We start from the raw sequence: 72,089 nt of genomic DNA, 5'->3' as shown, positions 1-72,089 counted from the left end.
GTTTTGATCAGGAGAGGGTGCTGTACTTTGTCAAATGCTTTTTCTGCATCTATTGAGAGGGTCATATGGTACTTGTTCTTTCTTTTATTAATGTATTTTATCACACCGATTGATTTACGGATTTTTGAACCAACCTTGCAGCCCAGAGATAAATCCCACTTTGTCTTGGCGAATAATCCTTTTAATGTACTGTTGGATCCTATTGGCTAGTATTTTGGTGAGAATTTTTGCATCCATGTTCATCAAGGATATTGGTCTGTAATTCTCCTTTTTGATGGGGTCTTTGGTTTGGGGATCAAGGTAATGGTGGCCTCCTAAAATGAGTTTGGAAGTTTTCCTTCCATTTCTATTTTTTGGAACAGTTTCAGAAGAATAGGTATTAATTCTTTTTTAAATGTTTGGTAGAATTCCCCCGGGAAGCCATCTGGCCCTGGGCCCTTGTTTTTTGGGAGATTTTTGATGACTGCTTCAATTTCCTTAGTGGTTATAGGTCTGTTCAGGTTTTCTATGTCTTCCTGGTTCAGTTTTGGTAGTTGATACATCTCTAGGAATGCATCCATTTCTTCCAGATTATCTAATTTGCTGGCATATAGTTGCTCATAATACCTTTTTATAATTGTTTGTATTCCTTTGGTGTTGGTTGTGATCTCTCCTCTTTCATTCATGATTTTATTTATTTGGGTCATTTCTCTTTTCTTTTTGATGAGTCAGGCCAGGGGTTTATCAATCTTGTTAATTGTTTCAAAGAACCATCTCCTAGTTTCGTTGATCTGTTCTACTGTTCTTTGGGTTTCTATTTCATTGATTTCTGCTCTGATCTTTATGATTTCTCTTCTCCTGCTGGGTTTAGGCTTTATTTGTTGTTCTTTCTCCAGGTCCTTTAGGTGTAGGGTTAGGTTGTGTATTTGAGACCTTTCTTGTTTCTTGAGAAAGGCTTGTATTGCTATATACTTTTCTCTTAGGACTGCCTTTGTTGCATCCCAAAGATTTTGAACAGTTGTGTTTTCATTTTCATTTGTTTCCATGAATTTTTTTAATTCTTCTTTAATTTCCTGGTTGACCCATTCATTCTTTAGTACGATGCTCTTTAGCCTCCATATATTTGAGTTCTTTCTGACTTTCCTCTTGGGATTGAGTTCTAGTTTCAAAGCATTGTGGTCTGAAAATATGCAGGGAATGATCCCAGTCTTTTGGTACCAGTTGAGACCTGATTTGTGACCTAGGATGTGATCTATTCTGGAGAATGTTCCATGGGCACTAGAGAAGAATGTGTATTCCGTTGCTTTGGGATGGAATGTTCTGAATATATCTGTGAAGTCCATTTGGTCCAGTGTGTCATTTAAAGTCTTTATTTCCTTGTTGATCTTTTGCTTAGATAATCTGTCCATCTCAGTGAGGCGGGTGTTAAAGTCCTCCACTATTATTGTATTGTTGTCGATGTGTTTCTTTGCTTTTGTTATTAATTGCCTTATATAATTGGCTGCTCCCATGTTAGGGGCATAGATATTTACAATTGTTAGATCTTCTTGTTGGATAGACCCTTTAAGTAGGATATAGTGTCCTTCCTCATCTCTTATTACAGTCTTTGGTTTAAAATCTAATTTGTCTGATATAAGGATTGCCACCCTAGCTTTCTTTTGGTGTCCATTAGCATGGTAAATGGTTTTCCACCCCCTCACTTTCAATGTGGGGGTGTCTTTGGGTCTAAAATGAGTCTCTTGCAGACAGCATATGGATGGGTCTTGTTTTCTAATCCAATCTGATAGCCTGTGTCTTTTGATTGGGGCATTGAGCCCATTTACATTCAGGGTAACTATTGAAAGGTATGAATTTAGTGCCATTGTATTGCCTGTAAGGTGACTGTTAGTGTATATTGTCTGTGTTCCTTTCTTGTCCATGTTCCTTTTAGGCTCTCTCTTTGCATAGAGGACCCCTTTCAATATTTCTTGGAGGGCTGGTTTCATGTTTGTAAATTCCTTTAGTTTTTGTTTGTCCTGGGAGCTTTTTATCTCTCCTTCTATTTTCAGTGACAGCCTAGCTGGATATAGTATTTTTGGCTGCATATTTTTCCTGTTTAGTGCTGTGAATATATCATGCTAATCCTTTCTGGCCTGCCAGGTCTCTGTGGATAGGTCTGTGGCCAATCTAATGTTTCTGCCATTGTAGGTTACAGATCTCTTGTCCTGAGCTGCTTTCAAGATTTTCTCTTTGTCTCTGAGACTGGTAAGTTTTACTATTAGATGTCGGGGTGTTGACCTATTTTTATGGATTTTCAGGGGGGTTCACTGTGCCTCCTGGATTTTGATGCTTGTTTCCTTCCCCAAATTAGGGAAGTTCCCTGCTATAATTTGCTCCAATATACTTTCTGCCCCTCTCTCTTTCCTCTTCTTCTGGGATCCCAATTATTCTAATATTGTTTCATCATGTGGTATCACTTATCTCTCGAATTCTGCCCTCGTGATCCAGTAGTTGTTTATCTCTCTTTTTCTCAGCTTCTTTATTTTCCATCATTTGATCGTCTCTGTCACTAATTCTCTCTTCTGCCTCATTTATGCTAGCAGGTAGAGCCTCCATTTTTTTTATTTCACCTCATTAATAGCCTTTTTGATTTTGACTTGGTTAGATTTTAGTTCTTTTATTTCTCCAGAAAGGGTTTCTCTAATATCTTCCATGCTTAAGACCAGCTAGTATCTTTAAAATCATCATTCTGAACTCTAGTTCTGACATCTTACTAATGTCCATATTGATTAGGTCCCTGGCAGTCGGTACTGCCTCTTGTTCTTTTTTTTGAGGTGATTTTTTCCATCTTTTCATTTTGTCCAGAGGAGAATAGATGAATGAGAGAACAAAATGCTAACAGGGTAATAACGACCCCAGAAAAATATACGCTAATCAAATCAGAAGAGACCTGAAACCAGGGGAAAAGAAAGGGAAAGAAAGAAAAATGAAAAAGATAAAAGGTAAAAACAAAAACAAAACAAAACAGGAAAACCAGAATATGATCTAATATGATCAGGCTGGTGCATAGATCAGTGCCACACACTAGATTTTGGGCATATTTTGGCTGTTAGAGGAAAGTGCCTCCCAAAATTTTAAAGAAAGAAAAACTTATATATTTACAAAAATAAGGGTTAATACAATGAAGGGATGGAATATGACTGTAAAGATGAAAATTATAAAAGATTTTATAAAAGGAATTGATAAGAAGTTGGTTGAAAAAAGAAAGAAAAAAAAGGGAGAGAACATGATCAGGCAGGAGACTAGAACAAAGCCATACACTAGAGATTTAGTGTATATTTTGGTCTATTAGAAGAATCTGTATCCCAAAATTTTAAAGAGAGAACTATATATATATATATATATATATATATATATATATATATATATACACCAAAAATAAGATTAACTGCTGTGAAGGGATAGAGTATAACTCTAAACATGAGAAATAAAAAAGATTTTTTAAAAAAGGGCTTGATAAGTTGTTGGTTGAAAAAGGGTAAAAGAAAAATTAAAAAAAAAAGAAAAAGAAAGTTTAAAAAAATCAACTTTGGAAGACTAAAGAATCAGGGGGGAAAAAAGCCATGAATTCTATGTGCAGTATTCCCCTAGCGCTGGAGTTCTCCCATTCTCATTGCTCAGTAAACTTGGTCTTGGCTGGCTGTTCTTTCTGATCTTCTGGGGGAGGGGCCTGTCACCGTGGTTCTCAGATGTCTTTGCCGGAGATGGAATTGCCCCGCCCTTGCCGGGGTCTGGGCTAAGTCATCTGCTCGGGTTTGCTCTCAGGAGCTTTTGTTCCCTGCAAGCTTTCCGTTCAGCTTTGGAGGACGAGAGTGAAAATGATGGCCTCCCAATCTCCGCCCCGGAGGAGCCCTGAACTTGGGGCCCCACTCCTTAGTGAGCCCCCAGAGAAAAGCAGTCAATGACTCCTGTCTCCCCGGTCTCCGGCTGCACTCCGTGCTCACCCGGCCTGTGACCGAGCATTTCTATCTCTGGCACCCGACCCCATTTGGAGTCTCCAAATCCAGCAGATCCCTGTGGTGCACTCTCGCACCACTCCTCACGGGGGAGGAAGGGGAGTCTCCCCGGATCTGCCGCTTGTTGGGTCCCTGCTGGAGGAGCAGTGGCCCGACTGTGCCGCGGATCACAGTTTATGGCAACCCCGAGCTGAGAGCCCACTCCTCGGCTCGTCTCTGCAGCCGGCTTCCCTGCTCCGATACTTGGGAGCTCTGCCGCACTCAGGCTCCCCCGGTCTTTCTGTGACCCCGAGGGTCCTGAGACCACACTGTCCCGTGAGGGTTTCACCCCCCGCTTAGCCACTGGAGCGACGTCCCTCAGCGGAGCCGACTTCTCAAAGTTCCGATTTTGTCTCTGCTGCTCTATCACTTGCCGGTAGTTACTGACGGAGGCCCCCTCCTCCGCTGTATGTCTTCCGGAATATCGCCTCGGATTCACTTCTCCACACCTCCTACCTTCCAGAAAGTGGTCGCTTTTCTGTTCAGAGGGTTGTTGCTATTCTTTTCTTCAATCTCCTGTTGAGATTGTAGGTGTTCAGAATGGTTTGATCCCTATCCAGCTGAATTCCTGGGACCAGACGAAATTTAGGTCTCCTACTCCTCCGTCATCTTGCTCCTCCAAGGATTGTTTTTAAATGTCATGACTGTCATATTCTTTCTGGTGGTATTTAGGATGGACTGGAATTGGTGAGGTCTATGATGACACAGGCACTTCAGCCTCCCTTCTAGGAGCCCGTGGCGCAGAAAAGGTTCCCAAGCGGTCTACGTGGGCCGCGAGGAACTGGGTCCGGGAAGCGCCGATGCCGTTGTCGCCGCACCTTGTCCAGGGGGGGCCTGAAGAGAATCCCTGGCGTTGCCACGGAAGCACCGGGCCTGCTTTCGTGTAGGTCCGTCTGGACGTGGGAGCCCGTGGTCCTGAAGCGCATTGTTTTTTAAAATAAATTTTCTTTTTCTTCCTTTTTTAATATACAGTGTGGGTTTAAATTGTTTCTTGTTTTTTTGTAGAATAAATTTTAGTAAGAGTATTCAATTTTTTTCTTACATTTCCACATCTCATTGAATTGTGCTAAAGTAGTCAAATAATACTGTTTCCTGCAAGATTTTCAGTAGACTATCTTATTCTTACTGTGAATGCCACACCAGGGATAAATGTGGGCAATTCTCTAAGTTTGAAATAAAAACCTCAATTGGGATGATAGCTTTAATATATGAGAACCTTGATTTTCCTTTGGAAATTGAATTGGAAATATGAAGGATTGGTAATTTTTCATACCATTTAAATTGAATATTTTTCTCAGCGTTTATAGGCTTCATTTTTTTAGTTAAAAACATAAAATGTACCATCTTAACCATTTTTAAGTGTACAGTATAGCGATGTTAATTATATTTACATTGTTGTGAAACAGATCTCCAGAACTTCTTCATCTTGTAGGACTGAATTCTGTACCCATTAAACAACAGTTCTCTTATGCCACCTCTCCCTAGCCCCTGGTAACTAACATTTCACTTTCTATATCTGTGAATTTGACTATTGCACATGCTTCATATAAGTGGCATTTTACAATATTTGTCCTTTTGTGACTGGCTTATTTCACTTAGCATAATGTCCTCAAGATTTATCCAGGTTGTAGCATGTGACAGGATTTACTTCTTTTTTAAGGCTGAATAATATTTCATTGTATGGATATACCATATTTTCTTTACCTGTTTACCTGTCAATGGACATTTAGGTTGCTTCCATCTCTTTGGCTATTGTGAATAGTGCTGTTATGAATAGGAGTATGCAGATATCTCTTTGAGACTCTGCTTTAAATTCTTTTGGCTGTATATATATATACCCAGAAGTGGGATTGCTATGTCATATGGTAGTTGTATTTTTTAAAAAGATTTATTCAATTGAGACAGAGGGGGTGTGGAGGGAGAGAGAGTGTGGGAGAGGGAAGGAGCTGAAGGAGAGAATCTCCAAGCAGACTCCCCACTGAGCATGGAGCCCCATGTAGGGCTCAGTTCCACAACCCATGAGATCACGACCTGGACTGAAACGAAGAGTCAGACACTTAACTGACTGAGCCACCTAGTTGCCCCTGTATTTCTATTTTTAAAGGATCAGATTATTTTTTGATATATAATTCGCCAATTTAAAGTGTACAATTCAGTGGTTTTTAGTATTTTCACAGTGCTGTGCCACCATCACTGCTGTCTTATTCCAGAAGTTCTATCACCCCAAAAAGGAAATCTGAACTTGTTACAGTCACTCCATACTTCCCCCATCCTCCCCAGCCTTAAGCAATCACTAATATACTTTATAGATTTTCCATTTCTGGTTATTTCACATAGATGGAATCATACAATATGTGGTCTTAAATGAATGACTTCTTTCATTTAGCAGGATGTTTCCGAGGTTCATGCCTGTTGAAGCATGTATGAGTACTTTATTCTTTTTATTGCCAAGTAATATTCCATTGTATAGATAGGCCACATTTTGTTTATTCACTTATCATTTGATAGATATTTGGCATTGCTTCCAGTTTAGGGCTATTATAAATAATGCTGCTATGAATAATTTTACGCAAGCCTTTGTGTGAATGTGTGTTTTCAGTTTTCTAAAGTATATACTTAGTAGTGGAATTGCTGAGTTACATGGTAACTCTATGTTTAAATTTTTGTAATTACTGTAGCTTTATAGTAAGTTTTGAAGTCATAGGAGGAGCCTGAGTCAGACTGTCAAAATGTTTTCCAAGTGGTGGCACCATTTGACAATTTCACCAGCAATGTATGAGGGTTCCAATTTCTGTACATTTTTATTAAAGCTTATGATTTTTACCTTTTATTTTTAGCCATCCATGTGTGTTGAAGTGTCATCGCTTTGTGATCTTGGTTTGCATTTCTTAATGACTAATGATGTTGAGCATCTTTTCATTCTTATTGCCCACTTCTATATATTCACTGGGGACATGTCTATTTAAATTCTGTTCTAAAACAAAAAGTTTAATTAAAAAAATAAAAAGCCTGGACCAATGTTCTACAGATCTGTGATATAAATGACTTGGTCTTTTGGATTTGGTGACTTGCCCAATGACACACAGTGGATCAGGGGTAGAGATTGACCCCCTACCCCTTGCAGCTCTCTGCTACCTTTTGGTCTAGCCAATTACTTAATGTAGCTCACTGTGGTGGGGTACAGGGGATCAAAGGCTGTGCACACAGGCAGACCTGGGTTACACCTTGGTTCCTCCACTTCCAAGCTTTGTAACCTTGGACAATTGAATTAAGCCTCAGTTTCTTCCTCTGCAAAATGGGGTTGCTAATAGGACCTGATGTACAGAGTTATCCTAAAGATTAAATGGTATGATGTATATAAAGTGCCTGGATATTTGTTTGCAAAGGAAATGATCATCTACATAGAATATTCTGAAGGATTGACCAAAAAAACCCTCTTGGAACTGAAGTGATTAGTCATAGGATGCAAGGTTAATATATAAAAGTTATTGCTTTCCTATAGACCAATTGGAATTAAAAAATTAAAAATCAGTACCATTTACAATATCACCAAAATTCAAATTCTTATATATAAATCTAGTAAGATACTTGTAAGCTCTTTATGTGCACAACTGCAAACCTCTGATGAAAGAAATAAAAAAAACCTAAATAAATGAAGGGATTATCTCATATTCATTGTTTGAAAGACCCAATATTATTAAGATGTAATTCTTCTGAACTTGATCTATAGATTCAATGCAATCCCAAAACAAAGTCACAGCAAACTATTTGTAGATATAGACAAACCAATTCTAAAGTTTGTATGAAAAGGCAAAAGGCCTAAAACAGCCAACAATATACTAAAGACAAACAAAGTTCGATGACTCAGGCTCCTACTATGACTTCAAAACTTACTATAAAGCTACAGTAATCAAGACAGTGTGGTGCTCATGAAAGGATAGACAAATAGATTAATGGAACAGAATAGAGAGCTCAGAAATAGACCCAAATATAGTCAACTATTCTTTGACAAAGGAGCAAAGGCAATTCAATGGTGAAAGGAAAGTCTTTTCAACAAATGGTACTGGAACAACTAGACACCCATTAAAAAAAAAAAAAACTAGACACAGACCTTATATCTTTCACAAAAAGGAACTCAAAATAGATCATAAACCTAAATGGAATGTGCCTGGCATGAGGCAGGTGCTCCATCAATGGTCACCATGGTTATTTGGAACTGTTTTGATGCTTTGTTGAGTTGGCTGGACAAGAACTTGTGGTGTTTGAGGGAGGCTGAGTGGGCCTTGCAAGAGGCCTGGTTTTCCCCCAGAGGGACCAGGGGACCACCTGCATCCAGAAGTCACATGGGGTCTTTATTACAAAGGCAAGTTCCTGGGCCTGATGCAGACTCAGACTCTGTGCCTTTTGTGTTTTTTGTTTTTTCTTAAATAACATCCTCAGGTAATTTTGATGCATATTAAGCTTTGAGAATTTTGGGGTGTAGAATTTAGCCTTGATAAGGAGTCTGTCACCATTTGAGTTCCAATTGCAGCCCCACCAATTGCTATGGCGTTATGGAAGGGAGAGTAGGCTCTGGATTCAGAGGAACTTGGGTTTGATTTCTGCTTCTGCCCCTTATTGACAGTATGACCTTAGACAAGGTAACCTCCTCTTTGAGTCTCAATTTCTCTTTGCTAAATGAGGAGAGTAGAGTAGTGATTCTTGCCTCCAAGGCTTGTTGGGAGGTTTTAAATGAGATAAAGCCTGGCCTTGTGGGTGTTCAGTGTCAGTTGAATTACATTTGAACAACCAGCCAAAGGAACTCAGTAGAGTGGGGAAGAAGGAAAGGGAAACAGAGTACTTGGTTAGTTGTGAGGGAGCTGTGAAGGGGGACCTTGGATAGCCAGAGGGTAACGAGTGGGCCGTTCATAGTGTCACAGGACAGATGGAAGCAATACTGGGCAATTCAGTGGTTTAGCGTTCTTTGGGAGCCGGGTGCCTGTTCTCAGACAGAAATGGCCCTGATAGTGGAGATATCTGAGGTCTGAGTGACTCCCTGCTTTCTGTCTTCAGAGTGTGAAAAGCCAGTCATAGACCATAGGTATCCCTTTCAAGAACTGGCATTTTTTAAAGGAAGCTTGGTTTTAATGTATACTCTGGGCTTCTTCGAGATGAGAAAAAAATTCCTGAGCCCCCTCTGCTGGCTATACTGGAGAAGAGCAGGTGAGGAATTAACCAGAATGATCTCTTAAAAACATTCACACTTTCACCTGGACATACAGACATCTACAATTACAGAAACAGAGAGCCATATGCACTCACATGTCCTTACACACAGATTCCACACAAAGACGTGCACAAGCAGGTACTGACATAGCACACAACCCACATTAGTGCTAGGTGTTTGACCATACCAGCTTAGGCCTCAAACAGACCATTTAGAGCTATGCAGTCCTGGGCAGGTTTCTTTCCTTCCCCCCCCCCCCCAGATTTACTGAGGTGTAGTTGACAATTTAAAATTGTATATATTTGGGACACCTGGGTGGCTCAGTCAGTTAAGCATCTGCCTTCAGCTTGGGTCATGATCCCGGGGTCCTGGGATCAAGCCCCATATCGGGCTCCCTGTTCAGTGGGGAGTCTGCTTCTCCTTCTACATCTGCCCCTCCTCCCAACTCATGTGTGCACACTCTCTCAAATAAATAAATAAAATATTAAAAAAATAAAATAGTATGTATTTAAGAGGTACAACTTGATAATTTGATATACATATACCCTATGAAATACTCAACACAATCAAGCTACTTAACATATCTACCACCTTACATAGCTACCATTTTCTTGTTTTCAAGTTTGTTAACTTTTTTATTTTGTTACTTTAAAATGTACGTATATACACAGACATGTAAGTCTAGCTGTGTGTATATTTTTATATGTGTATGCATATCTATCTATATTATAATGTATGAAAATGTAAGCACGTAGTAAATGGAAATTATTATGCTTTTGTTATTGTTGTCAAATTCAGATTTTCAGAGCTTCACTTTTACTAATCTGTAAATTGTGTAAATTAGGAGTATTAGCAAATGTTTATATGGTGCTTACTATGTGCCAGGCACTGTTCTAAGTGCTTTCTATGTATTTTCTCATTTAATCCTCACAACGTTATGAAGTAGGTACTATTGTTACCCTCGTTTTACAGATGTGAAAAATGAATTTCACAAAGGGTAAGTGACTTGTCCAGTCATACAGCTAGTATGTGGAAGAGCTGAGATTTGAATGCAGGCAGCCTTGGTTCCAGAGAATGTTCTTAAACAGTAAATTATATCTGCCTCATGGGTAGTATTAAATGAGATGTTGCATGAAAAGTGCTTAGCTCGGCACATCATAAACATTCAGTAAATACCAGCTATTATTATTTAAATTTGAACCTTGCCACCCTAACTGGGCCTACACAGATATACAAATCTTCCTCCACTTACGAGGGAGTTATATCTAGATAAACCCATTGTGAGTTGAAAACATTCTTTTTTTTTTTTTTGGAATGGGGGAAGGAGTAGATGGAGAGGGAGAGACAGAGAATCTTAAGCAGGCTCCATGCCCAGCATGTAGCCTAATATGGAGTTTGATCCCACAACCCTGAGATCATGACCTCAGCCGAAATCAAAAGTTGGATGCTTCATCTACTGAGCCACCCAGGTACCCCAGATTGAAAATATTCTAAGTGGAAAATTCGTTTAATACACCTAACCTCTGAACACCATAGCTTAGCCTAGCCTACCTTAAATGTGATCAGAACAGTTACATGAGCCTACAGTTGGGCAAAATCACCTAACACAAAACCTATTCTGTTTTATTTATTTATTTATTTATTTATTTATTTATTTATTTAATTTATTTATTTAGTAGGTTCCATGCGGGGCTTGAATTCACAACCCTGAGACCAAGACTTGAGTTGAGATCAAGAGTTGGATGCTTAGGGGCGCCTGGGTGGCTCAGTCGGTTAAGTGTCTGTCTTCAGCTCAGGTCATGATCCCAGCGTCCTGGGATCGAGCCCTGCATCGGGCACTGTGCTCGGCAGGGAGCCTGCTTCTCCCTCTCCCACTGCCTGCCTGTCTGCCTCCTTGTGCTCTCTGTCTCCCTCTGTCAAATAAATAAATAAAATCTTAAAAAAAAAAAGAGTTGGATGCTTAATTGACTGAGCCACCCAGGCACCCCTCACAAAAGCCTCCTTTATAATAAAATGTTGACTATCTCATGTAATTTATTGAAAACTGTGCTGTAAGTGAAAAGCAGAGTGGTCGATAGGGTACAGAATGGTTGTAAGAATGGGTTGTTTACCCTTGCAATAGTGTGGTTGACTGGGAGTTTTGGCTTGCTGTTGCTGCCCACTATCACGAGAGGGGATTGTCAACCATATCTCTAGCCCAGGAAAAGATCCAAATTCAAAATTCCAATTGTGGTTTCTATTGAATGCATATCGCTTTCAAACCATCATAAAGCTGAAAAATCATAAATCCAACCACTGTTAGTTGGGGACCATCTGTATACACACATGTAGGCACATGTAGAGAGGTTAACATGCAGATGTGCACACACCTGCAAATATGCAGATGTAATCATAGACACATAAAAATGTATTAATTCATTCAGTGTAGTTATGTATTTGATGATATTTATTGAGTACACATTACATTGTGTGACTGGAGCTCATCTAGGTACCGGGGATACAGCATTGAACACAACAAATAATCCCTGGCTTTGTGGATCTGACATTCTAGTGGGTGAGAAAGACAGACAAGATTAAAAAAACCAACTGTGTAGTTGGTTAGATAGTGATAAATGTTCAAGAGAAAATATGTGGGATAAAATGATTTGGGGGTTGACATTTTAGGTAAGGGTGGCCAGGGAAGGTCCAACTAAGAAAACAGTTTTTAAGTAAAGAGCTAAAGAAGAGGAAAGAGGAAGTCATGCAGCTGCCTGGGATAATAGCTTCCAAGGGTGGGGAATTAGCAAGGTCAAGCACCCAGGACTGAAAGAGAACCTAGCATGTTCGAGTAGTAGTGAGGAGGCCAGTGCATCTGGAGTGGTCTGAACGCAAGGGAGAGTAGTAGATGAGTGGTGATGGACTAGATCATGTAGGTGTTTGTAAGCAGTATAAAGACTTACTTAGGACCTTACTCTAAGATTGAGAACTATGACAGGATTTGGAGCCCAGGAGTGACATGATTTATGTTTTAACAGGATCAATCTTCGGCTGCTCTTTGAAAATAATCTGAAGCTACTCAAAGGTTAAAGCTCACAGGCAAATTAGGAGACTACTGCTGTGGTCCAGGCAAGACACAATGGTGGGTCGAGCCATGATCAGAAGGGAAGTGGTCTGAGGCGATGGGTTCTGGATATATTTTGAAAGTAAAGCCAACAGAATCTGCTGATAGATTGGATCAGGGTTGTGAGAGAAAGAGAGGAGTCAAGATGATTCTAAGACATCTGGCCCGAGCACCCACAAGTGCAGAGTTGCCACTAACAGATGGCGAATACTACAGAAGGAGCTGATTTATGCTAGAAGATTGGAGGCTGGGTTTTGAACATGTTAAGTTTGAGATGCCAATTGGATGTTCACGTGGAGACACAAGTGTGTACTTGAGTGTGCAAGTTTGGAGTTTAGGGAAGAAGTTTGATCTGGGGATAAACATATTTGTGAATTGTTGGAGAATAAATGTTATTTAAAGGCATGAGACTGGATACAATCACCAAAGGAGTGAGTATAAATAAAGAAAAAAGCTTCAAACACTGAGCCCTGAGGCCACCACAAAGTTAAGTCAGAAGATGAGAAGGAGCCAGCAAAGGAGATGAGAAAGGGTGGTCAGGAAAATAAGAAAAGAGGGAGAGTGGAGTGTGGTGTCCTGAAAGCCAAGTGAAGAAAGGTTTTCTAGGACAGATCAATTGAGCCACCATCAATATTGCTGATGAGTCAAATAGCACGAGGTGTGAGAACTGACTCTTGTATTTGAAAATGTGGAGGTCGCAGGTGAGCTGGAGTAGATCAGTTCAGAGTGAAATGGTGAGAGAGAAAGCCTGATTGAAATGGATTCAAGAAGAAATGGAGAAAAGGAAAACAGGGAGTATAGATAACCCCTGAGCAAAGGGACGGAACGAAGAGTTGGAGGGGAAGTGAGGTTAAGAGAGTTTTTTTCTTTATTGAGAGAAATCCTGGTGTGCTTGTAAGATGATTGGAATGGCTCAGAATTGCAGGATCCAGTAGAGAGGGGAAAGTTAATGATGGAGTAGAGAAAAGGAGGTATTAACTGAAGGCATGGCTTTGAGTGGGTAGAAGGAATGGGACTGCATGCACAGGTGGAGAGAGTAATCTCAGCTAGGAGCCTACAGTGTTCCTCCCTAGTAACAGAAGAGAAAATAGCATATATGGGCAAAGATGCTGAAATGCTCTCAGAGAAACAGGAGGCAAAGTCATCAGCTAAGCATAGGGGTGGCTTTTTAGAGAAGAAAGCATGCTATGTTCTTCAAATAGATTCTCAAAATAAATAGAGACTATCATGTGGTTTGGGGGCAAGTTTAACATCCCACCTGAGGTTAGTGGTTATGAATTTAAAGTGAAAGCAGAGGAATCATTGTGGTTTTTCCCCAGCTCCGTTCAGGTACACAGGTGCAGGCACAGAGGAGGTAAAGCATGGGATTTAACCAGGATGATTGCTTACATAAGTGCCACGAAAGATTCTAATGTGTGGCCAAAATAATTTAAGCTGGGTAAAGAGAAGAGAGGGCATCAGATAGGTAGACAGTGAGAAGGTGCTAGGATCAATGAAATGGAGGTCTCAGTGGGGTTGACAGATTCCTGGATTTGTAGTGTAAGAGGGATTGAGATGAAAAGATAGGAGGCGCTGATCAGGGAGGGTGATGATGACACTGAGACTGTGGACGATTTGCAGTTGCTGATCATGGCCAGGCCTAGGTGTAGTTGCTTAAAAATGTCTCCAAGTTCTCTGCAGCTCCTCCTATCAAAACTGGAGTTTTTCCTGTCCCTTGAACCTGAACTGACCCTGTGACTTGTTTTGACCATGAGAAAGAGGAGGAAGTGATGGTGTATTATCTCTGAGCCTCAGCCTCAAGAGGCCTAGGGGCTTCTGCTTTGCTTTTTTGGTAGGCTGACACCACCACATTAAAAAAACAAAACAAAACAATACTTTGAGGATGAAAGATCACATGGTGAGAGGCCAGGCCAACTGACCATCAGGGGCATGAGTGAGCACAGGTGAGACCAGTAGAAGAACCAACCTGTAGAATTGTGAAAAATAATAAATTGTCATTGTGTTAAGCCACTGAGTTTTGGAATGGTTTGTTGTGCAGCAACAGATAACTAATACATAAAAGTATGCCTGTGGGAGTGAGTGGCTGAGGTAGGGTCAAGGATGCAACTGTTGGTGGGGGGAGTTCAAGGAACTGAGAGGCCAGGTTGTGGGGAGAATCCTTTGTGTGTATTTTGCAATTGCCAGGAATTGAGGCAGGAGTCATGTTGGAAGGAATGACAGTGTGCCGGGAGTGAAAAATCTTCAAGAAATGAGTGGGTGTGATTTGCAGCAGTATGACGTGAGGAAATGAGATCCCAAGCTAGGGATTTTTATGCAGCTGGGTGTGTTTTATAGGTACATACAGAAATATGTAAATATTTATGTGGATGTTGTACACACAAACATACAGATTTATGTCTAGATAGCTCATAGGCACGTGCTGCAGATCTGTGTGGGCAGATACAGCAAGCAAGAAAATATGCACACAGGCACACATAAACATGGTCATGTACATGTGTAGGTGTTATGCACATACCTATGAACTGGAGCTCTGTGTGCACAAACATGCACCCACATAAGCATACACAGAAACACAGAAACCTAGTGCAGACGAACATTAATGCAAATGCACAGACACACAAACATGTAGGCACACAGTGACAAATACAGACATACAAATACACTGCCTCACTCAGAGAGATGTGTGGAGAACCTGCTTACACACACCGGTAGCACGCGGACGTCTAGACGCATGTACTCATCCAAATGTTAGCATGGACACGTGGGCATTGATACACAATATGTATGACCACACACATGTACAACTGTAGAACATTCGCACACGCACACATGTACCTAAACACACACACACACACACACACACACACCCAGTTAAACCCACACGTTCACCGGAACAGAAATGCACACACATATACAGCTACAGGCACCGAGACATTTGTGGCCAGACACGGCACATTTGACCACACACAGGAGCACCTCCATGTTCATGTAGACGTACGAGCCTATACACACATATGTACTCACAGGCGAGAGAGGCCCCAGTACCACCAAGGCACTCGTGATGCTTTTGTTCTATTCTGAGAGTACTTTTAGATTCAGATTTGTGTTCTGCCTGTGTTTAGCAAGCTGTATACCTTGGATAGAGCTTGCATTTCTACTGGATAGCAGCCCCTGGACTCCTGCTTCTTTGGGGCAGGGGACAGCTGGGGCTGCAACGAGAGCAGACCATGGGGCTTGTAGAAATGCAGTGGCAAATGGGGCTGGACACGTAGTGCCTTTTGTGCTTGTCGCAGCATAGCTTAGTGGCTAGGAGTACCGATTTTGGAGTCTGATAAGACCCAGTTCAAATCCAAGCTTTCCCACTTATTAGTCGTGTTAGCTTTTATTTCTCCAAGTCTCAATTTCCTCATTTGGAAAGTGGTAGTAATAGCAAATCGCCTCCAAGGGTTATTGTGAGTAGTCATTGAGTTAATGCTTATAACACTTTGAACAATGTGTGACATACGGTTAGTTGTTAGTGTTAGCTGTTGTTAGTGTTGGTGTTTGCACTTAAAACTCCCTCAGCTGCCTGCCAAGAGTTCTGAATTCCCAACGTTAGCTCTACCTGTTATTTATGGCCTATGTCTTCAGGGATCCCTGGGAGCAGAAAGCAGTGGCCTGAGGGGACAGGCCATGGAACAGATCAGTATTGTACTTATGGGGTGGGAGAATGGATGAAGACAGGGCTCAGAAAACTCAGAATAAAGGGGACTTTCTGGGAGGGGCAGGCCTAAGTGAGATGCTTCCACTAGAGGCCTTAGGTAACAGGGAGCCTAAGACAGAGCTGGGGTTCTTCAAAGCACTCTTCCGAGGGCCAGCCTGTAGGCTCCCAGCCTTCTTCTGTTCCTGGTGCTGCTGTGAGGGATGGACACTGAAGGGAATAGCTGTACCCGTCTTACTAATTGTTCCAGGGCTGTGGTGGATCAGAACATAGACCTCTTCCTAGGCCCTCTACCTTTTAAAAATTTTTGAAAAAATGAGGAAAAATACACATATCATAAGGATACAGCTCAAAGAATTTTTATAAACTAATATATCTGGGTGAGCAGCACTCAGATCAAAAAAATCACAAAATGACCAGCACCCCTGAAATCCTGCAGTTGCTCCCCTCCAGTCCCTATACCCCAAAGATAACAACTAGCGTGGTTTCTTGGTTTTCCCATGTTTCCAAATGAAATCATACAGCTTTCTTCTTTTGTGTCTGGCTTCTTTTGTTCCCAGGGAGATGTCTATAAGGTCCATCCTTATTGTGGCACATGTCAGCACCTTGTTCTTTTTTTATTGTTGTATCTTATTTCAGTTTGAAGATGTGCTATGCTTTATTTATTCACTTGAGTAGATACTAGTCTGGAGCTATCAGGAATATATATGAATGTTACAGTACATCTTTTGGTGAACAGAACCCTGTCCCTTATTTTTTATTTATAAACTTTCATCCTTTTTAAGAGGGCCATCCTCAGTTAGATAAACTCTAGGATCCACAAAACATGGATCTTATCCTGCCCAGGAGCCAGGCTTTTTGAAGCTTACCAAAGGCTGTTCCATGGCACAACTCCAGGGGACAGCATTTTCATGTGTTGTACATGACTGGCACCCCTAGGGCATAATACAATGGGTCCCGTGCCCCCTGGATTTGTGCAATGGGCAGCTCTCCACCAGTTTATTCCCCATCTATTCTCAGGAACTGGAAGATAGTTAATTTAACTGAACTCAGAAAGACCTTTTGTCAAAATCTCTTACCTTTATGTCCTTTTTGATTTTGAATCATGGGCACAGAATTACAAGAGCCATGGGTCAATCTAAATAGTGCCAACAACCCATCGGCTAATTCTATGGGAATAATAAAAAAGAACCCAAACAATTACAACAGGTGTTTGACTTTATAGAAACTTAAGCATGGAGCTCTTGTTTGTTTGTATGTTTGTTTTTAACCCATTAAGAGATTGTTCAGACATTAGGTAGACACATTTCAAGTCTCTTCCAGCCCCTTTGGACATTCAGCAAAGGAGAAACAAGTGGGTTTTGGAAAGGGAAGTTTTGTTTAAAAGCAAGGCCTCAGCTTCTGTTTCTGCCCTAAGTTCCTAATGTAAAAGTGGGGAGCATGTTCTCTGGAGGCAGACTGAACTGCTGTCAGTCTCTGCTTGGCCAATTCTGAGCTGGGCAAGTGGCACAAGCTGTCTAGGCCTCAGTTTTTTCCTCTGAAATAACTCTTTTCTACATTATGGGTAGAAAGCAAGGGAATAGGAAGGGGAGTCCTAACCACAGTGGATTGAGCAGCCTCTCTACCTATGGCAAAGAGAGGGTGACAGGTCCAGAAATGGAGTATGGCTGCGTGGCCTCAGGCCAGGCAGCCCAGCCCAGCTCCCAGCAGGTGGGCAGAGGAGGGAACTCATGAATTTCTACCTGCTGAATGCAACATAATGTGTCTTGTTTGGGTAATTTAGTGTCTTGGGGTTTTTGCAATTGGACAGAGCACAAGGACATGAATCCTTGAGCAAGAAGCTTCTCCTGAGGACCCAGCAAGGGCTCTGTAGTTTCACAGAACTGAGTTCAAGTCTTGGCTTCAGACTTTTCATCTTACCGTACTATTACTTTGATATCTTACACGCTGAGCCTTAGTTTCCTTATCTGGAAATTGGAAATTCCTGTCTCACAGGGTTGCTACAAAGATTAATGAGACCATACATGGAGAAATGATACCTTTCACCCCATTTCCTCAAGTGTTTTCAGATCTCTGAGTTTCTGCCTAATACATTTGTCCTGAACCACATCAGACCCCATGCCCCTTGGGTGAAACACCTGTTTTGAAACCCTGAAAATAAATGCATTGATAAGATAGCCCCTTACTACTCAAATTTGGCCCATGGACCAGAAGCATCATGGGTATCACCTGGGAGCTTGTTAGAAAAGCAGAATTTTGAGCCAATCTCAGGCTCACTGAATCAGATTCTGTATTTTAACAAGATCCCCAGGTGGTCTATATGCACAATAAAGTTTGAGACTCATTTTGATGATATACCTAACACTCATAATTAAATATAAAGAAACAAAATATTCTAACTGTAATATAAAGGGAATATAGAATGAAAGTAATTGTAATAAAATGGTTTTCCATACACAAAGGCTCACACTCAACTATAGTATGAGATGTAATGAAGTCAATGGATGCTTGTGCCTACGCGTAGACTCAGTGTGAAGGTAATAGCTCTGCCTGCAGAGCTCATAGACATGTGCTGCACTGTGTATCAGTGACCACTGATATTACCAAAATACCATATTACCATAAGCATTACCAAAATACCATAAGCATTATCACAGCTGGTGATGTGTTTTTAAGATTTTATTTATTTATTTGAGAAAGAAACAGAGCGCACAAATGAGGGGGAGGGGCAGAAGGAGAAGCAGACTCCCCGCTGAGCAGGGAGTGGGACATGGAACTCCATCCCAGGACCCTGAGATCATGACCTGAGCCAAAGGCAGATGCTTACCGACTGAGCCACCCAGGTGCCCCTCACAGCTGGTGATATTTTGAAATGGTGGGCAGCTTTTGGTAAAGTACTGAACTAAACAAAGTATAGTGCAATCTTTCCTGGATATATGTGCCATTGCATTCCTGGAAAATGCAATGTCTATTAAAACCAGTGTATATGTAAGAGGAAGTTAGGTTCAATATTGCAATAGTTACAAAAAGGGCTTCCCACTACATGAAAGTTTGATGAGACCTTCAAAAATCATGTGTGAGAGCTGTGTGGGAAAGGGGATAGTTTCTTCAATACATGGTGTTGGTAAAACTGGATATCCACATGCAGAGAAACGAAACTGGACCCCTATCCTACACCATTCACAAAAATGAACTCAAAACGGATGAAAGACTTAAATCTAAGACCTGAAACCATAAAACTCTTAGAAGAAAACATAAGGAAAAAGCTCCTTGACATTGGTCTTGGCAATGAGTTTTTTGGCTATGACACCAAAATCACAGGCAACAAAAGCAAAAATAAGCCACTGGGAGTACATCACATTAAAAAGTTTCTGCACAGCAAAGGAAAAAATCAACAGAGTCAAAAGGCAACTCACAGAATGGGAGAAAATATTTGTAAGTCATATATCTGATAAAGGATTAATATCTAAAATGTATAAGGAACTCATATAGCTCAATAGCAAAAAAACCAATAAAAAAAAATCCAGTTGGAAAATGGGCAAAGAGCCTGAATAAACATTTTCCAAAGAAGATATACAAATGGCCAACAGACACATGGAAAAGTGATCAACATCACTAATCATCAGGGAAATGCAAATCAAAACCACAATCAGATATCACCTCATACCTGTTAAAATGGCAATTATCAAAAAGGCAAGAGATGAGTGCTGGTGAGGGTGTGGAGGAAAGGGAACCCTGCCGTACTCTTGGTGGGAATGTAAATTGGAACAGCCACTGTAGAAAACAGTATGGAGGTTCCCTAAAAATTAGAAATGGAGGGGCACCTGGCTAGCTCAGTTGGAAGAGCATGTGACTCTTGATCTCAGGGTCATGAGTTCGGGTCCCACGTGGGGTATGGAGATTACTTAAATAAATAAATCTTAAAAAATATTAGAGGGGTGCCTGGGTGGCTCCATCAGTTAACTGTCCAATTCCTTTTTTTTTTTTTTAAGATTTTATTTATTTATTTGACAGAGAGAGACAGCGAGAGAGGGGAACGCAAGCAGAGGAGTGCGAAAGGGAGAAGCAGGCTTCCTGCTGAGCAGGGAGCCCGGTGCGGGGCTGAATCCCAGGACCCTGAGATCATGACCTGAGCTGGATGCAGACGCTTAACAACTGAGCCACCCAGGCGCCCCAGACTATCCAATTCTTGATTTTGGCTCAGGTCATGATCTCGGGGTCGTAGGATTGAGCCCTGTGTTGGGCTCTGCATTCAGCATGGAGTTTCCTTGGGATTTTCTCTCTCCCTCTCCTTCTGCCACGTCCCCCAACTCGTGGTCTTTCTAAATAAATAAATAAATAAATAAATAAATAAATAAAATTAGAAATGGAACTACCACATGATCCAGCAATCATATGACTGAATAAATATGTGAAGGAAATGAAATCAGTATCTCGAAGAGCCATCTGCACCACCATGTTCATTGCGGCATTATTCACAATAGCCAAGATACGGAAACAACTTAAGTGTCTGTCAGTGGATGAATGGATAAAGATTATACAGTGGAATATTATTCAACCACGAAAAAGGACATTTTTGCCATTTGGAACAAATGAACCTGGAGAGCATTATGCTAAGTGAAATAAGTCGGACAAAGACAAATATTGTATAATCTCACTTATATGTGGAATCTAAAAAAAAAAAAAGCCAAGCTCATAGAAATAGAGAATAGAGTGGTGGTTACCAGGGGCTGAGGGGTGGGGGCAATGGGGAGATGTTGGTACAATGGGTACAAACTTCCAGTTATAACATGAATAAGTTCTGGGGTTGTCATACACAGCATGGTGACTATAGTTAACAACACTGAATTGTATACTTGAAGTTTGCTGAGAGGAGATTTTAAGTGTTCTCACCAAAAAAAAAAAAAAGAGAGAGAGAGAGAAAAGGTAGCTATGTGAGGGAATGGATGTGTGAATTAACTCGATTGTGGTAATCATTTCAGAGTGTATACAGATATCAAATCACCACATTTATACACTTTAAATATGTATAGTTTTATGAATCCAGGGGTGAAAAAAGGTCATGTGGGGCAATTCTTTGTCATTTGAGGTTGTGTCTGGTTTCCTGGTCCCCAACTACTCAATGGCAGTAGTGACTCAGTCAGTCACTGTACCAATCAAAAGTGCCCTCCAGTTTTTCTGGTGAATGTCCCCTAGGGGATGGCAGTACCCTCATGAGAACCAAATGTATCTAAAACTGTGGAAGCCTAGAGTGTCAGAATGGAGTGGAGTCCCAGGGAGCCTCCTGACCAATCCCTCGACTTTTGAGATGGGAAACCAAGGCCCTTTCTGCCCTTATCCCTTTCCCTAGAGAAGGTTTTTCTTTTATTTAATTTTTCTTCTCAGTTTTGTGTCATATGTTGAATAAGAATATACATTTTTTGTGTTTCAAGTAAGTGTAGCATACTTGATTTATAAATGAGGAAACCAAGGCTCAGAGAAAGGATGAGGCTTGCTTGACAGATTAATTTGCTGAGGTGCCTGTCCTGATAGGGTGTTCTATAGGTGCTTACAGTTTAAATAAAGTTGTTAATGATTCAGTTCTTCTCATTTCCTTCTTCTCTTTTCCAGGTAGATATTCTCTTTTCCTTTGACCATATCCAAATATATCCAAAACAATGGTGCAAATGTTGAAAATTAACATTTCTGCACTGAAATATGCAAAATCTTAAGTAGATTCCCTCACTGTGGGATTTTGCAGGTTATATCCTATGTAGAAGTGAATTTATTACCAATTCATACCACAGAAGGGTTTTAGGGATGCTGTGAATTGACTCATGCCTGTTTCCAGGTCTTTATGATATGAAGGCAGTTTGCTGATTGAGAGCACCATAGAGATATCAGATGGATGTAGACTTGAGTCCTTGGTTTATCATTTCTCAGTTGTGGGACCTTAGGACAAATGAGTTAACCTCCCTGAACTTCATTTACCTTATCTGTTAAAATTATGAATAGGGTAACTACTTCCAGTAACTCTAAGTCTCTCACTTTCCTAACAAGGCCAGGATGCTTCATACCGCCAAGTCCCTCTGCTTATCATTCCCTTCCTCCATTATCCTGAAGAACTCCTACTTGCCTTTCAAAGCCTTGCATGATGCATACTTCTCTGTGACTCTTCTCCGACCCCCCGCCCCCCGCCAGCCCACACTCAGTTAGTCCTACTTACTTTGGGCTCCTCCAGAATTTTTTACAGACTTCTATTTAACCCTTGTCTGTCATGCTGCAATGATTGGTTTACAGGTCTCTCTCCTCCACTGGACTGTGAACTCCTTGAGAACAGGACTGTCGTACTCATCTTTGTATCCTTGGTGCATAACTCAGTGTTGGCTCAGAGTAAGACCTCAGTAAAGCTATATTTGAATATCAGTATCAATTACTATCACCATCCCTTTCCTTCCTGGCATCTGTTGTCCAGAACCATACCATTTGTTATGACACTAAGTCATTTTCCTCTTGCTGCTGATTGCTCTTGAATTGTTTCATAGATGTAACTCTGGGCTCCCCAACATGACTAAATTCCATGAAAGCAGGAAATTCTTGTATTTCTTTTTGTGTAGTGCCTAAGCACACATAATAAGTTGTCGACCACCACGAGTTTGATTTTTAAAAATTTTTTTATTTTTTTGACAACCATTTTATTTTATTTTATCATTATTTTTTAGAGACGGTGAGGTGGGGGAGGGATAGTGGGAGAGGGAGAGAGAGAATCTTAAGTTGGTTCCATGTTCAGTGCAGAGCCCAATGCGGGGCTTGATCTCACAACCCTGAGATCATGACCTGAGCTGAAATCAAGACTCAGACACTTAACCGACTCAGCCACCCAGGCGCCCACAAGTTTGATTTTGAAACAGCACTGTGCTATTGGGATGCTACCATTTAAGTGGCATTGCACTGACAGCAATTTGCCAGAAAAATAGGAATCTGTGCTTGGGTGGAAATGATCTCCTAGGCTAGGGGATTCTCTCTTCCACTCAGCTAGTGACAGTGGATTTTGTCATTACATATGAGCACCAGCAAAATTGAACTTGCTTGGTATTTGGACTCTTGCCCAATGTTGATTCCATTTGGTGAGCACAAGCATCCTGATTATACAGGCAGTTATTCCATTTTGGAGATTGATATGGACAAAAAAGATATTAGAGCATATAGTAAACCCTTGAGAGGCCAGTCCATAGAGCTATTGAGGGATTTGAACATTTAATGAATGAGTAGTTTTACAGATTATTGAATCTGAGCATCAAAAGACAGTCTAATCTTTATGCACTTACAAATATTTACAGATCTTTTCAAGATCAAGTCTGGCATTATCAGTTTCTGTGCTGCATATTGTCAATATCCACAGTGGCCCCAGAGGAGCCTCTGCTGGCAAGAGTAATGCTGTGCTATGTTCAGCTCTGCTGGATCTCCATAGAGGGGGGCAGGAATGCCTTGTGGAACAATGCCCTGGGCTCCCGAGAGCAAAGAATGAAGGGCAGCCCAGTTTGATAACCACATTAAAGCACTACCAACATCTGTTCAAGCCAAAGACAACACTATCTCTAGGAATTAACCTTCTGAACCACTGAATCATTACCCTCAGCAGAGCGAAAGTTGGACAACAAGAGCCTATTTGTCAGTGGTTCCTCAGAGAGACGTGGTAAGCCATATTTTACTGCAAACAGCGTGAGAAGGCCTGGCTCGGCTTTATACATTTTAAACACAGAATATATTTGTGTGGGAAACAAGCAGACAATGAATGTAAATAAACTTTCGATGATACCTTGCGACTTTGAGCATTTATCCCACTCCAGAACAAATGGACCGTGGAGCATTGCCCCAAAGAATAGAATTTCCTGGATTTATACTTAAAATGTTTCCTTCTTATTTTAATGAAACACTAGGTATCGATAATGAGAGTATTAACAATGTGCAGGATGTACTTCACATTTGCACTAATATAAAATTCCAACCCTTTGCTGAAAGTAATATAATTCACTGTAAGTGTAAAAATAACTAGTTGGATGGGCTTTATGCAGCTGCATCAGAAGGTGAGGGAGGCAAGGAGGATGGAAGGGGAAAATCTAATGACAAAAAATTTTACAACAGAAGCAAGCATAAAAAGCCTGTCATCAAGACTTTAGAAGACTCTGGAATTTGGAGGTGTGTTTCTTTCCTATAAAGACTGGTTGCGGCTTACTATGGTAGGTTTTAAGCCTCCTATCACACTAATTGAAAAATCGATGTCCAGCTTTTTTTCTAATCTATTCTTTTTTTTTTTTTTAAGTAGGCTCCATGCCCAGTATAGAGCCCAATGTGGGGCTTGAACTCATGACCCTGAGATCAGGACCTGAGCTGAGACCAAGAGTCGGATACTTAACCCACTGAGCCACTCAGGTGCCCCGATTTTCAGATATATTCTTAATTGCAGTAAGCCATCATTAATAGATATGAGGCTTTTTTTTTTTTAAAGGTAATCTCCACCTGGGGCTCCTGTGTGGCTCAGTCAGTTAAGCATCTGCCTTCGACTCAGGTCATGATCCCAGGGTCCTGGGATCGAGTCCCATATCAGGCTCCCTGCTCTCCGGAGAGCCTGCTTCTCACTCTCCCTCTGCTGCTTCCCCTGCTGGTGCTCTCTCGTTCTCTCCCTCGTCAAATAAATAAATACAATATTTTTTTAAAAATTAAAAAAAAAGTAATCACCCAACATGGGGGCTTGAACTCACAACCCAAAGATCAAGAGTCACATGCTCTACCAACTGAGTCAGCCAGGTGCCGCAATAGGCATGAGGCTTTTATGCCAAATATGCCACAGAAGAGTGAGATTAAACTGACCTTTGTCCTTAGATTAGTGCCTGAGACATATGTATTTTATTTTATACTTATAAAGTACTTACTATGCACTATTTTATTTATTTATTTATTTATTTGCTATGCGTGGTTCTGAAACATATCAATACTGTGGTAACTGACATCTGTAATTGCTATACAAATATTCCCATTTTTTGATGATTCAAGTATATAGATTATCCATATATAGTCTACATAACATATATAAAGTATATACAAGTATATATCATATATAAAGTACATATATACATATATATAAAATACATAAAATATATACAAAACATAGAGACTTACTTTATGTAATAAAGTAAGGCAGAGTGAATTGTTAGGGTTGTGGCTAACTTTACTCCCCATCAAGTCTGTAATATCGTGGTTGGCTCTATGGGTGGTTGTCCTTGTAGGCTGACTTCTTAATGCTTATACATGAGTATAGATGTACCACTGAGTGAGTGGCATGATATCTTTGAGTCAGTGCAAAATAGCATGAGACTATGTTGGGTCTGGGTAGAGAAGGCTGTATTGGGAAATACCACCCTTACAATTACCTAAGTGCCCCCCCCCCCCCGCCCATACAAGTATGGAGGAAGAGTTCTGTTTTAGTTCTAGCCTCTCAGTTTGATCTGGATAGCAGATTGTAATGGTAGAAAACATAACTATGCTCTGGGAGGCTTGGAACACAGCAGGTATTTAATGAATGTTTTTGAGTGAGTGACTGAATGAGGGAATGAGTGAATGAAATAAAACTTTGGATGCAGGATGCACTTGCTCAGTGGTTCTGCCAACAAGGACCATGGACTCGGGGTCCCAAGACCCTTCTAGGGGTTTGTGAAGCCAAAACTATTCTTATGATAATACTAAGACATTATATGCCTTTTTCACTGTGTTGACATTTGCACTAAAGGTACAAAAGCAACAGTGGATAAAGCTTCTGACATGTTAGCATGAATCGAGGCAGTGGCACTGAGCTGTGCTAGCAGTCATTGTACACTTCACCACCACTCACAGGGGGGAGAAAACAGTTTTAAGAATGCCCTTGATGAAGCAGTAAAAAAAAATATTCATTTTATTAAATTTCGAGTCTTAAGTACTTGTATGCATAAATCACTTCTGCACACTGAAGTGCAATGGTTTTCTTGAGGAAAAGCACTTGTGCAATTGTTTGAATTGCATGCTGAACTAGCTACTTTTTTTTTCCCATGGAAGACCATTTTTTCACTTAAAAGGACAACTGATGGAAAAACTATGGTTATTCAGACTTGGGTATTTGGCAGATATTTTCTCAAAAATGAACAAAGTAAGTCTGTCACTACAAGGAAAACAGCTGACAGTACTTGTTGCCAATGATGAAATTGGAGCTTTCAAGCAAAATTAGAATTTTTGGACAACTGTGTCCACCACTGTGAGCTTGACAGTTTCCCAGCAGTGAAACAGTTTGCTGATGCTACTGGTGATGATATTAACAAATGTGGTTTTTTTGAATATTGTATAATTAAAAATGTAAATATTTGGAAGATCTTCACAACTCAGAAATCAGTGTTTTTGAAACGATCAGTGTACAATATTTTGATAGCATGCATGAATCAAAGATCAGTGCAAAATACAACAATGCCTGGGTGGCTCAGTTGGTGGGGCATCTGACTTTGGCTCAGGTCATGATCTTGGGGTCCTGGGATCCAGCCTCATGTCTGGCTCCGCACTCAGTGGGGAGTCTCCTTCTCCCTTTCCCTCTGCCCCTCCCCCAGCTCATGAATTCTCTCTCTCTCTCTCTCTCTCTCTCTCTGTCAAATAAATAAAATCTTAAAAAAAATACAAGATAGATCAATGGACTTTGGTATAACAGAGTATGTAAAGTTCATTGATATGATTTCAAACTCCACATTGCAGATGACTTTTAAGAAACTATCACTTGCTGAGTTCTGGTTTAATATCAAAGAAGAATATCCACAGTTGTCTCAAAAGGTAATTAAAATGCTGCTCTCTTTTCCAAAAACATATTTGTGTGAGACCAGATTTCCTTCATATACATTAGTGATAATAACATATTGCCACAGATTGAAATCAGAAGCAGATATGATAACAATGAACTATCTGAAAAAGAAGTAAAGAAAACAATCCATTTATAATAGCATCAGGTATAATAAAATACTTAGGAATAAATTTAAGAAATTTTTATTTGATCTTTATTTTTAATTAAATTAATTCTTAATTCCAGTGTAGTTAACATACAATATTATATTAGTTTCAGGTATCCAATATGGTGATTCAACAATTCTGATTATTACTCAGTGCTCATCATGATAAGTATGCTTTTAATCCCCTTCACCCATTTCACACACCCCCCAACCTCTCCTCTGGTAACCATCAGTTTGTTCTCTATAGTTGAGTCCTTTTTTGGTTTGTCTCTTTTTTTAAAAAAATATTTATTTATTTATTTATTTATTTATTTATTTATTTATTTATCAGAGAGAGAGAAGGGGGGGTACAAGCAGGGGAGTTGCAGAGAGAGAGGGAGAAGCAGGCTCCCCGCTGAGCAGGGAGCCCTATGCAGGACTTGATCCCAGGACCTGGGATCATGATCTGAGTGGAAGGCAGATGCTTAACTGACTGAGCCACTCAGGCATCCCTTGTTTTATTTTTTAATTAGGGATAAATTTAACCAAGGCAGTGAAAGATCTGTACACTAAAAATTATAAGATACTGATGAAAGAAGTTGAAGGAGACACAAATAAACTGGAAATATATTCCTTGTTTACAGACTGGAAGAATTACTGTTGTTAAGATGTCCATACCACCCAAAGCTATCTATAGATTCAGTGCAATCCCTATTGAAATCCCAATGGCATTTTTCACAGCCATTAAAAAAAATTCCTAAAATTTGTATGGAACGACAAAAGACCCTGAACAGCCAAAGCAATCTTGAGAAAGAAGAACAAAGCTGGAGAAATAACATTTCCTGATTTCAAACTATATTGCAAAGCTGTAATGGCCAGAACAGTATAGTACTGGTGTAAGAACAGACACACAGACGAATGGTAGAGAATAGAAAGCCTAGAGACAAATCCATGTGTGTGTGGTCAACTAATATCTGCCAAGGAAGCCAAGAATACTCAATGGGGAAAGGATCATCTCTTCAATAAATGATACTGGGAAAACTGGATATTCACATGCAAAAGAATGAAACTGGACCCCGTCTTATGCACAAAAATTAACTCGAAATGGATTAAAGACTTAAATGTAAGACCTGAAACATAAAACTCCTAGAAGGAAACATAGAAAAAAAGCTCCTTGATATTGGTCTTGGCAATGATTTTTTTGGATATAACACCAAAAATGCAGGCAACAAAAGCAAAAATAAACAAGTGGGACAACATCAAACTAAAATAAAAAGCTTCTGTACAGCAACAGAAACAATAAAAAAATGAAAAAGCAACCTATGGAATGGGAGAAAATATTTGCAAATCATTTATCTGATAAGGGGTTAATATCCAAAATATATAAGGAATTCATACAACTCAATATGATCCCCCCCAATAATCTGATTTAGTATATGTGCTGCAGAAGCGAGCACCAATAATCTGATTTAAAAAATGTGCAGGGGTGCCTGGGTGGCTCAGCCAGCTGAGCGTCTGACTCTTGGTTTCTGCTCAGGTGGTGGTCTCATGGGTCATGGGATCTGGGATCAAGCCCCGCATCAGGCTCCCCGCTCAGCGGGGTGTCTGCTTGAAGAGTCTCTCCTTGTACTCCTCCCCTCACTTGTGTACCCGCTCTCTCTCAAATAAATAAATACATCTTTTAAAAAAATGGGCAGAGGACTTGAATAGATATTTTTCCAAAGAAGATATACAGATAACTAACAGATAAGATACATGGAAAGGTGATCAACACCACTAACCATCAGGGAAATGCAAATCAGAGCCACACCTCTCAGAATAGCTGTATCAAAAAGACAAGAGGGGCACCTGGCTGGCTCAGTTGGTAAAACATGATCTTAATCTTGGGGTCATGAGTTTGAGCCCCACGTTGGGTGTAGAGATTACTTAAAAATAAAGTTAAAGGGACACCTGGATGGTTCAGTCAGTTAAGCATCTGCCTTCCGCTCAGGTCATGATCGCAGGGTCCTGGGATCGAGCCCCACATCGGGCTCCTTGCTCAGCAGGAGGCTGCTTCTCCCTCTCCCACTCCCCCTGCTTGTGTTCCCTCTCTCTCTCTCTCACACACAAGTAAATAAATCAAATCTTAAAAAAAATAAAATTAAAAAAATGATAAGAGATAATGAGTGCTGGCAAGCCTGTGGAGAAAAGGGAACCCTCATGCACCATTGGTGGGAATGTAAATTGATACAACCACCATGGTAAACAGTATGGAGGGTCTTCAAAAAAATTAAAAACAAAATTACCATATGATCCAGGAATCCTACTTCTGGGTACATACCGAAGGAAGTGAAATCAGTATCTTGAAGAGATATCTGCACCCCCATATTTATTGCAGCATTATTCCTAATGGTCAAGACATGGGAACAAACTAAATGTCCATCAGTGGATGAATGGATAAAGAATATATGTGATATATACATATATATCACATATTATATTATTTAGTCATAAGAAAGAAGGAAATCCTGCCATTTTTGACAATTGGGATGAACCTGGAGGGCATTATGCTAAGTGAAATAAGCCAGACAGAGAAAAATAAATACTGTATGATTTCACTTACATGTAGAACCTAAAAAAGGTGAACTCACAGAAACAGAGTAAAATGGTGGTTGCTAGGGACTGTGAGGTGGAGGAAATGGGGAGACATTGGTCATAGAGTACAAGCTCCCAGGTATAAGTTGAGCAAGTTTTAGGTATTTAATGTGTAGCATGATGACTATAGTTCATAATACTGTGTTATATACTTGAAAGTTGCTATCAGAGTAGATCTTAAATGTTATCACCACACACACCTAAAAGGTACTTGTGTGAGGTGATGGAGGTGTTAACTAACCTTCTTGTGGTAATCATTTCACAATATGTATGTGTATCAAATCATCGTGTTGTGCGCCTTATATTTACATAATGTTCTATGTCAGTAATATCTCAATAAAGCTGGGAAAATAAATAAGTTTCAGAACAAAGAGAAGCCGATAAGAGAATCCAGTTGTTTTCTCTTAAGCCAGGTATTAGAGATTTACAAAAATGTAAAACAAAGCCACTTTTCTTACTCACTTTTTTGTTTTTTAAAATAGTCAAATTTCATAAAATGTGTTAACATATAATATATTTAATGTTATTTTAAATAAATTAATAAATATATTTTAAATTTGCATTTTAATTTCTAATATAGTACCTATAGAAATATAACCCACACAAACAAAACCTCTTTGAAATTGTCAATAATTGTTAAGAATGGGAAGAAGCCTTGAGACCAAAAAGTTTACTAACTGCTCTAGTCAGTGGTTCTCAAAGAGTGGTCCCAGGACTGTCAACATCACCTAGAAACTTATTAGAAACACCGCCCACTCCAAACCTATTGAATCAGAACCCCTGGGAGTAGGGCTAAGCACTCTGTTTTAACCAGCCCTCCAGCAGGTTCTGATGCTGGCTAAAATTTAAGAAGTGGCCTTAAAAGTTGGATTTGCTCTGCACCAAACCCTGGCCCCACCTATAGATTGGTGTCCATAGTACCTTAAGGTCTGATGATTGGGGTTGTTGGGGAAGTGGACTTCCCAAGCCAAGTCTTGTAAACTGGCATTTGCTTTGGACTCATAAACAACTTTTACCCTAGTTCCCCATTACTTGCACCATAACCACTTAGGTGAGTACCACCAGGGAACTCGCCAGAACATCTCTAAGTAGTGCCTTGGCAGGGGAGAGGAAACTGTTGGTAGAGCTTTAAGGAAGTAGCATATAACATTATTCTTTCTCTTTGGCCCCTGCCCTATATGCGTTTCTACCACAATTCTTTTTTTTTTTTTTAAGATTTATTTATTTTAGAGAGAGATGGGGGGAGGGAGGGGTAGAGAGAGATAAAGAATCCTCAAGCAGACACCCCGCTGAGCAGGGAGCCCTATGCAGGGCTCAATCCCAGGATCCTGAGATCATGACCTGAGCTGAAATCAAGAGTCGACCGCCTAACTGAGTGAGCCATCCAGGTGCCCCTCTACCACAATTCTTAATTGAGCTCATTTTCAGAAGTCTGAGACCAGAATAAGTTTTGTAATATTATTGACATCATCTGTTGCCATGCTCTGTCTCCCTTCCTGACAACTGGGCACTGCTGAAGCAAACTCCTGAGGCCAAAGAGCTGCCCAGCATTTGCTTAACCCAGCCTTTGGTGGCACCGTTCACACTCTCTGCAGTACCTTATTCTACTCCTTCACTGCCCTGTCTTCAGATTCCCAGGGCTCTGGATTATAGCATTGAGTCTTGGTTTCTACCTCATCAAAAAAATGGATTGACATACTTACCCATTATATACCCAGCTATCTAAGCAAGAAGACTGGGTATCATCCTTAACCCTTTACTCTCCATCACCCTGCTGACAAACCCTGCCTATTCTGTTTTCCTCCCACCCATCTACCCCTTCATTCATTTTTCCATCCTCCCTCCCTCCCTCCTTCCCACATGAATTTCCCAGAATTTATTAGGGAGTCAGAAGAGTAAAGCAGTTAAGAACATGGTTTTGGAGTCAGATTACCTGAGTTCAAATCCTATCTGTACTAATTTCTTACCGTGTCACTTGGACAAATTTCTTAGCTTCTCTGTGCCTCAGTTTCTTTAACTCTAAAATAAGCATTATGATACTAATGGTATGTACCTTGTAGGATTGTTACAGGAATTAAACAAGACAATTGTAAGATGCTTGGAACAGTGCTTAGCCTATTTCATTTAACAAGCACTTCCATGTGCCCCGCCCTGTTCTAGGGTATACAGTGGTAAATTAACAATGATCTAGTTCAGGCCCCAATGGTCTCTCCTGTGGTCTAATGGCATCTTTCTCTTTACTGGTCTCCCTTGTTCCTTCCAAAACCCTTCACCACCCAGCAGATAGAGGAATCTTTTCTAAATATCAATTGGATCATGTTCTCTCACCTAAAACCCTTCAATGGACCTCCATTGTCTACAGGGTACAGTTCAGTCTCTGCCATGGTGAACAGCTTCTTCCTGAGTACTTCTTGATTTAGCCTGTATGACCTAGCCATACTGATGCATACTTGCAGCTTCTCTCCCTTGTGTTCCCATGGTACTCTTCCTCTCCCTGTTAAACTACCTACCACTTTCATTGTGCTAATCTCTTTACACACCTATCTCCTCAAATAGACTTTGAGATTCTTAAGAACAAGGACTCTCTACTAGTCATATTTGTGTTTCTGGGGCCAGTACAGAAATGAGCCAAGAGAGAACGGTTCACACTGTTGGAACATGTGAATGAATAAACAAATGAGTAGCCTCTTCAGGCTCCATCTCCTTGGAATTCTTCTTCAGAACTCAATGGTATTTTCTTGTATGTGGATTTTCATGGGCCAGCCAGGACACTGAACATTTTCTCACGCAGGGCTTCTGACCTAGGCTATGAAGGAGAATCTGCTGGGGAGCTTGGTACAGTGCAGACTCCTGGGTCCTCTTCCCTGGGGATTATAATTCATAAAGTATGAGGAAGGGCCTGAAATCTATAGTTTAACAAGAATCCCCCTGGGCCTGTGATTGTCAGCCAAGTTTAGAATTCACAGACTTTAATGAATCCAACTCCCTCCTTTTACAGATGGGGAAACTAAGGCCTAGAGATTAAGTATTTGGTCAATATTTGTCACATAACTTGTCAATGGAAGAGCTGGGATCCACTCTACCAGTGTCCCCTCATGCAATTTAGCCAGAGCAACTCTGTTTTCATCTGCTCTATTTGTGGGAGTTCAGCAAAGGAGGGATTTGTTTTGTTTTGAAGTGAGAAAGGGTGCAGGCTTGAGGACCCCTATATCCTATATTCTAGCATGCTCACTGTCCTTGCTGGAGGGCCCCTTACACACACCTGTAGAAAGGCAGTGGGGTGCAATGGGTTAAGGACTGAGCAGAGGCAAGAGGGTCTGCATTCTCTCCTGGCTTTGTCACTGAAAGGCTGTGTTAAGGGGGAAGTCACTTCACTGCTTTGGTTCTGCGTTTCTTCAGTTGTGGAATGGGTACAATCAGGTCCACCCTGCTTAATGAGCAGGGTTCCTAATTGGCTAACATGTTTATTTTCTCCATAGCACCAAGCACAGAGCCTTGCCTGTAGCAGAAGTAGCAATACATGTTTAGAGAATGAATGACTGCAAGTGTTTGGGAAATGAGAAAGTATTCCACGAATGTCATCTATTATTAATAATAAATTCAAAAGCCAGCTGCTCCAGTTGCTTGGCCTTAATAGTAACTTGATTCAAAATGGTTCCTTACAAGACCACACCACCTTAACAGACCTTTGTTTCTGAATGTAAGAAAAGGACAACTTGCACTGACCAGTCATGTCTACAAGATGTCAAAAGAGCCAGCTAATTTGGTCGATTCAATGAAAAAGCAAGGCCAACAGTATTGGGCATTGTGCTTCAAAGGAAGCTAAGTGGCTCGGAGCCTTTTCCATTGCTGCTCATTGGCTTGGCGTTATGTACACACAGCTATCCTTTCAGTTTCCACAAAATGGCTTATTTTCATTTCTGAAATGGCAGCCACGTGGGAGCCTCTGGTTGCTGTGGAGAAGGCAGGGAGAAGCCCAGCTGGTTGACGGCCACTGGGCTCCTCCAGCCCTCCGCTTTGCCTTGGCTACTGTTGGGAGGCGGGAGTCCAAGGTTTTTATAGTTCCTCTCTCGAATTAGTGCCCGCAGACTCTACAGCTATGAACATGCAATTAGTCTTTGTTTGTGCACAAAAGGGAGCTTGACCCTTGCCCGTCTTTGATTGGCATGTACAACTCTTGTAGCTACTTACCTAAGGCCCTCTCCAAGGAGCACAGCGTCTTGTTCCTGCACCTGCCTTCAGCTTTTCTCTTTTGTGACTTGTTTCACATAATATTCGGCCCAACATGTGGCAAGGTTGCAGGGATGAAGGCATCACGCAGGCACAGTAAGATTTCCTGTTTTTCAGGGAGGTGGGGGAGTAGGTGGGAGGGAGGTTTGAATCCGTAATCTGAGTTTTGGATAATTGCTGAGCCCCAAAACACTTAGCAGGAGCCCAAAGAACTGGTTTTTCTTAATAAATGAACACTTTGCTTGCTTTCAAAAGCAGACCTCCCATGTCATGGAAAACAAGCTGTATGCACAAAGCTTTACATTTCTCGCCCAGTTCACCTGCTTTCTTACCAACATAGAAACTTTGTAGTTTTTTTGAAAGACAATTGCTATGAAAGACACGCAGTTATTGTGGTCAGAAAATTTCTCTCTAAACCATGCTTTCTGAGATACTAGAAGAGTGTTTGTTAGCAGCCTGAATGAGTTAAATACCATGGGGATGGATTGCGTTTTCAATAAATGTTTTTGAGGAGCCGTATTTGTTTTCGGCACGTTCGTTTCTTCCTGTCCTTGCTTAAACGTGCTATGCCATTTGAGAATAAACTACTCAGCTACAGCACTTGGGGAAAAACTCCAAAACATATGTGGTTTGAACTAAAAACCATCTCGACTTCCCAAATCTGCAGAGATTATTTGATAATTGGTTCAGCACAATATTAGCTGTACTTTTTGGAGGGGCTGTTTAGGTTCGGGCATGATACTAGTTGCTTTATACATTTTTTTGGTCCCTAAAACAGCTCTCCTACCCAATAATACGTTGGGTATTGTCTCCAATTTATAGAAAACTGTTGTCCGGAGATGTTAAGAGACTTGACCATATTTGTTTGATTGCTGAGAGGCAGAGCAGAGATGTGGGTTTGTTCCTCCACCGCATGCTGCTGAGATCTTTAAAAAAACAAAAGAACACACTAGATTCTACACAGTCAAGAGTTTTGTCTTTCAAAGTAGTCACCCTGGGTGCCTCGATGTACTTTCCAACAATGTGACTATAATTGTCTTTGGGATGCTACTTGCGAGCTGATTCAGGCATTGCATACGAACATCTGCCTCACTCCCTCTTATTCACACTGCACTGTTGACCGTCTTGGCGTTGCCCAGGTTGATCATGTACTTTTTCACAAAACCTGGCTCCCAGTCACTTTTGGCTGTTTTCAAAAACTGCCAGCTCTGATGGCAAGGATTTGCCAAAATCGAGGACATTCAGAAGAAAGTGCCTCCAGTTCTAGAGATGATTCTAGAATAAGTGTTTGTTCCCAAAATGGCTGTGACAGTATGGTTGCCATAGATGTGTATGTTTCCAGCCTTCCTCTGAACGCGTGAGCGCTGATGTGCTTAGGGTCGCAGAGAATAGTAAATAGGAGGTCGCCCTTTGGCATTATGCTTCCTGAGCTTGAATCCTTTTGCCACCAGGTTATTAGCTACATACCTTTGGGAAAGTTATCTAAGTGCTCTAAGCTTAGTTTTCTTGCCTGTGCAGTGAGGATAATAATAGCATCTACCTGAACAGGTTTGCTGTTTGGATTGAATAGTAATATGTGCCATACCCTAGGTACATAGTAAATGCTCAGTAAACATTAGTTTCCTATGCTTGCTTCTTCTGCTGAGATGCTTGGTAAAACAAAATCTTTCTTTTTATAGTCTGTGACTCATAGAGGGTTAGTGCTAGAAAGGTCCTTTAAGATAATCTTATCCAGTAGTTTTCAAACTTTATTTTATCTGCAGAACCTATAGTTCAAAGGAAAACTTAGATGGAACCGAATAATTACAACAGCCAAAGTGCAGCTCCCAGGTTAGGTGAGATGGGTCCAAGGTGGAAGGGAGCAGAGCTCCAGTATTTCAGGCTCTGCTTTACCTCCCCCACTCAGTGTGAATTGTGTTGTCATCAGTGAATCCTACTTCTCCACCCTTCCAACATGATTTTCAAAGGAAGTCCTGCCCACACTTTAAAGCTCCACTTAAGTGCTAAAACTCACACAATACACAATGCCTTGTCAGAAAGAGTCAGCCAGACTTAATCTCTTCTTTTCCAGTTCTCCATTGGCAATGTGTCTTTATTTAGCAAATTTTGCCTTAGAGTTATTTTTATTTATACTTCATATATATACATATATATACACTCATATATACATATATACATATATATAACATGTATGTAACCCTTAGTAAGTGCCAGGAACCGTTCTAAGATTTGTATGGATAAACTCATTTAATCCTCTCTATACCTATTCTTTACACCAAGTTTTTTAAGGCCAGGGCCCATGTTTGAAGTATCTCTGGGTCCCCCACATTGGGGGATTTACATATAGGAAGCCCTCAATGACTACTTACTGGGTTGTTAAATAGATGGCCAGAGATAAATCCAAATCCTACCAAGGTCTAGGAAATCAAGGGAAAGATTACCAATAAAATGTATTCTTTGCTTTTTTAAAAGTCATCCTCTTAAAAAGTAATGAGACACTTCACAAATCCAGACCTCATTGATTTATGTCATCCTGGCATGATGTGCTTGCCTGATTTCTTAAGCAAATATAGCCATTCTAATCCTCCTTTGGCCCTTTCTCCATCATTTGAAGGAAAAGGAGGCAGAAAAACTATCTTCCACACAGTTAATACCTGAAAATATGCCAACAATTTGAAAACCTTTAGGCTAGGTTCTAAAGCATGCCTACGGTAAAAAGCAGAAGTTTGGGTGAATGTTCACAAACATCTGTTTTAGAAAGTCAACTGAAGATGGGCACCTGGGTGGCTCAGATGGTTAAGTGTCTGCCTTCGGCTCAGGTCATGATCCCGGGGTCCTGGGATCGAGTCCCGCATCAGGCTCTCTGCTCCTTGGGAGCCTGCTTCTCCCTCTGCCTCTCTCTCTCTCTCTCTGTCTCTCATGAATAAATAAATAAAATCTTTAAAAAAAAAGAAGATTTTGACCACAACATGTAAAAAAAAAAGAAAAAGAAAGTCAACTGAAGAAACTAACAATGGGAACTTTATTTAGAATCACAGAAATGCTATACTTTATAATGGGGAATAGTGGAGGGGATAAATACATTGGGTCGAATTCAAGTGAGGAAAAACAACATAGAGAATAGCAGGAAAATGTAAGAAATTCAGGGCAGTCTTTCTTCTGACATTATTATGTGGGGTTCCTTCAGTGGCTAATTACCAAGCGTAGTAACATAGGAGTCAGAGTGATCAGATGCCACAGTACTTAAAAGGAGAAATTTGTTTTTGAATAATATGCAAGCATTTTAAGTCTTATGTATTTAACTTTATATATTGCATAAGAGTATATAAGATGTACAGGAGACATTATTTTGCATTCCATAAATATAAAGAAACTAGGATGCATAGGTTTTTAACTCATACTTTAGTGCCTTGCAAGTGGTATTGGTCAAAGATTGATCATCAGAAATGAGGCTGGTAGGACTTTTGTTGGATTTAAGATACAATATCAACATTTAGAGGAGCGAGTCCTGCTGTGTTTTTTTAAACAAGGATTAGTCCTATTACTTCATAATCATTCAATATTCAATTCTTAATGGATGATAAGAAAGGAAAAAAAGCAGGGCCCTAACGATGGTTGCAATCTCCTATTAGGAGGCCAGCGTAGAAATACTTTTTATGTTGTGGATCTGGGATCAAAACATAGGCTGGGGGGCGCCTGGGTGGCTCAGTTGGTTGGGCGACTGCCTTCGACTCAGGTCATGATCCTGGAGTCCTGGGATTGAGTCCCGCATCGGGCTCCCTGCTCAGCAGGGAGTCTGCTTCTCCCTCTGACCCTCTTCCCTCTCGTGCTCTCTATCTCTCATTCTCTCTCTCTCAAATAAATAAATAAATAAATCTTAAAACAAACAAACAAACAAACAAAAAAACATAGGCTGGTACACATTTAACTTTGGCCATCATCAAGCCAGAGCTTTGAGGCTTTTCAATTGTGTGAACCCGCAAGTCTCGAAGAATCAAAGGATGCCAAATTCTGTGCAAACAGGGGTTAGTTTATGCATTTTTAAGGGAGGGGGGCTGACTTGTATAACACTGTCGCAAAGACTTGAAGCTGCTGATTCTGAATGAAATGACGGCTCCAGAAAGAAGAAACTGTGCTTTGAAGGCAGCAAAAAAGACAAATAGCATGTTTGGTTAATACTTGTTCTTGCTGGGGTACTTGGGTGGCTCAGTCATTAAGCGTCTGCCTTCGGCTCAGGTCATGATCCCGGGGTCCTGGGATCGAGCCCCGCATTGGGCTCCCTGCCCCGCAGGAAGCCTGCTTCTCCCTCTCCTGCTCCCCCTGCTTGTGTTCCCTCTCTCACTGCGTCTCTCTCTGTCAAATACATAAATAAAATCTTAAAAAAAAATACTTGTTCTTGCTAGCAGGTAATGTAACATTTAGAGGAAAAGAGGCAGCAAAATTGTTATCTTTGGATCAAATTTTTAAAAGTATCACCAATTAATCATCCTTCTACAAAATCTTCTCAAGTATTCTGGGAAAAATTCCCCAGAGAAGCCCTTTTGAATTCTGTGACCTCAATAGTATTCCCGCCCCTCTGGATTTGTTGCAGCAAACACGAGACGACATTGTTAGGCAGGATGAGAGAAGCCTCTGTGATAGACTATCTCCTAGATTAAATCCAGTTTTATGGGGTCGGGTTCTGTGTGATCTGTTAAAGTTATGTTTTGCATGCACTTTAGAAACCATTTCCTTGTACCAAGATATCATTTGTGGTTTGTGGTTGTTTCCATAACAAGTTTGCCATTCTGGCTCTTCTCCAGAAATGTGACCTCTTGATAACACCAGTGGCCCTCATCTGCGGTGTGGCTGCACCTTGGGGTGGCACAATCAGTTGGGAGCTGGACTGCAAGTAATTTGTTCTTACTGATATGTAAGGGTCTGGGGCTTGTGAATGATTGCCTGTTTTAGTAAATTAGACCTGGTTTAAAGTTATCCTTATGAAAATGTTGCTCTCATCCACTTGTATTCTGACATGCTTGCCTGGTTGGGAGAGAATGAGGTGGGAATTTGCATAATGTCAGTTAAGCTTCTGGGAGCCAGCTCTGTATGTGAGCATCTTCTATCATGTGTCCCAGTGGATATAAGGCTGAGAATGGCCATGCTATTCCATTGTTTTCTATGAGAAACTCAGATATGAGTTGGATCTCCCTTCCAGGAACATAAGCTCACCCCAGGCCTGCTTGCTTATCCACTGTGTTGCTTCTACAACTCCTAGAGAAATTAAGCAAGGGCTTATGCTAACTAGGGGCAGTTTTAATCCTTCAACTCTACTTAGACGGATGAATAAGTGAGGCCATTCATTTGTTTAGTCACTCAACGAACTCTTACGGAGTCTTTTTTTAATGTACCAAAGCACTACTTCATAGGAGAGAATTTGCACCTGGTGACACTTAAAAGATAAGTTGGATCTTGTTAGTTTGAGAGGAGGGCATAGCATGAGCAAAGGCAAGGAGGGGGGAAATGGAGTTTTCACAGAAGAAAGACAGTCCAGAGTGTTTGAAGCCCAGGGAATTTGGAGAGGTCTTGAGGTATAGTAGCGGGACTGTTTGGAAGGATCCAGCCAGATGGCTGAGGGACCTAATTCAGCCCCCAGTAATTAGAACTCAGAAGTGACTGTGTTGCTTCTCTCTTTGATTTACATTAATCTGTCACAGTATGTCCCATATAAATTCCTGCTAACACGTCTGAACGTGAGTTTTCTGTCACATGGAAAGATTGTCGGCATCCCTGGTCCAGTTTTGCCCCATAGACCTCTGGCTCTTGGGTATGGTGCTATTTTTCCACATTTAAAAAATGAAGATATAAGTCACACACCATAAGATTTACTCATTTAAAGTATTCAATTCAGTGGTTTTCAGTATACTCACAAAGTTGTGCCATCTTCACCACAATCTATTTCTAGAACATTTTCATCAATCCAAAAATAAACCCTGTACTCCTTAGCAGTCACTGTCCAATCCTCCCCCGCCTTAATCAACTTTGTTTCTTTAGATTTACCTGAATAAATATTTTAAATATTTCATATGAATGGAATCATGCAATATGGAGCCTTTCTTTCTGACCTCTTTCACCTATAATAATGTTTCCAAGGTTCATCCATGTGATAGCATGCACCAATGCTTTATTCCTTTTTTGGCAGACTACTATTCCATTGCATGGATATACTACATTTTGTTTATCTATTTGTCATTTGATGGACATTTGGGTTGTTTCCACATTTTGGCTATCATAAATAATGCTGCTGTGAACATTCATGTACCAGTTTTTGTGTGGGCATATGTTGTCATTTATCTTGAGTATATACTTAGGACTGGAATTGCTGGGTCGTATGGTAATTCTGTTGACTCTGTTTAACTTTTTGAGGGACTGCCAAACTGTTTCCCAGAGTGGCAGCACTGAACATTTCACGGTCCCACCAGAAATGTATGATAGCTCCCATTTTTCCGCATCCTTACCAACACGTGTTATCTTTTTTATTATAGCCTTCCTAATATGTGTGAAATAGTATATCATAGTGATTTTGATTGGCATTTTCCTTTTTTTAAAAGTTTTATTTATTTAAGTAATCTCTACACCCAACGTGGGACTCGAACTCATGACCCCGAGAACAAGAGCCGCATGCTCTTTCGACTGAACCAGCCAGGTGCTCCTTGATTGGTATTTTCCTAATGACTAATGATGTTGAACATCTTCATGTGCTTGTTGGCCATTTATTTATCTTCTTTGGAAAAATGTCTAATCAGATTTTTTGTCCACTTTTCAATTGGGTTGTCTTTTTTATTATTGAGTTATAAGAGTTCTTTATATATCCTGGATACTAGATCTTTATCAGATATATGATTGTAAATATTGTCTCCCATTCTATGGTCTGTCTTTGCCTTCTTGACGGTATCCTTTGCGGCACAAAAGATTTTAGTTTTGACAAGGTCCAATTTAACTCATTTTTTTCTTTTGTTGCTTGTGGGGATGGAGCTGTTTTAAAGGAAAGAGCAGCCCATGGAAATGGCCACTGGCCAACTGGGGTTTGCTAGGGATTGACATGTGGCTGGAATACCTTTAATCCTATTACTGGATTTAGATAACATTTTAGAATTAGATAATCATCATCTAGTTGCCAACATTTCTGTGGTTAACTTGGAGTATATAGGGACCTGGACAAGAATGAAAAGACTGTCACCTCTGGGTCTCTGTTTTAAAGGCCCACAGATGGCAGGACTAGAATAGAAACCTGAGGGTTGGGCAAGAGCAAGGGCATTTTGCCACGCCTAACAGCAGCTTTGAACTCAAGGGTTGATTTCTAACTCACTGTTTAAACCTTTGGCCTTGATTTGAATCAAATTTGCACTTGAAAATAAAGAGGGCCCCCATTTGCAAGATTGTAAGGAACATTTTACATTATGAAAGTGGTTAAAAATCGTACACAGTTTAAAAACTGAGAGAAAGTTGTTGGCAACTCTAGCTTGGGATCTGGCTGTATATAAAACAGCAAAGCAGTTCCGAAGTTTTAAAACGTGAGTTCAGGGTACCTGGGTGGCACAGTCAGATAAGTGCCGGCTCTTGATTTCGCCTCAGGTCATGATCTCAGGGTCATTAGATTGAACCCTGCATGGTGTTCACCCTGGGTATGGAGCCTGCTTGAGATTCTCTCTCTCTCCCTGTCCCTCTGCCCCTCCCTGGCCCTCTCTCTCTCTCTCTTAAAAAAAAAAAAAGTGAGTTCATGGTTGGGGAGGGGCAGGTGAAATAGGTGAAGGGAATTAAGAGTACACTTGTGATGAGCACTGACTAATATATGGATAAGTGTTGAATTACTATATTGCACACCTGAAACTCATATAAAACTGAATGCTAACTATACTGGAATTAGATTTTTTAAAAAAGTGAGTTCATGGTTGTGCTGAGTAGATCTTTGCTAATTTCTGCTCTTGAGGATTTCTCTGCCTCTGAGCCCCTTCCTCAGAGAATCTTCAACTCTCAGAGTTGGTAGGAATCTTGAAAGTCATCTAATCCAAACTCCCACCCCTTTTTCAAATCTGTTCTCCAACAATGAGTGGAATATGGCAGGGAAAATGCCAGTAAGAAGCATGAGGGGATGGGCGGCTTAAGGATCTTATGCCTGCTTCAGAAATGACAGACACTAAAGGAAGGGAGAGAAACGAAGTGGGGAAGAGGGTTGAGTGAGAACAAAATAAATAGGGTTTGTAAAGTCTAAGGAAGGCCAGCTTCTGAGATTTAGTTGTTTCAAAAGGTGTCATTCTCCCAAATTCCTGCCAGTTACACCTCATCACTTTCTTCTCTGGGGTCCTGTCCCATGTAATGAATTCTATTCTAGTGCTGGTCACTATGTAATCTGTGAACATATCTTTGTGTCCTTCTAGATCTCCGGAGCTCCTGGAGAAAAAAAGCTGTGGCCTAACTCATCTGTGTAGCCTTCCCAGTGCCTGACTTAGGGACTTAGCTGGCAGTATTGTGACATGGCTGCAAATACAGGCTTTAGGGTCAGGTAAGGCTGACTCTTGGCTTCAATAGCTCCAGGTTGGAAATCCCTACATGGCTTTGACTGCCTCCGTGCCTTTAGGCAAGTCATTTAAACTGAGCCAGTGACCTCATATGTAAGATGGAAAGGATAGTAGCTCTTCTCTCTCTGAGTTTTGTTTTGTTTTGTTTTAAACATTTTATTTTTTAAGTAGGTTCCATGCCTGGCATGGGGCTTGAACTCACGACCCTGAGATCAAGAGTCCTATGCTCCACTGACTGAGCCAGCCAAGTGCCCCCTCTCTCTCTGAGTTTTAAGGATGAGAGCTGAGCAGAGTTCTTGGTGCTTGACAAATGATTGTTACTGAGACTCGGATTAGCAGGCTTCCAAAAATGCTTGCTGGGATTATTTGCTTGGGGCAGGTGGTAAAGCCCCAAACCCACGAGGGTCTACTCCAGCTGGCTGCCGATAGTGCTAAAGCTGTCCTTATTTCTTGAGCCTCAGAATGGTGACTTCCTGACTCTAGTCAACTGGACTACCCAAGTTTAGCTAACTTATTAGTACATAGCTCTGTTGTAAAGCAGACCTGTTGGATTTGGTTTACCTGTCCCGTAATCTGGGGTGACAGGTTGGGTTTCACCAGTGTTGCACCCCAGCTGCTGCCTGAGGAGGAGCCAGATGGAAATCATCCTAAGGAGTCAGGAAGCAAACCTGTGTTCCTTGTTCCCTTCCAGGGCCTGACTAGGGATAGCTTTTACCCCTGGAGTCCTTGGGTAGTTTTTCTCAGACAAAATGGCAGGCTACTTTGTTATTGGTAATCATAAGCATAATTGTGATTGCTATCATGAATCATTTCTTCAACAAATGTATCCGTGCCTACTCTCGGCTACCTGTTAAGGGGAGAGGAATGACAGAGATACAGTCTTGTCCCAGGAGAGCATTCGGTCTAGTGTAGGAGGCCAGGGATTACAAGACAGTGTGGTGAGTGTTGTGGTGGGGGAAGCAGGCAGCGTGTTATGGGCGCATAGAGGAGGGGCACCATTCTCATCCTTGCGAACTTTTCAGAAACTTCCTGGAGGAAGTGCTTCCTGATCTGAGTCTTGAAAGGCAAACCAAGTTATTAGACAAAACCAAGAATGGGAATTCAGCCCCATTGAAGGGAGAGAGGAGTTTGACTGCAGTGTAAGATGTGAGGAGGGGAGCAGAGTGAGATAATAATAACAAGAACAACAACAGCAATTATGTTATCATACTCTATTTATATAATATATAGGTATTCTTAACATTAATATATTACAATACATTGTATTATTAATTACATATAACATTAACTTATATATTATTGTTATATTATTATAGCAGGTGACAATAACCTAACATTTACCCATTCAACGACTGATAACCCATTTAAGTGTCAAAGCAAGAAAGCTAATAATTTTAACAGCTAAAATTTAATGAGCACACGTTGTACACCAGGCACTAGACTGAATGCATGATCTAAGTTAATCTTATTTTATTCCCAGTATATAGACTAGGCAACTGAGCTACAGAGAGGTTTAAGTCATGGGCCCCAGGCCACAAAGATGGCAAAGAGCTGAGTTGGGATTTGAACCCCAATACTTTCTGATTCTTGAGGCTACAGAGAGGTGGCTGTTCCCTTACAGTGCCTGTTGGGCAGGCACCACTATGGTGAAAAATGATCCCACATTAGGCAAGATAGCCAGGACACTAAATCAGCCTCTTGGAATTCTTTCTGGAATAAGGCAGATTGTAAGAAAGTAATGCACACCCAAAGGGATCCTGAAGCCAACAGAGAGGTGAAAATTGATTATTTTTTTTAAAAAAAGATTTTATTTATTTATTTGACAGAGAGAGACAGTGAGATCAGGGAACACAAGCAGGGGGAGTGGGAGAGGGAGAGCAGGCTTCCTGTGGAACAGGGAGCCCAATGCTGGACTCGATCCCAGGACCCTGGGATAATGACCTGAGCCGAAGGCAGACGCCTAGCCACTGAGCCACCCAGGCGCCCCTGATTACTTCTGACGGATCTTTCTGTGCAAGACTTGACAGGGTTCAGAAAATGTTATTAGGCAGAATCTCTGCATTTGTGAGAAACTCCGGGGTCCTGGAAGGTCTGTTTTAGAAATACCGAAGTCCCGTCTAGCCAGAGTAAACAGAGCATCACAAATTGGGTTCCAATGCCAGTGGTGAGGAGCTCTTTGTATAAAAGAGCTCAATCTTCCTTCCAGGCCATCGAAAGCCAATTTCCTCTCTGGCAAAGCTTGCCCTGCTTACCCTAGGTTGCATCCAGCTGCACTCCTCTGGGACTTGGGACACCAGCTCTGCAACTTTGATTGTGGCTTGGGGTTTCATTCAGCTCTGTTTGCTTTTAATACCCGAATTCTGGCCCTCGCTCTCACACTGATGAGTTGTGGGACTGTGGACATGTCCCTTACCCTCTGAACTTTCCTCACCTGTCATGTGGAACTATTGGTACTCCCCTTGCCTACCTCACCAGATTGTGGGGGATAACATGAGGCGATATGCACGCCGGGGCTTAGAGGATACAAAACACGAAATAAACATGAGGGGTGATTATTGTTCTCTGTCCACTTGGCTTGTTTCCTGCATTGACATTTTTAAATTTGTTAAGGGCGGGAGCACAGCTTTGTCCCGACTTTTGAGAACTTAAACACATGAGTCTGTTAGTCCTGATGAGCATTTGCCCAGAGGCCATCTTTGTGCTCTGCCAAGCTACTTTATGAAGCCTTAGCAGCTGTTTATTTCTTTCATATTATTATGATTTCATTTTGTAGAATTTCTAGAGAGTGCTTCAACCCCCCCACCCCGACCCTGCTTCCTTTTGAAAATAGTGGCTCTTGGTTGTCCTCTGAGCTCTTGAATAGTAGCAAAAACCCCAAGCAGGCCCGAGCAGACTCCTTTCACTTGTGTGGGTGAGCACACTAATGGCAGTAATTAATTGTGCGGGGCAGGGCTTTGTAAACTAAGGACAAGTGAGTCATGGTACACAGGCTGACCCCCTCACCTGGGCAGCCTCTGAGGACACCTGCCTCAGATCATTAAGGCTCCTTGCCCAATTGAGTCTGACTGCCTCTGCTGGTGGGGGTGAACAAAGCCAAGCATTTACTAGCTGGAGTGCAGAGATGAATAGAATTAGGCTCTTCGGCCAGGCCTGGCCCAGACAGCTGCTCATGCAAAGGGGTTTCAAATGAACGTGTTTCTATTTAGAGCGTGTATGTTTTGATTGAATTTGAAGAAAAGCATGAGGTGGCTTCCCCCTTTGGAAAACAAACTAATTATGTACTCCTGTGTTGTCTGGTGGTCGGAAGCTGGACATGTCCACAACAGCACTTCATGGAAAGAATTTTCTTCCCTGGTGAACGTGAGACTTGTCTGTAGGACCACAGCTGGTGCTTTTTCAAAATCACATGGCTGGTGGCTTAAAAGGATCCTGTAGGGAAACCTTGAGCAGAGTAAAGGTTCTTTTTGTTGTTATTGTTGGAAATTACCACTTCATAATTTTTGTGGTCTATTAATTTGAATTGGCACATATTGGGTTTTCCCTGGAATTTGGATACGGGGTCTAGTAAGGTGATTTGCTCTATCTGTGTGCAGTTGAAAAGGTTCCAGGGAGGGAAGAGCTGGTGGACCAAGTGACACCCCAAAGCAGTTATTGGACTGAACCATTTGCATTTCCATTCAGGTCATGCTGTCTCGGCCAAGCTGTTGACTTAGCGCTGTTTTGACTTGGGTGGCTTTGACTCTTCCATTCAGGCTTTAGAAACATCATTGAGTTAACAGGCCACACACCAATTCACCCTTCTCCCTCCCTACTCTTCAACCCCTTTGTGTTAGATAAGGAGGCCTTTCCCTGCTACAAAAAGGTAGCAGGCCTAAGTTTCCATGGGCTCTATGCCCCTTATACCACCCCCAATTTAGTCTTTGTGCAAGGCTGCTTTTGTTTCCCTCCAAGAATTAAAAGTTAATTGATACCTCAAATGGATGTTGGTCACAAAGCATTTCACCATCCAATGCAGTCCTGCATCCCATTAGATTAACCCTCTTCTTCAGTTCATTGTAAATAAACATCCCACAACAAAAAAAGCTTACCTACCTGAAGAATTGTATTCATTTGGGTTCTGCAGTGGGGATAAAATTCTATGACAATGTCACTGGGTTAATTAATTTAGATTAATGACTCTTGGAGCCCTGTTTTCCTTTGCCTTCCCTATTTGTCACAGACTGCTGAAAAAGTATTTCCAAATGTCTGAATTTATCAGGTTATCCAGAGTTCTTCCAAAGATGTGTAGTCATCTCAACCATAGACCTCTAATTGCAATACTGCAAATCCCCCTAAATGAATCAGATATTGGATCCTGATGTGGTGATCCAATATAGATGGACTGTACATTCATATTATTCTGATAAGAGTTTATTTTCAGAGAAGTGAAATATGTGGATTTTCTTCCAAACATGGAAGAAAAACTTTCCATGGGGTCAACTAAAGGTGCAGTGGAATTCACTCAATTAAGTTGAGAAGTCAAGAAATAAAGAGCATGCTTATGTTAGACTTGTGCTGTTACTCCAAAGTGCACAAGAGTGCACACCAGTGTTCTGACCTCTCCTGGCAGAACCTGGGTCTCAATAAGGTGTTCTGGATTTTTGATGCTTAGAGATAAGGAAGTTGTTATTCATGATAAACAAACCTTCCCCATTAGCTAGTTTTTGTTAACTCTTAGCTAAGGCCACACAAATAGAATAATTTTTGCTGCCATTAGAAAAATGAGTTTTCTTTTTCTTGTAGGTTAAGCTAATCATTAATTCAGTAACATGGTGGAAGGGCTTGGTGGGCATTTAATATATGCTTAATCAGGGTTCCTGTTTCTATTCCAGATGGTCCCACCTGCCACATAATGTTTCCCACACCTCTTAGTGTATCAAAATGAAACCATGACTTCTCCAAAGAAGTTATAAAAATGGCCAAGAAGCACATGAAAAGATGCTCAACATCATTAGCCATAAGGGAAATGGAAATCAAAATCACAATGAGAGATTATTTCACACCTACTAGAGTGGCGATAATCAAAAATTCAGATATAGCAAGTGTTGGCCAGGATGTGGAGAAATTGGACCTCTCTTACATTGCTGGTGGGAATGTAGAGTGGTGTAGCCATTTTGGAAAACAGTTTGGCAGTTCTTCAAAATGTTAAATGTAGTGTTACCACATGACCCAGAAGTTCCACTCATAAGTGTATACCCAAGAGAATGGAAAAACATATGTCTACCCAAAAACTTGTACTTAAATGTTTATAGCAGCATTATTCATGATAGCCAAAAAGTGGGAACAACCCAAATGTCCATCAATGGATGAGTGGATAAACCAAATGTGATATATCCTTACAGTAGAATATTATTCAGCCCTGCAATGGAATGAAGTACCAATACATGCTATAACATGGGTGAATCTTGAAAACATTGTGCCAAGTTGAAGAAGCCAGACACAAAAGGGCACATCTTGTACGATTTAATTTATGTTAAATGTACATAAATAGGCAAATTCATAAAGACAAAAAGTAGATTAGTGTTTGCCAATGGTTAGGGGAAGGGGAAAATTGTGTGTAGGGAGATGATAGCTAAGGCCTATAGAGTTTGTTTTTGGGGGGTAATGAAAATATTCTAAAATTGATTGTGATGATGGGTGCACAACTCTGTGAATATACTAAAAGCTATTGAATTGTACACTTTATTTTTTTGTAGTCTCAAGTTTTTATTTAAATTGAATTGTACACTTTAAATGGGCAAATTGTATGGTATGTGAATCATAGCTCAAGAAAGCTGTTAAAAAATTTGAAACCATGATTCGGGACTTAGAAAAGCAGTCTTTTGCCTACCACATTCAGGACCTTAAGAATAACCACAATAAGCCATAAGCAAGACCACGGTATGTGATTTTCCTTGCAATGGGTACTCAAGGGCTTAAGTGTGTTTCAGTGGCTCAGTCCTTTAGTCTACATTCAGATGGAAACAAATCAACCCCTGTTAGTTTTCTAAGCTGTACATGAAATTCTAGTTGTATTTTGTATTTGAAAGTTTTCCAATTTATTAGTTCAAGTGAGGATATAAGGACACAGTTGGTGGGTTGAGCTTTTTAGCCTTTGTAACATTTCTCTGAGTTGCCGTCGGGTTTGTCAGAGCTCTAAGCTGGTAGCGGGAGACACTGAGACTTGCATACTGAGATGTTTAATCATAAAACAAATCCCTCCTTCTGCAAGGAGAACCATCACCTACACTTGTCTACCTGAAGATTTAAGCCATTTGGAAATATCAGGCCCTTCTTTACTTTAGTACCAACCTCTCCTTGCTCAGAAAATGAAGCGGTCCTGTCACTGTGGCACAGAAACTGAAGGGAGTTACTTACCAAAAAAATAGTGACTAAGGTTTTTGAGTTCTTACCATGCATCACGTACTATCCTAAATGATTTACGTACATCATTGTTTGATTTTCACAACCCTTCGGATAGATGTTATTATCATCTCTACTTTACAGATGGTGAAACGGAAGCACATAAGGTCACACATCTACCAAGTCTTAAACCTGAGATTTGATCCCAAGTCTGTGTGATGCCAGAGTCCTGCCCTTAGCCACAACAGTGTTATTATGCCCCTTAGCCTTTCAGACCACTTAATTTTTTTAATGTGTGGGGTTCCTATGGCTCTATGACGATAGCATTGATTCTCAAATGGCGGTGTTTTTGTCCTCCAGGGGATATTTGGAAATATCCAGAGACAGTTTTGGTGGTCATGACTGGGGTTTAGGGTGGGAAATGCTACTGGCATTTAGTGGGTAGATGTCAGAAGATGTCAGGGATGCTGCCAAATAGTGCAGTAAGAGGATCACTAATGGGCATACTGAGCCATTTTGGAGCTGGAGATGAAAGGAAAAAATCAGCAGTACTGATCCTGCCTGTATTCAGTTTTGACATTTGGTTCATTATAGATTTTTTGGCATTAATTTTGATTTAAAAATATATTAAATATTATTTATCTTCATTACTAAAATTTTTGGTGCCCCCTTCAATTTTGTGCCCAAGGCAAGGGCCTCACTACACTTGCTTGCCTCACCCTAGTTCTAGCCCTGCTGCTAAACATTCTTCAATGTAGAGGACAGCCCCCAAAGCCAAGAATTATCTGGCTCAATATGTCAGTCTTGCTGAGATTGAGAAACATTGACTTGAAGTATCGGAGGAATTTTCCCTATGAGGGCAAAGAGGAATAAAATGGAAGTGCAAATACTAAACTATTACTGTAATCTAGGGACTGCCACATATGTTTTATCTCACACAGGTGTTGATCTAGCCTTTGCCGAACCCACCCCAGGAGCCACTAGACTGCCCTGCCCTCCAGCATCTGAGCTGTCATCTAGCTATTAATTAGGTCATTGAATTGCGCTTGCTAAGGTCACAGAAAACAATGCACCATATTGCTCCAACTATACTTGTAGGCTGGGTTTTATTTCCCCCAACCACAAAAATATGTTTCAGATCCTCTCCTGATAAATTTGGGGGCCATTTTGCTAAAGATTGTCGCTGATGTAACATTTGGAGCTGTCAGAAGACACGATCAGTTGTTGCAGTTCAAGTGCTCCAGACTGTCTTTTCTGATGTAATTTAATAATTTGATAAGGAGCGTTAAGCTAGTTTTAAACCACACAGCCATTCTTAGCAAAAACTCCCCTGTAATTGTTTTCTGCTACTCTGAATGGTAAACCAGTGTGGCGCTGCGCAAAGCTGGAGGGCTTCAAGGGCAGACAGAACTAAGTTCAAATCCCTCCTCCTCTATTTAGTAGATACATGACCTTGGGCAAATTAGTTAACCTTTCTAGGCCTCAGTTTTCAGGCTGGGCAGGATAATATTACGTAGCTGGTTGAGGCATTAGGGGGAGAATGAAATGTGATAGGTTGTGTAATCTAATACTCAATGAATGTTAGTTCTGTTCCCTCCTGGGAAAAGTTTATCAGGACAAATGAATTTTATTCAAAGGAAAGTCTTCATTGTTCTGATTTTTTAGAAATATAAAGCTTCTCTTTGGAGACAATAAACTTATTTCATCATCTTGAGCTGAAATAACAGTACAATGGCTGTAACTTGAAAAGTTCTTAGAAGTTTTCACTATGAAAATCCATTAGAGCATCTTCCCTTCCACACTTCCCATCACTTTAAGGCTAGCAAGCTGTTAATTTATTTCTCCAGTTTTTCCTGAAGTAGATCTTTACCTTATTCCTAAAGCCATCTGGGCTGGTTTAGCTCAGTCAGAACCCAGAGCTAATGAGGCCAAGGTCAGGGCTGGATCCCCATGGGGAGCAGTTAGCTTTGCTCCCTTCTTTGGCCCGACCCTGCTTCCCTAACCCTACCAGCTGGCTTTCCACCATGTGTCTCCTCCAAGGGGGGTGAGAAGAAGAGTGTGGCTGTGGACCTTCACTACCAGCAATACAGCTGAAGGCCTGAGTGTTTATACGAAAAGCCTGCATGGGAAAACCAATTCCCCAATTCCACTGGGCCTCAAGGACAGATGATCAGCACTGATGGTCGTATAAAGGCACTGATCACAGTACAGTGTATAATTATTTTCTTCCTAATTTATCCCCTTTTTCTGAATGACTGGCCCCATCAGAGAGTGGCAGTCACTTCCTGATGCTCTGACATGGTCCTTGGTCATTTAAGGCTGCATAACCGATGCCTGCTGTTGTCAGCAATGCCATGGCAAGAACCTTCTGTGAAGCTTGAAACCAAGGTTAAACGTTGGGAAGAGGCTCTTGTTAGTAGCATCCCATTACTGTTGCTATGATACATTTGGTGCATTGACTACAAGGCATCAACAAAAAAAACCTCCTGATCCAAGGTGGAGACAGTTTTTCATGTGGCTTTTGATTCATCTTCTGTTATATCTGTGTCTTTTAAAGGGCATTTGCTAACCCATTGCACCTGTATCACAGGACAGCACATGTTTTACCATTGTGGTTGTAAACACAAAATTATCACCCCAGTCCTCAGTAAAGAGACTGTTTCTCCTAGGGCTTTTTACCTGTCTCACTCATTAGTATCAAAACAGGAATGAAACCAATTTAAATCTTTTCAAAAATAGGATCTCATTTGTGCTCAAACATCGTCTGCAGTGTTTACAAGCTATGGGCCTTCTACTCCTTTTGGAGGCATTTCTAGTAGCACCATATGTGTAAAAAAAAAACAACACTGTATTTTGTATGAATACAGTTATATACAGCTCAGGTAAAGAAATGTCAGAGGGAAGACTAAGAACATTTGGGGGCATGGCTATTTATTATGGAACATTTCCAATATGTAAAAAAGTAGATTAATATAATGAATACCACCCACCCCCGCCGGTACCAATCACCCAGTTTTCATGACCATGCTTGTTTCATCTCTACCCTAACTTACCCCCCTTTCTGATTATTTTGAAGCAAACTCAAGATATCTCATTTCATCATCATTAATAGATATCACTACAACATAAAGACTTCAAGAACATTTTAAGTAGATTTGAAAAATGACAGAAAATCATGCGGTGGGGGGAAATATCCCAAGTAATGTTGGCTCTCCTAGTATCACATCTTTTGCATCACAGACTTAAAACCTGAAGAATTGACTGAAGGGGGCCAGAAGGGAACAGGATGTTTGGAAGTCCTCAGAGGACTGTCACTAGAGGCATAGATACGATACCAAGGTGGGTAATCCAGAAGTCTGCCACCAAGGGGTCCTGCAGACTGTAGCTGGGAAGAAGTCAGAAAGAAGAGTTGGGTCAATGATAAGAAGAGTAAATCATCAAAAGGAGTATACCAAGTGAGGGGTGCCTGGGTGGTTCAGTTGGTTAAGTGTCTGCCTTCGGCTTTGGTCATGATCCCAGGGTCCTGGGATCGAGTCCCACATCGGGCTCCCTGCTCAGTGGGGAGTCTGCTTCTTCCTCTCCCTCTGCTGCTCCCCCTGCTTGTGCTCTCTCTCTCTCAAATAAATAAGTAAAATCTTTTAAAAAAAGGAGTATCAGAAAGGATGAATACCTACCATTTACATCGACATGGATGGAACTGGAAGGGATTACGCTAAGTGAAATAACTCAATCAGAGGAAGACCATTATCATATGGTTTCATTCATATGTGGAACTTAAGAAATAGCGCAGAGGATCATAGGGGAAGGGAGGGGAAACTGAATGGGAAGACATCAGAGAGGGAGACAAACCATGAAAGACTCTGGACTCTGGGAACCAAACTGAGGGTTGCTGGAGGGGAGGTGGATGGGGGGGTGGGGCAACTGGGTGATGGGCCATTGAGGAGGGTACGTGATGTGATGAACGCTGGGTGGTATATGCAACTGATGAATTGTTGAACACTACATCTGAAACTAGTGATATACTATATGTTGGCTAATTGAATTTAAGTAAAAAATAAAATAAAATAAGAAAAGGAGTATGCCAAGTGAGATTTGAACATATTGTTCTTATTTCTTTAAAAGTTATCCTGAAAGCATCATAATGGTTGCCAATATTTCATGAGCACTTGCTATATACTATGTACAGTTCATGGATTATCTCCTGTAATCCTCAAAATATCAGTGCCATGTACTGTTATTATTCCCATTTTACAGATGAGGGAACTGAAGCCTAGAGAGGCCTGAGGGTGGGGCTCTGATTCAGATGCAGTCAGTCTGACTCCAGTGCCATGTTTGTAACTACTATGCAGTTCTGCCTTTCAACTAGCTTCGAAAGTAGTAGATTACTGGTTAAGTATAGCTGTTTTAATACTTCCGTTTTTGACCAATGAGATTTAGAAGATGTATAGTCATAAACTCATGGGCACTTGGCCTTTAATGAATCTCAGCTAAAGCTCATACCTGGTGATTTGGAACACATGCCTCCATTCATTTATTCATTCATTCGGCAAACATTATGTGAACAAGACACTGTGCCATGTGCCTGGATCATTCCTGCCTGGGTGAACTCTTGAGTACAAACTCTTTGCTCCAGGATGAGTGTACCTCTTTCAAAAGTGAAGAATGCCAAATTTAAAGTTTGAATGTGCAGTCATTTGGACTCTTGGTTCTAAGTAACAGAACATTATCCAGTTTAGGCAAAAAGGAAGAATTTATACAGACCTTGGGGTTCTCAAGGAGCCCAGGGAAGAATGCAGATGGACTTCAGGAATGACTTCGGACCAGACATTGAGTTAGTGGTTGGGACTTTTCTCTCCCTGCTTCTCGTCCCTGCATCTCTCTTATGTCAGCTTGAATCTTTCTTTCTCTGCTCCGCAGGCTGCATGGCAGTAGATGGCTATCTCTAGCACCTGCATTGACATTATAGGTCTAGCTACTCAGGTGGAGCCCAAGTTTCTCTTCGTCTCAATTCCAAATTCACGGACAGCTGCCCACCCTTGGGCCGGTCACCTGTGGTCAAAGAGGGGGTCACACTGTACATACATGGCTGCCAGTAGCCACCCCTGTAAATGTGGTATTAAGAGGGAGGGGTAGTATCCAGGAAAGGAAGACAGAGGGGAGGCCAGTAAGATAATCTAATAGGCAGTCAATGAAAAAGTGGTAACAAATACTATAGAAGCACATTAAAATACATGTATTCAAGTTACTAATACTTTTTTAAAGATTTATTTATTTGTTTGAGAAAGAGGGAATTGGGGGAGGGACAAAGGGAGAGGGAGAGAGAGTCTTAAGCAGACTCCCTGCTTAGCACAGAGCCCGACCCGGGGCTCCATCTCACGACCCTGAGATCATCTCAAGACCCGAGCTGAAACCAAGAGTCAGATTCTTAATCGACTGCACCACCCAGGCAGCCCTCTTATACTTCTTTCTGAGATGAAAATTAGGAAGCGAAATCAAATAATATTCAAATATGTGCCATTTGTCCACAGGCACAGTCGTGACAATTATTATATACCATGTATCATAGTATCAAATGACTTGTCTTGATTCTAGATAGAACTATTTGAAGTCTGTCAGTTGGACTACTAAAAAAAAAAAATTCTCACTGAATACCTCCCATGGTCAGTGGAACATTTTTCAGTTTTATTTCAGGTACCTACAAGTTCCTAAATAGGAGAGGAAACTTATAAACCTTATGCTTACCCAAGTTCTTGAGACTGTGAAAGGAATTTGTCCTTTACTTTCTACGGTTAGGAGAATACAATAAATGATACATGTCCCTTAGCACTGGTAATTGTGCTTTTAAAAATAGTAAGAGTTCCAGCTCTAAATTATATTCAGAATTAACCTAATAATACTCAAAAATATGCATTGCATTCTTATAATGGGTGTCTTTCACCTTTTAGCATTAGCTAATATGTCATTATACCTCACAATACTGCATACTGTATACTTGACTTGGCCTATAACTGTGCTATTGAAAGTGGGAAAAATCTCATTTCCTAGGTGCAGTGGTGATTTTCAGCTATTCAAACCTGTTTTACACTCAGTGAAGGAGATGCTAGCAGTTATAGCAACGTGTTCTTGAAATTGGCATGAGTCATCAATGGCCTCAAATATTTGGCCAGTGGGATCTGGCAGCAGTTAAGAAGATGCAGGCTACATGGAATTGAACAGACTGTCTGTGTTTTTCATCCCCTCTTGGGAAAGATGCATCTTTTGTCAGAAGAGGGGGAGGTTCAACTCCTCAGGAAGGAGCTCTGTGCAAAAAGAAGCTGACTTTCTAGTTTAGACTCATGAAAAGTCTTTGAGGGGATGCATGTAAATAAGGGTTGCGGGGTCAGTCCTTCAGTCTTAAAGCCAGAATGATGCTTAACATTCCAGACCATGGCCTTCCGCAGACCACCAGAAGCCTCTTCAAAGGCCACCTCTGCCCTGTTCCCACCCTGTTAGCACAAGGTGGAAATTCCATTTTGAGGTCTTTAATAAGAACAATCAATAACATTTTTATACTGCTTTACCATTTATAAATCACTTCCATGTGCATTTTCCTATTGGATTAGAACCATACATTTTACAGAGAAGGCTATTTGGCATAAGAGAGAAGACATAACCTGTGGTTACAGTGCCAATAAGTCACAAAGCCAGGACTGAAATCTAGGTTTTTCACTCCAAATCCTGTTCTTTCCCAAGCATACACACATTGCTTCTCTCATGGGTGTGTATTGTTGGGAAATCTCCGGGCCAAAGGGTACCATGGCTTCTGGTCTCAAAGGAAGTTGACAAGATTTAAGGACAGTTGTGTAGAGCAGGGATAAGGAAGTTGCTGCATCAAAGCCCAAAGTTTGGTAAACGAGTTACCATAGTTAAAAATACATTAAGATTCCTCACAATTGCATCAAAAACACACTTTGGAACTTTCAGGAGTGATGTGCAGGAAAACTAGAGCCTATTCAGATGAGATGTTTGAAGACCTTTATTAATATTTACTTACCTAGCTCATCTTCCTGTTCTCTGAGCACCCCAACCCCCTGAAAAAGTGGGAAGGACATTGGGAGGTTAACATTTTTAAAATACATGATTTTATTCAGATTTGTCCCGACAGCAGATGTAGGCAGCTGGCTTTGGGGAAATCTCTAGAATCACCTTTACAAAGTGAGCTCCATTTTATGATTTTAAAATTACTTGATTTACAAAAACCGGGCAGTCTTCTCTAGGAGCACAGCAATAGTGTGAAGGGAGATCAGCCTGTAGTTCTAGAATGTTTTCCTTACAGGATTGTGTTTGCCTTTCTGTTATTCTCTGTCTTGTGGATGCTGCTGCCAAGCTATTGCTTGTCTAATTTTCAATTATGAGCAGGAGTACATTGGAGACTTAGAATTATTTTAACTTCTCCCTTTTAGATTCCTAATTAGAGACACCACTGAGGACACAGCCGAGACATGCTGTTGAACATACTGTTGAACCTCTTTAAGTTTATATAAACACTAAATATAAATACCAACCTCACTGCACCCCCTCCCCCTCTGGAAAGGAAAGTTCTGGTGCTTATGCAGTCAGAATTTTCTACATATAAATCCTAGTGAAAGAGGACCAGGATTTTAGTGGGTGATAATAGTTCCATTATGGCCAGTTAGTTGCCTCTTGATTGTGTAGCAGAGTGAACCCTTTGCTTGATACATTCCCACCTGAACCAAACACTGTTATCTTCCTATTTCTTACACCCTTTCCCACTCACCTGGAACCGAACACTTCCCTTTGTTGTATCTTATCTAAGAACAAGGAAATGCCACTAGCTACAGGTAAATATGACCTTTGTGAACTGTCAGAAACCTTCCTCAATGGGATGGCTTGGAGCTCTGGTTTCCAACACGAGATTCATTTCAAAGTGGCCTAGTCAGAGTTTTTACTTAACCATGGATTCCTTGGGAGTTGTGGCGGTTTGTTGATGCAGTTGTGCCTAATGCTAGTAAAAACTATATTACTTGCAGTTACGGAAATTTTGTTAAAATTTCTTAAAACAAGGAGTCAATACTGTAACACTGAAAAAATATAATTAGTTGACTTTGTGATAGAAACTAGTGGTACTGACTGCTAAATGGGGCTTGAACTCACGGCCCTGAGATCAAGACCTGAGCTGAGATCAAGAGTTGGTCGCTTAACCAACTGAGCCATTTAGGGAAATGGATATTCTTTATAAAATGTCATCCGGGCGCCCGGGTGGCTCAGTTGGTTAAGTGTCCAACTCTTGATTTTGACTCAGGTTGTGATCTCAGGGTTGTGAGATTGAGCCCCAAATCAGGCTCCATGCCAAGTGTGGAGTCTGCTTTAGATTCTCCCTCTCCCTCTGCCCTTCCACCCACTCATGCTCTCTGTCTCTGTCTCTCTCTCTCAATAAATAAATAAAATCTTTTAAAAAGTCATCAAATTCATATATTTAGAAAGTTGTAAAGACAAATTGTTGTATAAAAATAGGGTTGCCAGGTAACATACATAGTGCTCAGTTAATTAGGAATTTCAGATAAACAGTGAATAATTCTTTTGTATAAGTCTGCCCCATGCAATATTTTGGACCCACTTACACTAAAAAATTTTTTTGTTCATCTGTAATTCAGATTTAACTGGGCATCTTGTATTTTTATTTGCTAAATCTGGCAAGCCCAGTAAATAACACCTATTTCTCCACGATATGAAGCCATCAGATCAAATATCAGTCATTCTTAACACACAGCTCAATCGAAACAAGCCTGTTAATAATGGGCAACCGACTGGAAAGGAGTATGTTTCAGTGGAATATCTATGAGCTAGTCTATTTTACAAATAATGTTAGGATTGTGCATAAAGAAGTATATGCTTTTATTCATTCTCAGAGTTCAGTGATTCCATATTGTAATTAACCAGTTTCTAGTAGACCACTCTGCCGTCTCATGTATGGGTGACACTAGAGGGAGGTTGCAGATAACTAAAGGGACCTAAATATTTGATTTGTTTTGTTGTTGTTATTTCATATTTGTATTCTTAGCAGCAGCAGCAATGATAACATAAGGGCTCACTATGTGCCAGGCTCTGTACTTTTAATGCCTTTTCTCAGGTTGATGCCTTATAACAGCTTCACAAGTAGGCTTTATTATTATTCTCCTTTTCAAGAGGATGAATCTGTAGCTCAGAGAGGTTATATAATTAGCCCAAGAGCTACTTGGCTGAACGAATTCTAGAATTCTAAGTTTCTAATCACTCTGCTGAATTCCTTCTGTAAATCACAAACTCTGTACAGAAGTATCTCAACTTAAGATATGGGCCATGTGAAATTAAATATCTATGGTATGGACTCATGTTGGAAAGTTCTGCCTTGAGTTTTCAGAACTCCCAAACAGTATAATACCAATTTAAGGACATTATACTTTAAGAATCAAAAAACTGTGAAGAAGAACTTCATCTCTTCAATTTCATTAATTTTATTTTGTCCCTCATTCCAGGAAGCATTTCAAGCAACTTGATAACTTTTGTGCTGATTTATTTTCTGTCACGATCAGGTCTTTTATTTCACTGGAAATGTGCTACTCAGTCATTTATTTAGCGAACCCTCTTAAAGCATCGCTGTGCTCATCTCTTGCCCTTAAGGAACATCACCTAGTCTGGGAGGGAGACAGTTAAAACAGAATTACGACAAAGTCATCTCTCAAAAACTTGGGAATAATCCAGAGATTAAATCTGTTCCAACACAACCTGAAACAAGAGGAAAGACAATATAAATGATTTCCACCCATCCCTGACCCAATTCAGAAATTACCAGAAGTCTTGTGTTTTGCGAGGTGAGGGCAGTAATCTCTTCTCTGTTTTGTACTTTACCTCTGAGCTCAGTTTTAGCACCCTCTGGGCTTCCCTCCCTTCGAGAAAGAACTGGCTGCACTTTCTCAGCTGCCCCTTTTGTCACCTGATCTAGGATAAAAAGGAATTGGGAACTTTTGATGACTGCTCCTGCAAGACCACAGCTGATGGACTGCCCTCAGGTGGGAAGATGAGCCTCTTGATGGATAACCTCGCTTAGCCAGATAGCCTTCCCATTAGATTACATTCAAGATGTGCTGGCTTCTGTCCTTCCTCCCCACCTGAGTGAAATTCCACAGAGTTAGAAGAACTCTAATTTTCTGGATGAGGAGATTGGGCCTCAGAGAAGGAAAGAGACTTGCTATAGGAAACATAGCTGGGTAGTTACAGAGTCACGACTAGAACCTGGGCCTTCTGATTTCTAGCCTAAAAGTCCTGGTCTCATACTGTACAGCTTTGTACTGTCTTCAGACTTTGTGTGGGTCCTCACAGTCACCTCTTTGGTCTAGAAACAGATAATATGGAGTCTCTAATAGAATGTAGCCACCATTTACCAAGAGCAGAAGCATGCCCAGTGAGAGTCATGAAATAAATTACATAATCTTTTGGGTTAGAGAGCATTCATAGCTAAAGGCACAAATTTGAAGCATAAATTAAAATAACAACTCTTCCCCACAAAAACAAAGCAGTTACTGGTTTGATATGATTCCTGGGGAAACATCTTTTAAAAAGTGGCTTTTGGGGGGCCCTGGGTGGCTCAGTCGTTAAGCGTCTGCCTTCGGCTCAGGTCATGATCCCAGGGTCCTGGGATCGAGCCCCGCGTTGGGCTCCCTGCTCCGCGGAAAGCCTGCTTCTCCCTCTCCCACTCCCCCTGCTTGTGTTCCTGCTCTTGCTGTCTCTCTCTGTCAAATAAATAAAATCTTAAAAAAAAATAAAATAAATAAAAAGTGGCTTTTGGAGTTCTTTGAAGGAAGAAACTGGAAAGCTGGGGATGGAGGCACAGTACTAACCAGTGCAGAAAGTGGGTTACAACCGGGAAACTATAATAATACCCTAGTCACTTGTGTTGACTGGGAAGGAGGAAGATGGATTTCTCTTTAAATGCATTTTCATTCTTTATATATGTGTTCTGAGTAATAACATTTGATCCCCGACTTTATGTGAGCTCTCTGTGAATAAACCAGAGCTGTGACTCAACTATTTGAAAATAGCTAGCCAGAGAAAAAGACAATCAGCACGGTTATTTGGTAATGCATAGACCAAGCTGAATTTATGTAGCATTTTGTAGATCCTGCTTTGGTCAGGCAAGCCAGGATCAATAATTAACATTTCCCAAATGCTTTAAAATTATTCATTGATCACAATAGCACATCTGTAAAGAGATTTCCATATGAGAAGCATAAGGCTCTGATCTGTTTAGATCAGACCACCTGGTCCCCAATTGGCAGCCCCCAATTTACAAATGAATCATGTTCTGTTCCAGACGTTAGTATGTAAGTCAGTCGGAAACCTGGAGCATGTTTTCCCACAGAACCAATATTATTTATGATGCTTTGTTCTTTCGGCTAACTGGCAAACACTCTTGCCCTTCAATTACACCAGGGGCTGGCTTACAAGTCTATTTAAGTCATGGTGTAATTGACAGGCAATAGTGTCACCAGTTAGCCTAGCAAACTAGATAGAGGTGTGAGATCCGCATTTCTCAGAAGATACTGACAATAAATTGATGTGCGGGTGCTATGATTCAGATTGCAGAACTCAAAGTCTACCTACCTAGAACTCAAATCCCCCAGATTCGATCTGCCCCTATCATTTCTCATTTGTAAAGGGCTGAGCTAGAGTAGCCTGGTGTGGTGCTGTCAGTGAGGCAGCTGCTGTAGGGAGACCAGGCACCTGAGCAGCCGGCCTGGAGAATTCTCTGGCTAGGGCACTGCCACTCATTTGTTCTGTGATATTGGACAAGTGACCCCTGTTCCCTGAGTGGCACTCAGGAAAGGAGAGTAAGACCCATGGGGGGAGGGGGGTGTGCGCCTGGTGTGCTTGGGCTCTAGCTGAAGGCCTGTCCCATCTTAGCCCCACTAGTTCTACCTGGAGAAGGGGATGCAGGAATGAAAGAGGACTCATGAAATAACAAGGTGTTCAAGTTCCTGTTTTTAAAATTAGGAATATATATATATGAATATAGAAGCAATATGTGCCTGTTGTAAAGAAAATTGTGACATAAAAATATTAAAAGGAAAGTAAAATCTGTCCATAATTCCACCACCCACAGATAACTACCATTAATATTTTGGTGTATATGCTTAAATGATTTTTCTGTTTGTGAGTGTACAGACACCTTTTAAGAATTTACAATGGGATCATACTAATATTGCTGGATGACTTCAAAAACTCTCAATAATAGCATATTGCAGATATTTTCCATGTTAATAAATATAGATCTACTTATTTCAAAAGATAAGAAAATGTATAAGTAAATAACTATAGATCCACACGAGCATTTTTAGCCACTACTTAGTAACCCGTTGTATGAATAAAGTGTCATTTGTTTAACCACTCCCCAACTCCTTTTTAATATGCCATACAGACTACCATACAGACTTTCCTGCTTGGTTTATGCTGGCTCTGGAGAGCTATTGTTAGTAGCTGCTCCCAAATTTGCATTCAGTGGGGTCACACTGGTAGCTTGAAATGGCCATCGAGGGTGTATTGACACCACAGAAATTAACAAATGCTACAAATCGGGGCTGTTTCTTTCTCTCTCTGCCAGAGAGCTGGTTTACTAGCACAGCACGCAGAGCACCTCAGCTCGCTCTCTGCCCTCACTTTGCCTCGCTCAGCTGTTCTGGTGAAAGGGGGTGGGTGGGTGGATGGGAGAAAAGGAACTGACAACAAATAATCACAGTAACAACCAGTCCTCAAATGTTGATAACAGACCCATTGGTGGCTAATGCTCCCATCCCAAAGTACAGGCATTGTATCTTAACAATGGTGTGTAAATAAATAATAATAAGGTTTTAGAGGCCAAGTGTTTTGGCAAATAAATTAAAGCTGGGTTATCTGTTAACCTAGTACCAAGTTTCTGATTGAATAGATTACAGATGAGTAGCCAAGCCAGCACTAAGAAGAGTCTAAAAGAAGACCACAACTGGTGGTGGTTTTGCTTTTCGTTTTGGATTTTTGTGGTTTCTGTCAGGGAAAGAATGCTTGCCAGTAGAAAGGCTCCTGTGATCCCCAAATGACTGTTGTATTTATTGCGGAACTTTAAACCCTGTGGGTACAATACCAAGGATGAGGGATGAGACTTTTGGATTCTTCTTTTCTGGTCAAGGTAGGACTTAGCAGGTTCTAGTTTTGGGAAGGAGTAGAAAAGAGGGCCAAAGAAATATGGGACTCACTATCACTAGGGATGCCATAGACATGTCACTTCACTTCAAAAAGCATGTTTTACTTTTTGCCATGACAGCAAGGATATAGTGTTATAGGACACGCCATTAATCTAAGGGTTGTTACCTGCATCAGCTCATGTTTCTCCGTCCCTGACACAACACAGTACCTAGGGCACCTCAGAAGCTGTGTTCTACATTCCTCCCCCCCGCCCCACTCCCTCATTACTTTTAGCGGCATAGTGTGGTGGTGAGGAGTGTATCCAGAGCCTGACACATCTGGGTTCAAAGCCCAGCCCTGCCACTTATAAACTATGTGACCCTGGCCATGTTTCATAAGATCCACTTTCTGCCTTAGTTTCTTTAGATATAAAATGGGATGATAATGTGCCCGTCTTACAATGTTGTAAGACTCAATCGAAATGATGCATAACAAATGCTTATTACATTGCTTGGCATTTAGAATAAGTTTAGTACCATCATGATTTTCCTGTATTGGTCTAGTTCTTTCCATACATTTTACAGTAATGCTATCAGAAAGGCCCTCCTGACGACTTTCATGTGCCCCAGTCTAGGTGCTCTTTGAAATGATCCAGCCCCTGCTCTAACAAAACTCATCTCCTGCTGAGCACCACACACACGGTCTAGTTCATCTCAGCGTCAGCTCTTTCTCATGAAACAGATCCTAGAATTTGTCTCCATCCTCCTCATCCTTCTGAGCCTATCTCCTCCAGGGAGCCTTCCACAATCCCCCAGCCCACAGTGCTTTCATATACTCACATAACTGACGTTCTCCAGCTGTTTAATTCCTTCTTCCTCTCAGAATCACCCACGTGGCCCTGACTCAGGACAGTTCTGGAGCTGCTACAACAGAATTGCATCCAACCCCTGTGGCATGTGATTCCGGCTCCAGATTCCTAAGACACAGCAGACCTACATCTATCCAGCTGTGTGTCGGAAATAGGTTTGCCCGATTTAGCAAATAAAAATACAGGATTCCCAGTTACATTTGAATTCACATAAGCAACAGATGATTATTTTTAATATGAGTATATCCCAAATATTGTGTGGAGGAATCCTTACATGAAACACTATTTATTGGTTATCTGAAGTTCCAATTTAAGGGGGTATCCTATATTTTATCTGGCCATCCTAACTGGGAATTGAGGAGAGAGGAGAAAGCAAAAGCTCTGTGACAAATCCTGCGTATGCAAGTCCTCTGAGACAATTGACTCATTAAACACTTACCTCTTAACCCACACTGTCACCCAGGTTCTCTGTCTACCAGGGCCAACATGGACAGTTGGGCACTGGGCACTCACAACGTCATTTGGTCTTCATAATGTTGACATCAAGACATTATTTTTTTAAAGATTTTATTTATTTGAGAGAAAGCAAGCAAGAGAGAGCACAAGCGGGGTGGGGGAGGGACAGAGGGAGAATCGGACTCCCTGCTGAGCAGGAAGCCCAATGCAGGGCTCCATCCGGAGACCCCAGGATCATGACCTGAGCTGAAGGCAGACGCTTAACCGACTGAGCCACCCAGGTGCCCCTCAAGACATTTATTTTTAACCATTTTCTGGTAGATGGCAGTAAAGTGTCTTAATCTAACAAAATCAGCCTATTTTGACAATTTTTTGACAAATGGAGTTAAGCATCTCAAGGAAGGGGCACCTTTTTCTAATTTACACTAAGGTGTCGATATGGCCAGTGGTGACCCTGTACCCATTACAGATTAGCCATGAAATGTGCTACAGGGTTTTTCAAACCGTGAGTTGTGACCCATCAGTGGGCTGGAAAATCATTTCAGTGGGTCACAACCAACATTAGTCCTATAATAATAATGATGATGATGATAATGGACTAGAATAGAATATCAGCGTGTATTCCATGCAACAAAAGTGTTTTTGGGAGTTTTGATTTTATTATATATGTTTTGTCTCCTGCATGGTGATAAAAATATATTCTGATTGTGTCATACTGTCAAAAAGTTTTGAAAAGCACTAACCTGGTGGTAAAGACCTTGAAATCTTGAGATCAGCAGATCAGGGTACAAATTTTGGCTCTACTATGTGATGCTGTATAACCTTAGGCAAATGACTTGACCTTTCTGGGCCTTGGTTACCCGCTCTGCAATTTGGGGATAATAATTGTACCTGCCTCACGGGTTGCTCTGAGGATTTAATGAATTAATCCCTGCAAAGCACTTAGCACAGGGCCTGGCATATAGCAGGGGATCAATGCAGTTTTTGCTGTAATTATCAGTGATTAGTCAAGAGCTGAGAGGGTTGAAACAGCCAAGCTCACTAACTGTGGGTGAACAGTGACAGCTGACAACCAGATGTGGAAAGAAAGAGAATTCAGAATAATGCAAAAGCAGACGTACAATAAAGGATATTCATATTGATGACCCTGAGTCATCAGGAAAAAGGTTAAATTATGCCCAGAATGTTCCATTGAATAAAACAAATTTGTTATACACTTAGAAGCCGTTTCCAATGAAAATTATCAAAATAAACAGGATGAACACCTAACAGAAAATATCAGTTAATTGGGCAATTAATTTATATGGAAGTTCTGGCTCCACCAAAGTTCTGGTTCCACCGTATGTTCGGATAAATGAGATATTCCAGTCCTGTGTTTTTCCTGTAAGCATATCTTGACTCCCAGCTAGGTTGCAGGCTCTCTGAGGACACAGACTGAATTTTGCATTCCTTCTGGATCCCCTACAGAGTCAGCATGGGGTCAAGCACACAGCTGCTATACACTAGGCTCCCCATTCCCCAGGCTAAAATGTGGGGGCAGTCTCCCACCCCATATGTTGGATACTTCTGCAAACTGGCCCAGGTACTAGCCCACATGGTGGGTGGAAGGGTGGTAGTCTTCCCTTCATCTTGCTCCTAGCTTGCTTTGGGAGATGAGAGATGGGAGCAGGGATATTAAGTTTGCAACCCTTCTCTTTCATAGGCATGTTGCTGCTCGTTAATACTTGCCAGATGCTCACCTGTGTGTGTGTGTGTGTGTGTGTGTGTGTGTGTGTGTGTGTGTGTGTGTGTATGAGGGAGAGAGATAGAGAGAGAGAGAGAGAGAGAGATTGAGGGAGAATGCATTATGACTTCAGAGGTCTTTATTAGACGAGTGGTTCAAAATTCTTTTGAGCACCAACCCCTTTTTATTTTTATTTTTTTAAAGATTTTATTTATGTATTTGAGAGAGAGAATGAGAGAGAGAGAGAGAGAGAGAGCACAAGAGGGGGGAGCAGGAGAGGGAGAAGCAGACTCCCCGCTGAGCAAGGAGCCCGATGCAGGACTCCATCCCAGGACTCCAGGATCATGACCTGAGCCGAAGGCAGTTGCTTAACCAACTGAGCCACCCAGGCACCCCGAATACCCCTTTTTAAAAGAACAATCATTTTTATTGAGCAAATCAAACAGCTAATCTTGGGGAACACTTGATAAATAAATTTTTAAAAATTGCTCAGTAATCACTTCCAAATCCATTCGGGGTCTGTGGCACAGCAATGCAATATTCATTTAGAAAGACCAAGGTTTCTTTCAAAGTATGGACACATGTGAAAACCCCTCTTTAATGTTTGCCATTTTTTTTAAAAGATTTTATTTATTTATTTGACAGAGAGACAGCGAGAGAGGGGACACAAGCAGGGGGAGTGGGAGGGAGAGGCAGGCTCCCTACTGAGCAGGGAGCATGACATGAGGCTTGATCCCAGGACCCTGTTTCTCCAAGGCTCAGCACAGTACCTGGGACCCGGTAGATGCTCATTAAATATTTGCTAAATGTGAGTGAGGGTAAAGTTTCAGAAGGTCTTTGAACCCCTGCTATTGCCCTGCTGTCACTCGGAGCTGATGTGGGCCAAAGCTCTGAGCCTGCCTCTGGGGAACGTTAGAGGAAGCAGGGGAGTTGGGTCCCACTTAAAAACAATTGCTAAATGTGGACGTGGATGACAGCCTTGCTAGTGCAGCTTCTGGGCTTCTCTGTGGTTGTAGTGGAACCAATCAAAATTGAGCTTGCCTAAGTTCTCCAGAAGGCAACAGGCAGCACCCTTCTAGGTGAAACTGCACACACGTGGGTGCCAAACAATGCCTGTAGAATAATGTTATTCAGCAAATAAAAGTACAGTGTACAACTGGGAGATAGAACAGGGGATCTAAGTTAGTCACAGGGGCAAGGAGATGATGTTTGAGCCAACGTCAAAAGGATATGTATGAGAGTTTTCTGGGCCCTGAAGTGGGAAAGAAGGGAGTGTGCTGGAGGGACTGAGAGAAGTTTGGTGGTGTGCCTATCAAGGGTACTAAGGGTAAATCATTGGCCTCTGAGACAGTTTCTAGTTTTTTTTTTTTTTTTAAGATTTTATTTATTTATTTGACAGAGAGAGACAGCAAGAGAGGGAACACAAGCAGGGGGAGTGGGAGAGGGAGAAGCAGGCCTCCCGCCGAGCGGGGAGCCGGTGCAGGGCTCGATCCCAGGACCCCGCGATCATGACCTGAGCTGAAGGCAGATGCTTAACGACTGAGCCACCCAGGCGCCCTGGTTTCTAGTTGTTGAGATGCAACACTGAATTTTTATTTCTTATTTTGAATCGGTAACACATGCATATGGTGCAAAATTCAAAAGGGGAAATGATGAGAAGTGTATCTCCCTCACACCCAGTCATTCCTGCCACTGCCTACCCACTTGCCTTCCCCTAAGGGACTGCTGTTACCCGTTTTTAAGAGAAAATGCCCCCGGAGGGGAATTGTCAGGTTCTACTTGTGTAAAATGAATAAATATGTAATAAGTAAGCAAATAAATGGATATTTTCCTACTTTTCATCCCCTTTGAGACATACACCAGGAAACATCTTGCTGACCGTTCTTTCTCACTCCTGCATGTTTGCAGCCACATATGTGCCTGTGCATACACACGTGCACACACGTGCATGCACATACACATGGACACGCACACACACATGTGCACGCGCACACACACATGTATGCACACACAATTACACAATTTTACCTAAATGGGACTATTAAATACAAGTTTTCACTCCGGAAATCTTTTTTTAAACAATGGGCAGCCTTTGCTTCTTATACTCCATACTGTCCCTTCAGAGGGTAACTGATGTGAATAACAATCCATGCTTGCATAATTATACAGAACATTTATATTACACATAGATAAGGGATGTTTTGGACATTTGATTTTACAACAGTGGCATGCTAGTATGTATACTGCCATATCTTGCTTTTCTCACGTAACAGTCCACCACGGAAACCACTTAAATTTGTTAAATGGTGGTATAAAAGGCTATGGTTTGGATGTGCAATTAACTCAGCCATACATACCTCTTCTCACAAACATTCCTTCCACTTCCAGTGCTTTTATTTCTTTTTTTTTAAAGATTTTTATTTATTTATTTATTTATTTGAGAGAGATATGAAGAGAGAGCACAAACAGGGGGGAGAGGGAGAAGCAGGGGGGAGAGGGAGAAGCAGGCTCACCCCTGAGCAGGGAGCCTGACGCGGGGCTCTATCCTAGGACCCTGGGATCATGACCTGCTGAGCCGAAGGCAGATGCTTAACCGACTGAGCCACCCAGGTGCCCCAGGTTGAAGTTAATTTTAGTAGATAATACCAGATTCCTCTTCAGACAAGCTATAAGAATTAATTTTTTTCACCAGCAATATATGAGAGTGCACTTTCTCCAACATTTCAAGCATCCACTTTGGTAAAAAAGCAAATTTAGGACAATGCTTCAATTTGTGATCGACTACGTGTTGGCTTACATTGTGAAATACTTTTGAACATGGAAAATAACTCGAGTAGACTCAACCTCAAAGCCAGAGCCCTGAGGAGGAAAATGCTTTGACTTTATCCATTTTATCTTAATTCAACTTGGGTTGACAATAAACATGATAGCTACCAGTTGCTAAGAGCTTCTGCTATATCCAGCATTGACTAAGCACTCTCTCATTTAAACCTGAGAGCTTTGAGGAGACACTCTTATCACTTTCACTTTACAAATGCAGAAATTAAGGCACAGAGAAATTGACAAACTACCAAAAGTCACACAGCCAGGAAATGACAGAATGGGTCTAAGTTTGGCATAGTGCCAAACTTGGCACTTTTAACTACAGTGCCACTAGACTTTGGTAGTGTGGATATCTTTGGACTGCTGGAGGTCTGAAGCTAGGCCTGATATTTGTAGAGGTGCGCCTTTGCCCTTTATAGAGATAATGAAGAATAATGGGGGGATATATCCAAGGTCCAAGTGCCCCATGCTTGGACCAGGGCAACTGGATGTGGGTGGCTCTGTCTTGCAGCCCTTGAGAGTGTCCAGCCCCTCCTGAGGGGCACAGAGTGTCCCCTAAACCAACAAAGGCCGTGGTCCTAGGATGAAAGGCTAGAATCGATGTGTGCAGCAGGCATTGGGAGGCTGGATTTTTATCTCCTGTCCCCAGGCAGAATTTCTGTCATTCAGGAACTGGACATCTTTCCTGAGATGCTCTCGCTCCACAGCCACTTTGCTGCCAGAATCTTTCCAGTCTATCTCAGCAAAATAAGGCAGGCTTCTGGGGAATAAGTATCAGAGCAACTAATCGCCAGTCCTCAAGTGTGTTTTCGTCCCAGCAGCTCTGTTTCTGTGCTGACAGGCCCAGATCAGGATGCATTCTTTAATGTCACGGTGATAGCACAACTACTTATGCAAATGGATTCGCAGAGGCCATTAATTTCCTCAGTACAGAATTCCAGCCAAATCTTCCTCGTGAGAGTGAAGGACACATTACAATTCTACCCCAAGAGATACTTACAAAGAGTTAATCAGATGCAGATTGGTTCATAAAATAAAGGGAATCACTGATATTAATGCTTTGGCTGGAAATTGTTTCACCTTGAAAGGGTAATCATAACTATCATTTATTGAGCACCCAGTAAATAGCAGGTGATTTACATACATTATCTCATTTGATCTTCACCACAACCCTAATGAGGTAGGTACCATTACTGTACCCATTTTGCAGATGAACTAGTTGAGGCTGGGAGGTTAGGTGGCTTTCTGTCTAAGATAATACACTGAGTAAGTGGTAGAAGTTGGGGTTGGAAACCCATAGTTTCTCAGCCTTCTGTAGCCTGCTGTTCTGTTCTCAGCCTGCTCAGTCTTCTGGAGCCATTTCTTTATCTAAGACAGTTGCATCTGAGCATCATCAGACATCATAGTCACAATAGTTTCCACTTATGAAAGACCTACTATATGCTAGGCACTTCACATCTATCCTGTCCAGTCTGAGTGACTCTTAAACATGCGCTTTTAGTGTTCTATTTTCTGTCACTCTATCTCTAGAGGTGAAGTTTCCCTATGCAGAACAAAATTACATGCCTTATTATTCTCAAAGATGACTGTTTTCACATAGCTCATCCCAGATGGGTCTTGTGTTTGAGTCTTATAAAGCATAAGCAAACTTAGCCATTTGCTCTTGTCTCTCAGCGCTAAGGAACATTGCAGAAATTAGACTGACAGACCTGTTGACCAAAGTCTTCAAGGGAGAGTCTTCTTGTGGTGAAAAGTGGTGATGACCACTAAGCACGTTAGAGTGCAGGGGTGAACAGTGGAAAGACACCTGATTTTCAAGACAGAACCTCTAAAGACCCAGCTCTCCCCATTTGTCAGCTGTGTGCCCTTACATAAGGGAATGTGCAAAACCTTTGTGAGCTCACACAGTGTAAGAGGTGATCAGAATGGGAATTTCCATGTCCCCAATCAATCTTTTTCATAGCAGAACCAAGGGCTGCAGGCCCCCAAACCTTGCCTTAAACCTCACTCCCTTCTGCCTACTGGGCTCTAGTTCTCTTTACCCATTTTGCCTGAAATGCCCACCATATAGAGTAGTCAGTGGTACTCAGTCCTGACTGAACATTAGAATCATGTGGGGAGCTTTTAGGAAAAGCTATAATTCCCCAGGCACCCTGTGACAGATGATTTATATACATCATCTCATTTGATTTTCATCACAATCCTAATGTGGGAGATACCATCATTGTGTCCATTTTACAGATGAGTAAATGGGGCTTGTTCCCGCCCCTAGAAAATTTTATTTAATTGACACAGGTCTCAGAATTAAAAAAAAAAAAAAAAAAAAGGCTTCCCTGGTCATTTTAATGGCAGTCACTGAGACCCTGACTGAGAGACCAGTGAGTCTTGTTATGGGCTGAATATTTGTATTCCCCCAAATTCATGTGTTTAAGCCCTAACCCCCAATGTGATGGTATTAGAAGATGGGTCCTTTGGGAGGTAAATAGACTTAGATTAGGTCATGAGGGTGAGCCCCTCACAATGGGATTAGTGCCCTTATAAGAAGAGAAAGAGCTAGCATACTCTCTTTCTCTGGGCACACACTGAGGAAAGGCCATGTGAGCACACAGCAAGAAGGCAGCCATCTACAAACCAGGAAGCAGGTTCTTACCAGGTACTAAAGCTGCCAGCATCTTGATCATGGATTTCCCAGCCTCTAGAACTGTGAGAAATACATGTCTGTTGATTAAAGCCAGCCAGTCTGTGGTATTTTGTTATAGCAGCATGAACTGACTAAGGCAGGTCCGAACCCTAGCTATACATCAGAATCACCTGGGGAGCTTATACAAAATCCACATTCCTGGGCCAGATCTCAGAGGCAGTAGAAACCACAGAGTTGGGTAGTGGAGGACACTATGTTTCTAGAGACCACTGCTAAGATATGACTCAGAGAAGAGAAGGGACTTGCTCCACTACCAAATCCCTAATTTGGATCCTTACTGACCCTCTTCATTGAGTGCTGCAGGAGCATTCTGCTGATCTTCTGGCCTTGATTCTTGCTCTCCTCTAATCAGTTCTTTACTGTGACAAGAGTGATGTTTCTAAAACACAAAGCAGACATTATTGCTCCTTTACCTCAAAACCACCAGGTGGATTTCCCTTTCTAGAAAGAGAAAGATGGAATAGATGTACTTTTCCCTCTTCCCTCTGATAATATCAGCTAAAATCCCTGGACATTAGCTATAAAATAAATGTAAGAAGACATGGAAAGGTGGAGAGCAGAAGACAGACCAACTAGGGACCTTGGGGTGTGAAGAATGACATGGTGGGGAGTTCTCTGGATTTTCTTGCTGACATATATATCCCAGACTTAGAGCTAAAGACAAAAACTTACCAAAATCTGGAATGAAAGAGGAGATGTCCGTAGAGAACCTACAGACATCAAAAGGATAATACAATTACAAACACATACATTTAACATTCAAGATGAAATGGATCAAGTTTTCAGAAAAAAAACCTATCACAACTTATCCAATATGAAATAGGTAATTCGAATAGCACTATAATTATTAAGGAGATTGAATTCATAATTTAAAACACAAAAAAGAAATGTCCAGAGTCAGATGGTTTCACTTGAGAATTCTACCATACATTAAAAAAAAATCAATAGTAATTCTTCAGTCTCTTCCAGAAATAGAAGAGAAAGGAACACTTCTCAGATCAGTATGCAAACCTAGTATTAACCTGATATCAAAACCAGACAAAAAATAAAAAGTAAAGACTGATATCCCTCCTGAATATAGATGTAAAAATCCTTAACAAACCACTGGAAAATAGAATTCAGCAATATATAAAAATATAGGAATATATACCTTTGCCACATACAGTTTATTTTAGGGATTCAAGGCTGGCTCAACCTTCAAAAATCAATTAAGGTGATCCATCACATCAACAGGTTAAGGAAGAAAAGTCATATAAATTGATGTAGTAAAAGCATTTCACAGAATTTAACTTACTTCTTTTTTTTAAGATTTATTAATTTATCTGTGAGAGAGAGCACAAGCAGGGAGGAAGAGCAGAGGGAGAGGGAGAAGCAGACTCCCTGCTGAGCAGGAAGCTGGATGCAGGGCTTGGTCCCAGGACCCTGGGATCATGACCTGAGCCCAAGGCAGACGCTTAACCAACTGAGCCACCCAGGCGCCCCTGAATTCAACTTACTTCTGATAAAAACTCTCAACAAATAAAGAA

Source organism: Zalophus californianus, chromosome X (assembly GCF_009762305.2).
Source record: "Zalophus californianus isolate mZalCal1 chromosome X, mZalCal1.pri.v2, whole genome shotgun sequence".
NCBI lineage: Eukaryota > Metazoa > Chordata > Mammalia > Carnivora > Otariidae > Zalophus > Zalophus californianus.
The sequence above is the reverse complement of the archived record's forward strand: the minus strand, read 5'-3'. Positions refer to the sequence as shown.